The sequence below is a fragment of the Acyrthosiphon pisum genome, chromosome A3 (genome assembly GCF_005508785.2).
Source record: "Acyrthosiphon pisum isolate AL4f chromosome A3, pea_aphid_22Mar2018_4r6ur, whole genome shotgun sequence".
Classification (NCBI taxonomy): Eukaryota; Metazoa; Arthropoda; class Insecta; order Hemiptera; family Aphididae; genus Acyrthosiphon; species Acyrthosiphon pisum.
Genome location: NC_042496.1, coordinates 32,710,097 through 32,773,902, shown reverse-complemented (window position 1 = coordinate 32,773,902; position 63,806 = coordinate 32,710,097). Strand labels below are relative to the sequence as shown.

The 63,806-nt window shown below is 29.2% G+C and overlaps 5 protein-coding genes across 12 annotated transcripts in view; 2 read left to right on the top strand and 3 right to left on the bottom strand.

Moving 5' to 3' along the window:
* The first annotated feature begins 3,348 nt into the window (after positions 1-3,348).
* Positions 3,349-33,187, top strand: LOC100167523 (serine/threonine-protein kinase SIK1). Of its 2 annotated transcripts, XM_001945272.5 has the most exons (10): positions 3,349-3,900; positions 12,409-12,525; positions 13,875-13,938; positions 21,027-21,142; positions 21,211-21,381; positions 21,648-21,771; positions 23,316-23,518; positions 24,340-26,067; positions 32,415-32,570; positions 32,920-33,187. In XM_001945272.5, exons 1-9 carry the CDS (start codon positions 3,790-3,792, stop codon positions 32,547-32,549), a joined length of 2,769 nt encoding a protein of 922 aa, XP_001945307.2. In that variant the 5' UTR covers positions 3,349-3,789; the 3' UTR covers positions 32,550-32,570; positions 32,920-33,187. The 2 variants fall into 2 exon arrangements, with proteins under 2 accessions (XP_001945307.2, XP_016663223.1); XM_016807734.2 differs by lacking the exons at positions 3,349-3,900; positions 13,875-13,938.
* A 5,769-nt stretch (positions 33,188-38,956) lies between these two features.
* Mrpl41 (mitochondrial ribosomal protein L41) lies at positions 38,957-40,294 on the bottom strand. Of its 2 annotated transcripts, none has more exon segments than NM_001162828.2 (4): positions 38,957-39,632; positions 39,716-39,816; positions 39,912-40,081; positions 40,170-40,253. In NM_001162828.2, coding segments are annotated over 3 exon segments (489 nt in total). In that variant the 5' UTR covers positions 40,069-40,081; positions 40,170-40,253; the 3' UTR covers positions 38,957-39,401.
* A 2,251-nt stretch (positions 40,295-42,545) lies between these two features.
* LOC100169584 (mRNA-capping enzyme) lies at positions 42,546-47,858 on the bottom strand. Its single transcript, XM_001945226.4, has 14 exons — positions 47,564-47,858; positions 47,242-47,453; positions 46,542-46,734; positions 46,365-46,476; positions 45,998-46,101; positions 45,814-45,916; positions 44,809-44,949; positions 44,144-44,245; positions 43,905-44,040; positions 43,704-43,829; positions 43,342-43,524; positions 43,165-43,265; positions 42,904-43,094; positions 42,546-42,839 (listed from the first exon to the last, which is right to left on the bottom strand). Exons 1-14 carry the CDS (start codon positions 47,568-47,570, stop codon positions 42,763-42,765), a joined length of 1,788 nt encoding a protein of 595 aa, XP_001945261.1. The 5' UTR covers positions 47,571-47,858; the 3' UTR covers positions 42,546-42,762.
* A 172-nt stretch (positions 47,859-48,030) lies between these two features.
* Positions 48,031-56,554, top strand: LOC100160005 (splicing factor U2af 38 kDa subunit). 2 transcript variants are annotated; one of them, NM_001326623.1, is given in 9 exon segments: positions 48,065-48,224; positions 48,401-48,488; positions 51,065-51,131; positions 54,547-54,629; positions 55,142-55,213; positions 55,419-55,552; positions 55,759-55,824; positions 55,826-55,909; positions 55,911-56,554. In NM_001326623.1, coding segments are annotated over 9 exon segments (645 nt in total). In that variant the 5' UTR covers positions 48,065-48,180; the 3' UTR covers positions 55,918-56,554.
* Positions 56,555-60,511: 3,957 nt separating this feature from the next.
* LOC100573428 (peroxidasin homolog) overlaps positions 60,512-63,806 on the bottom strand; it is a 459,362-nt gene continuing 456,067 nt past the window's right edge. For all 5 annotated transcript variants that reach the window (XM_029491313.1, XM_029491314.1, XM_003247261.4 and 2 more), the window contains one exon: positions 60,512-61,628. In XM_029491313.1, coding sequence (XP_029347173.1) covers positions 61,525-61,628 — 104 coding nt within the window. In that variant the 3' untranslated portion in view covers positions 60,512-61,524. The remainder of the gene's footprint in view (positions 61,629-63,806) is intronic.

The window sequence follows — 63,806 nt, the reverse complement described above, 5'->3', positions numbered from 1 at the left end:
TTTAAATTTTGTTAACATTTTGGGGGGGGGCTGCAGCCCCCTCAGCCCCCCCCCCCTGGTTACGCCACTGCATAAAATAGGTAATAAAGCAATGACATTAGAGGTAGGTGTATAGTTGCCATAACTACTGTGTAGCAACAAATTATATAATATGTTGTTACCTCACGTGAGTAGGTAAAAACACCAGATAATAATTGATACTTATATTAATTTATTATTGAATATTATTGAATATAATATTAGAATTCAGTAGGTTTTACACATGGTTATAGGTAGACAGGTAGTCCGTAGGGCGGGTGTCGATCAAAACTTATTTTTCCGCTTATTTCCACATATGTACCAGCCCGAGCACCACCGATTGTACGTCGTCGCTATACACGTGGTGGCGGGGGCGGCTGCGTGGTGGGAGAAATTTGACCACGAGATGGTTCCAGTGGCTCATTCGAATGCGCGATAGAGATGCAATCTCTTGTGGAACGTACTAATAGAACAGTGACGACCCTGGAGACCAAAGATTGTACACAATACAACATGTATATAATAATATAAATACAATTATTATATTATATGCGTATGTGTATACTGAATGTCTATTAAAAATTGAATAAAAAATCCCCATTGAAAAAATCCTAGATACGCCACTGTAACAGAGTATACCTGTATATCTTTCTACATCCCATTCACAATAACCGTTCACTAATCGTACAATTTATCATAATATTATTGTAATTATAAATGTTATTAGCAATAACTTATTACAATAATATGCATTTTACATATACACATAACATACGAAAAATTAAATCATATTATTTATTATTTCATTAATAGTATTAATAGGTACCTAAGTACTTAATATCAATATGTGGCAATTTATGGAAATTACTTACCAAATTTGTAACAGGGCTCTGCAAAAAAAAACATACCAGTGCATACATATATAAAAATAAACCTTAGCCCTAATTATTTTGAGAGTTGACTTAAATATGCGTCATGTTTTCATGTACCAGTGACGTAAATAGGGGTGGGGGGCTAATGTGGCTGATGCTTTCTCCGAAATTTTAGAAAAATTTAAAAATGCTCTCTGCGTTTTTTGAATGTATTACTAAGTCGTAACAATGTATTCAAAAATAGTAATTTGTATGAAAGTGGCAAAAAAGTGTATAATGTTATAGGTGCCTAAACCCTTGGTATCTCAGTATGTGCATCATATACTTAACTTATGAAGGATTCTAATTAAGCATTCCCTATTGGCTACAGCATAACAAATATTATTAGCCACTCTCCAAGGCCCATGCAAAATCCTGGCATTATCACTTTCATGTATCTACATATGGCTACATACTTAAGTGCGTTTAATACATTCCACGCGAAAAAATGACTTGTATTAAAATACGTACCTACCTGTACGACAGTTTAATTGCGCATTTAGTATTTTGGCTAAACGAGCGACAGCGAAACTAATCATTTAAATTATATTTAAAACACAGTTTTTTGTATCTATGCAAAATAGGGTAATAGATTTGCAGCAGGCAGGTAGTTAACATTAGTCATAAGAACTGGTATCATGTGTTATGTTTTCAGTTTTATCAATATTTCTATCATAATATTATAGGTAGGTATTATATTGTAGGTATTATTATTAATATTTAGTCAATGACACCTTGCCGTAGAACAGTGTTAATAGGTTCATGGTGTGGATATAAGGAATTAGGGTAATATAGTTTGTAATTAATCTAAATATTTTAAAAATGTTATGGCATATTATATTAAAATTTATAATTTTTTTGAATCCCCACAAATAATGTTTTTGAGTTACAACAAGTTATCGAGTGCTGTAGTGGAGGGTATACGGCGGGATACTTTCTGATCATTACGAATATAAACAGTAAACACAGTATACGTTTTGGTTATTACGAATAAACAGTGAAATAATTTAAAATTATATATTATATATTATATTTGTACACAATATTATGTCAATATGTATAACAATAAAATCTAAAACTCCTATAATGATGATTGGTTATAACTTATAAGTTAGGTATGTACTTATACAGAGATGGGCAAAATCAGTAAAAAATCAAAATCAAAATCGTTAAAAAAAATATTTTAAAAATCAAAAATCAAAATCTTGTCAAAAATGATTTTGAAAATCAAAAATCACGATTTTGATTTTGATTTTTGATTTTAAAAATCGTTTGATTTGAAATCATGCTCGTCTCTGTACTTATATATACCCTCTGCTTATTTACGACTACAGAACTTATATCCTTCGTTTAAATATCTAATTTTGTTTGTTTTTGTTAAAGATAAAAAACTCTTTAGGAATCTTGGATTACATTTTCAGTTTTTTGACCGTGTAAACAATTTTTTATCGACAATTATTTAAAAAAAACTAATAAAAATAGAAAATTTTTTATCTTTTAAAAATGACTGAGAATTTTCAATTTTGACCTCTCAAATGCACCAACTAGATTCACTACCAGAAAACAAATGGAAAATCGAATAAGCATTATTATTTGACTGCAATACTTATTAGTTATTGTTTATATCGGATAATGATGGGAGGGGGGCTAAGGTGACTAAATCGCCTCTGGAATTTTGTTTAGCCTCCCCCCGTACATTTATAGTTTTATTTATAGTTATACAGTTTTAGAATATACGTTGTGTATTATATAGGCTGCTATAGTTTCCTCATCCAAATAAAATATCGTTCAGGGACACAAAAAAAAAAAAAAATTAAAAACATATTGTAAAATGAATGCATTCATTGACCCACTCAAAATCTAATATTTGAAAACAGACTGGTTGTTGAGTGTTAAATATCCAATGAATATATAATATTAATATATAATATTTATATATATATATAATAATATATGATTTTGTATAATATTGTATTATAAATGAGAATGACACAGAGAAATCAGTTAAAGCCTTAACCCATCAGAAGAGAATACTTTAAACCGTTTAAACGCGTGGTTTTTATTGGTACAGCATTCGATGTAAAAATACGATTCGACGTAAAGGATATAGGTATTCAATCTGTACCGCTATAACGCTCAAACGCTGCACTTATCATAATACGGTATCTATAACACGCGATGTACCGCGGACAGCTGGTATAGTGTTTCAGTGGTGCGGTTATATAAATCGTATACCTATAATAGCGGTTAAGTGGTGTCTATAATTCAATTTTCTGGATATCCGAGAAGACGGTACACCGTTTACCTGACCGCCGCCGCCGCCGCCGCGTACTATAGTTGCGCTTTCCGCCGCACGGCGCCTAGCCGACACGCTTTGACGTCACGGACGCGCGCCGGCGGGGATGACGACGGGCATATGCGAAAGCGGTACCGGCGCGCGCGTCAGCCGGCCACCGCAGAGCACTGCCGGTGATCCGCGCCTCAGCGCATTCATAATATTATTACGGTCCCGTCCCGGTCCCGACGCCGCCGAACCTATATCGGCCGCTCATGCCGTATCGCATGCCGGGCAACATTATCATAACCATCGACATTAGGATATCATACTCGTGAACACGCGCGGCCGGACCCGTCGGTGTGTTATCACCGCAATAATAAAAATATTTCAATAATATTGTATAACAACAACCGCCGTTATGCGGACCGCGTCGGATTATCGCCGTGGCATCGGCGGTAGCACCAGTGCCGCGTCGTTCGCGTCGCGTATTGCCTGGACCACAGAACGTCCAATCGCCGTCCGCCGCAACAGGGCGGCGTAACTGCACTGCGGAACCACACCACAGACTACCGGCGACACGCGATGATGGACTGCAAACCGGACACTATCGGGTTCTATACCATCGACCGGCGCATCGGTAAAGGCAACTTCGCTGAGGTCCGGTTGGCCACTCACCGACTGGTCAGAAGTGAGGCAAGTGGACAATAAGCACATCACTATATATATGCCATTGCTCCGTATTAGTTATTAAGATAACAATATATTATTATCGCGAGTAAAAGGTTTCGACGGTAACCAAAAAATATTATATAGGCGCAATTTTAATTTTTCGTTGTTTTTTTTTTTGGTGGGGGAGGGATAAGGGGAGAAGCTGAGGGTCTTGTGTTTATAAAGGGATAATTTTACATTATTGTACCCAAAAATATTTACCGTGTAACGGAATATTAAAATCCTATGCTCTATATGTCTCTATAAATATTCTTCAATCCGCTGTGTTTACCATGGTATCTACTATTTACCATCTAAGAATGTTAAAAAACAAATCTAAAATAAACGCTCCGCGTTCAGAATCTAAAAGACAAAATATTTGTGAACAATTAAACATTGGTGGGCGTTGTACATTACAAAGATTTACATATTAAATAACCAATAATTTATTGATCACATTGATTACCTATACCTACTATTATGAAAACATTTTTAGTAAAGCATAATATTTTATTATAATTGTATTTGTGTTGTAAAAAAATTGTTGCCCCCCTTTGCTCTGGATCCATGTCTGGTCTCTGATAGGTAACACGTTAATGTCGTTAACAATAATATAATGATAATTAAACGTATATTTTTTTGTCACTTATGAATTTAAAAAAATGTATGCTCCTATATACTTAACAAGTGTGTTAATGCTAACTGCATGTTAAAAACATGTTTTATGAATAAGAAGTGGAGCTGGGGAAAATGTTGTTAATTGCATGTAACATATGTATAATTTTTTTTTTGTATAAGTCGTAACTGGTAATAATATATAGTATATAAGTATATACAAACATGTAATAGTTAAGAGGGTGTAAAAACTGAAAAGCATATAGTGCCGTTCTAACGGGGAGGGAGGATAGTTAATGGATAAGAATTTTAGGAATCTCTAAAAGTTTTAGAAAGTATTTATTTATTGAGACATGAATTTTTTGGTCAATAATAACAACCAATAACACCCCCTCCTCCCCCCCAAAAATGGTCTAATTACGACACTGAGCTTCCACAATCCGTAAGACTTCAACAAATATATAGTGAAATACACCATCTAATGGCTAATATGACGTTACGTTGCACATATTGCACACGCGAGTGGACGATGATTAGTACTATTATTATTTTATTCGCTATATATATTTTTACTGTCATTAAACGGTTCGTTTCAGTCATTATTATCATATGGCACGCATAAGGTACGACGTGTGTAACTATAGTGATAGTCTATGCTCTGTAGAATATATTATATAGACTATAGACTATATAGTATACTACGCAATGCTTACGTTTATTGTTCCAATTGTAGGTAGGGATTTTAATAACAAATGCGTGGGTGGTTGCTGAAAGTGATTTAATATACAACCAGAACACAAATAAATATAATATATTTAATTATGTCTATTTACAGTTCAATTCTTTTTTTTATTATTTAAAAAAATATATTTACAATCTATACTACAGGTATAATGAGTAAGTGTAGTGACATAAAATAACATTTGACATAGGAACATTAATTGTAAAGTAAGAAGGCTCCCACTGGCAGTGCCACCTGACAAAAAATTAAGTTTAATCCTTAAACTTTTATTACACACGTTCAGGTATGTATAATCTGATTAAATATTGGTGTACATTTTACATTTAAATAATACTAATGAATAAACGAATGAATGATACTTAATAATAAATATATGAGTAATAAAAATAAAATATAATATCAATACTAGAGTAGTAATTTATTGTTATACAAATAAATATTATTTATTATTTGACTTAACAGATCAGTTTTTGATGTCTTATCTTTAAAATAAATTTTTTTATATTTAAAAATAAATTAATATAGGTACTATTAATTATTATATTCATACACAATAATAGCTACGAATTAAGTTATTATAGACATCTATTAGTCTATTTATTGGATTTTAAGTGGTAGGTACACATCGAAGAGTGTATTATAATGTTCTCCATAAAAAAAAAGTCCAGAACAATGTTTTTTTATTCAATTTCAGTTCTCAAACAATACTAATAAATTAATTAAAATAGTACCCTTGTGGAAGCTAAATATTTGTCATAATTAAAATTTAAAATCTTTAAACATTTTACAATATTTCCTGTTGCAAGTTTACATGCAATGATGATGTTAATGGTAGGTATCACATAAAATTACATTTTTTAAACACTAAAAAGTGTGTTTAAAAAAAATTTTATTTTATTTTACAACCAATAATTATACTCGCTATCGCATATAGGTAATCTAAAATTAATATGTTTGTTAGCTGTTACTATAGTAGAAAATAAAGGTGGGTAATACAAACCTAAATATAATGGGTATACTGTATAGTGTATACATATTCAAATTACATCATATAATTAAATTCACATTTCAAAAATAATTTCTATAGTGAATCAATGTATAAAACTTGTTATTTAAGCTTTGAGTGATATTACGTTTTTAAAGGTTAGGTATACCTATTTTAATATCTACTTTGGTTATTATAATTTAAATTTTAAATAGGTATAAGTTAATTAAAACATACTTTAATCAACTTAACTCTTTATAGTTTATAGTATATAAAGAGCTTAAACTGCTCAAAATAAGTCAAAATATTTTGAAAGGTTATGGTGTATAGAAAATGCTAATATAAACATTCAGTCAACATTTCATGAATATAGGGTTATTTGTTATAGAGTTACACCTAAAACCAAAATTGATTTTATCAAAAACTGTGTTTTGCGTAAAAATTCCCGTTTTTTTCCTTAATATTTATTTTATTTTTCCCGGCGCTTTTGAAAATTATTGGGAATTTTTTATTTTTAACCTCCCAAAGTACCAACTAGATTCACTTTCCTATTAGAAAAGATACCGTTGAAGAAAATCTAAGCACTTTGAAATCCCAAAAGGTGATGACAGACACCATAAAAAAAAAAAAAATAAAAAAAAATAAAAAAACACACATTGTAAAATCAATACATTCATTGCTCCGCTCAGAGTCTAAAAAAGAAACTTATTTTGAGAGAAATAAACCAGCAGGTATCTATTTACACCCGAAAACATATTAATTGTAGTTTAACTTTTTACTTTAATAATTGTTAAATTTATTTTTTATTCTAAAAATAAGTAATTTTTTCTTTATAATTTACCTATATGGTTGTATAAAGACATTTAAAAAAAATAAAAATTAAATATGCAAAGGGTATGATTCTTTATCGTAAACCAGGGAAAATTATATAAAATACAAGACATTTTTAAATTTAAATTTTATAATAGAAATTTAATTTTAAATTCTATTGCTTTGATTTTATTCAACAGTATCTTGTTCGATGGGAATGTGAATCTAGTTGGTGCATTTGGGAGGTTTAAAATTCACAATAGTTTTCAAAACCACAGGGAAAAACAAAACAAAAAAAGGAAAAACGGTAATTTTTACGCAAAATCGGTTTTTGACAATCGATTTTGGTTTTTGGTGTAACTTTATAATAACACATAACCGCGTTGATACATGCAATTTACACTGAATATTTATATTAGCATTTTCTATACACGATAAATTATTTTGACTTGTTTTGAGTGGTTTACGGAATTTTCAGTTTGTTAGTTTTTTTTTCTATTAATGTCAATAAAATTGTATAAGTTGGGCAAAAAGCTCGACAATTTAATACAAGGCCTAATTTATTGTTACAACGACAGTTGAAAAATATTAAAAATACAGTCACAATTTTTTTTTATAAGCATTTAAAGTTCAAATTTTGACAAAATTTAAAACTAATTTTGTAGTTAACAATTTATAAAACGTTCAACATTTGTAGCTAATGATTGAAAATTTAAAACAAGGTTCCACTTAAATAGGTATCTAAATAAATTACTTTATACACAATAATATTATAAAATTTCCTTAGTAATATATCATACTATCGCTGACTAACAGTCTTCGATCAGAATCGAATTCGTATATAATGATATTATAATATCATTGAATTAAAATTTAACACCATCCATTACAGTGACCCACTTGTTGACTTGTAACCTACTGTACAGCAGAGTGACACCCACTTACCCGCCTTTTATTTTATTTTAGTATTAACAACACATAATTTTAACAAATTAATGTTAAATACTAATATGTTAAAAAAAAAACTTGTATTTCCCAATATATATTTTCGGTAACGGTCCCACGTTTCACGATGAAAAAAAATGACTGTAGGTATATTGAATATAATATTTCAGCCTGACAAAACTGTAATAAACATAATTTTATTCTGCAACGTATTTTAGACTTTTTAGTCTTAGGTATATGTTTCATATTGTTATTTTTCAGTTAATAGGTGGAATTAATATGTTTGCCTACAGTTTTAAAACAATGTTTACACATTATACGCAGGTTTTTCTAAAAGATTTAATATAGGGGAAATAAATTCAAATAATTATCAAAGCATTATTTTGTTTTAAGTGAATGAAAATTGTCTTATATTTTATATATTTGTCAAAATTGTTTTTATTTTTATCTTGAACTTATATTTTGCTTGGAAATTTATAAATTACGATAAAAGTATTAAGCGAGTGGGAGGGAGGCGTGGATTTATGTCACCCCTTAACAAAATTATGTATACTTCAGTAATATGTAAACATGAGTTCCCTCAGTGTTATAAGTATTAAAAAGTGCCGTCGATGTCGTTAGTCTAACCTAACCAATAGTAGTATCAAACAAAGATAAAGCACAGAATTGAAAATGAGCTTTTTAGATTAAATAATTTTTTATAGAAAATATGTAAATTGATTTTTAGGTTTTAATACTTTCGATTTTTACAAATCAAAATATTTGATCACGGACATACATAATAATTTATTGTAATTCATCGCCTATTTGAGTACCTAAATAAATTATCTAGATTTATTTTAAGAATTTTATTCCATTTGTAATATATGAAAAAAATACAACATAGAACAATTTATACCATAGTATAATATTGTATTACCGATTTAAAAATCAAAATGTTATATAATTTTAAAACTATAGTCGGGTTTTCTGTGATTTGTTTTAATGTAGGTAGGTATATAATATTAATTAGTATAGGTACCTTTTTTTTATATTTTTTTTTTTAATACAATATTTATATTTATAATCTATATTTACATGTTACACAATAAGTAAATTTGATGAGATTTGATTGACGGGAGGGGGAAGTCACCCAGATGCGGCACCCCGTGGAAAGCGATTAAAGATAGATACCCAATGTAGGTACCTATATGTACAACTTTTTACTATGAAGTGCTTTGTTACTTATACACAGTATACATTAATACCTATACGACTATACTCTACAGATATTTTTATGTATGATGTGGATAGTAGATGATTAAAAATATCTAGTATAAATGTATAGCACAAAACAAATATAAATTTTCTGTGCTCTGATCTTTGAAGTTATACGTACCAATTAAAAAAACTTAGAAAAGGGTATACAATAGAATTTCATTATACCTATTGAAAAATTAATAAAATGGTAAATTATATTCAAGTTTTATTTAATAATAAGTAAGAAATTTGATATTTTATTTTAACTGATACCATTACCATAACAAATGCTCAATATATCATTATTATATCATAATCATCATCTGATCATCATGAATTAACATATATACATATTTCGATTTATTATTAAATAAATATACTAGGTAGGTGCTTATTTACTAGTTCAATATAAATGTAGGTATCTAAGTATATAATAAAATATAAGTTGGGTATATTATATACCTATTTAAATTACAAAACGTAATATAGTTTAGATTAATAATATAAAACTTAAACTAAAATAATGATACAAGTGTACAACATTCAAAATGTGGTAATTATTGATGTCAAGGGGTTAGATGAAACAAAAGCATGCGAATTGTATAAACCTAATTTAGTTGTAACTTGCAAATAATATTATTAAGTATCTATAAACATAATTTTTACTTCAACATTCAATGTCAGAATTTTTAATCATCATTTGGTGAAATAATTTTTTTTAATTCATGATAATTTAAAAAAAATTACGGTTTGGTAAAACTTGCATCACCAATAAATCGAATCTACGTCACTAGTCGTTTTGCACGTGAGACGTCTTACCAGAGTGACGTAAAAGCTACGATTTCGTACGTTCGAGCGGTACGCGTGGTAAAAAATAAAAATCATTTCTAAATATATAATAGCACTGTGTGAATCGCCAAATCGTCACTATATTTGTTTGGGTGTATAGAATTATGTGTATCGTGTATGTATCGTATAAGACTTCCACATTCCACAGAATTGAGAGTATGAGGTTTGGGTGTTTTTAGTTATGGGTTGTGTGCACGGAGAATTTCATTGAATTGTTCAAGCTTTTAGTTTGTCAATATACGCGTATACGTTACAGACGTATAGTATACATAACCTATATTGCATATTGTACATTTTTCTAGCTATTTGACAAACTACATTATTTACTTTACATCATTATGAATTCTTAGTTATATCACTTATAATTTGGAAATGTATAACATTTTTTTATGATGACCTGATGAGGTTAGGATGATATCATAAATAATTTGAAAAACATTAAGATGAGAGTAAGTACCATAATCTGGTTTTAGCATGTTTGAGACAGTTTAGTATCGTCATAGTTATGGAAATTACCTACTCTTCATAAAGGTTAAAATAATGTAACATTATGTAGGTATAATATATGTCCTTGTGGCTTGTTTAAAATATTGTTTAAATTGAATCATAAACTAATTAAAATTTATTTTTTATTTTTTTCTATGTCTTAGTTATGGTATAAAAAAAAATGTATATTTTAAATGTAATGAATTATTTAAAACAAAAATAATAATTATTATAAACGTAAAACGTTTGGTAGGTACTAAATAGTAAATACAAATTGACAATTGAAACCGTATAGCGTAATCATTATAATTATAATTGTACTACTATAAAGTATCAATAAATTTAATTTTTTTTTAATTATAAAACACTAAAATAGAATGTTGCCAATTCTAAATTTTGGCGGTAAATTAATAATTTTATTTTTAGATTTTGATTCGTTTACTCATGTATTGAATATTACTTAAATTAAATGTCATTTAAACCTCGAGGTTTGTATAGTAACATTTTTATTTTTCAGAATTAAAAATATACATTTATTTTTTATATAAGTATTTTGTTTTATTTTAGTATTGATGCCAGAGTTATCTTATTTGGAATGTTGACGTACACAAACCGAGACCAGAGTGTATTATATGTATAGGTATGTGGGGATATTATTTCAACCCACACTAGGTATTTATTTATGAGGTTTGAACTACATTGAATCTAATATTATCTATTAATATATTGTTCATATCTTGTGTATACAGTCTGAACACCGAAGTGTATTAAGATTTTTAATTAAATACTCAGCTTGAAGATGATTAAGTTTTAATTTGCTTTAATTTGTTTATTAAATAAATTAAAAATATAGGTACTAGATATTATAATATACTTTTGCTAGTTAATAAAACATAGAATTCAATAATGAAATAGTACACTACAGCTCAAAAGTTTAATACAATATATTATATTATAGTTACATGATATAAGATTAATCAATAAACAATAAAATCTATACCTAGGTAGTGTTATTTTTTTTGCTTGTGGTATTTCGCAATCACCCTGTATATTGTTATTTAAAATGTATTAACTATAAAGTATCCGAATTAAATTAAATATTATTTTATATTAAAATTGTGTATTAATAATATATTAGTTTTTTTTTATTTTTGAACAAAACATAATATTTACAATCTGTATTTACATGTTATACAATAAGTAAATGTGATGGGGATTGATTTACAGGAGGGGGAAGTTGCCCATTGGCGACACCCCGTAAAATATATTAGTTATGAATATTTTATATTTTTATAATGATTGAATCGTATGGAAACAATATGGTACAAAATAATATAAAAGTTGGTAGGTAAAAACAAAAATGTAATATAGCCTATAGGTTAATACTTATAATAGTTAATGATAAAATAATTGGTAAATTCTAAATTGACTTAAATTTTTTTGTTAGTAATAAACTATAAATTAGATAATGCAGAGGCGTACACAGGAGGAAGGTTGAATGTTCAAACCCCCTTGGTATTTTTTTAATATATGTATAGACAATAGATGTATTAATACATTTGATGTATATTAATTACATACTTAATTTTAAATATATAGCACTGACCTTTACCTATGTCTTTTTAGTTATATTAGTTATTAACTATAATGCTTACCTACATCATTAAAAAAAAATTAAAGATATCTATGTTTAAGACTGATAAATATGTTTTTGGCATTTCATTTTACGAGCTATGTATACATGATAGATATTTTGTCTGAAAAATGTGTGGGTAATAGGTATATATATATTTTGATGACTTATTTTATTTGGTTTTTTCAGGTTGCTATAAAAATGATCGATAAAAGGAAATTGGATGCAGTTAATTTGGAAAAGGTTCACCGTGAAGTAGATATTATGAAACAGCTGGACCATCCTCACATCATTAAACTATATCAAGTGGGTAAAATAAAATGAAAATCTATTTCTTAAAATAATGTGAGGTTTTCAAATAAATGTCCTTATTTTTGAATTTATTATATTGGTATCTGACTATTGAAAAACTATGCTTATTATACTTTTACAGACTTAATTATACAGTAAGTAACTGAATACTATTACTCAGTGCTATATTATGTTCAAAAAAAAATATTTTCAATAACTTCGTTAAAGTAATAATATTTATTTTTAATTTTTTTTTTACAAAAAAAATTATCTATGTATCATTTAGTTTGAAAAAAATGTAAAATAGTATAGTCTTAAATACCAAAAAAAAAAATCACTGTAAAAGTTCTGAAAAAAACCACTCAAAATAGTACATATCGTATAAAAGACGTTGAATGATAATATTTAAATCTATAATTCTAATTATTAAATTAAATTATTAATTTTTATTACTTAATTGAATGGGGTATATTAAAAAATTCAAAATGTTGATTATTATTTATTACATATATACTATGTTATGATACACAAATAACCTTACCTAAACACTCGTATAAAAATTAATACTCTTAGTATTTACAATCTACATACCTAGTTAACTTCCAAAATAATTCATTAGATAATAATATGACGTATCGACGTATCTACTTAAACTAATGATTTTAAATCACGTAAAAACGTATTATTTATACCTCTCTAAAAATTGTATATAATATAAATATATAAGGTGTATTGGCATTTAAGTATTATGATCATATATATTAATAAAGTTTTGACTTTTGAATATTAATCAACATTTTAATCTGTAGGTAACATATCTTACACTCATGATAAGAGATAATAATTTTATTTCTTAGAAAAAAAACTTTATTATGTAGGTAAGTGGGTCGTCGATGACTGAAAAAAGTATTCAGTGAAAATCACAATTACTAATGTTTTAATATAAGTAAATTGGATTGTTTTGACTTCGTTAAAATTGCGGTTGAATATATAATATTTGTTGTTTGGATTATTTTATATTATATGATTATTTTACTATTATTAGATATTCTGGTACTAGATAGTTTATTATTTTAGATCAAACTTAATTTATAAGTAATGAAGATTACTGTATAGATAAACATCATTAGTCTTCTGGAAACATTCAAAATTAATACATAGTATTCAAATAATTACCTATTTAAATGTATAACTTTTAACTTAAGTTATACTTATAATACCTATATATGTAAAAGGTTATACATTTTCGTAAAACCAAATTTTCGGTGTAGTTAAATAATTAAGATAATTAGAACGAGTTTAAACAACTAATTATTTAGAGGAATAATGTATATTTAGAACGAAATAATTATTGTTATAAATAGGTTATGGAATCAAAAGATATGATATATATTATTTCGGAATATGCCAGTCAAGGAGAAATATTTGGTAAGTAACAATAATTTTGAAGTAATAATAGATAGTGCATCCATACATTTTTTTTAATGAATAATTTATTACTATTTATTAGTTTTCAAATTGTAAGAACAACAGGGATGATATTTATAATTTTTTTTAAATGTTTTAAAATAAATATTAATATTAAATAAAGATTAAAAGATTTAAATCAATATTGATTATTTAATATTTGTCTGAATATTTTACAACATAATTTTAAAAATAAATATTAATAATATATTTTTCCAAACATTTTTTAGTTCACAAATAATTTAATAGAGTATGATAAAGTATTGAGATTTTTAGTATTTACTATACGAATATAATAGAAACTTTACTTAGTCGTATACTTTTTAAGTCATTCAGTCGTTGATAATAATAAATAGGTATATGTGTTTCATACATTGATAAACAGGTGTATTCAACCACCCTGGCCAAATATGAGTATTGTATTTTCGTTATGCTATGACTCAAGTATTCATCATAGTAAACATAATTAGTATACTATTTTAAAATAACACTAGTTAAAATTTACACGATAAAACAGAATCATTATTGTTAGTTGGTATTTGGAAAACCACCGCGAAAGGCGAAAGCTTAAAATAATAACCATAAATTGTTATTGAACAAAACCTTGAATATTAAGAAGACTTATATTTAATTTCTTATTATCTACTATCTACTATCTAGTATATACTTTATCATGGATTTCAACAATCACTATTGTCTGTTATATTATAATATTCTGCTATGATTTAATAATTGTTATATTTTAGTTGAAATTTAACTCACGTTTAACAAGTTAATTTTATTTCATGGAAATATTAAAATGCATAACATTGCTTTCGATTTTTTTTGTACCTATAGTGGAAAACCCCCGGAGGTTGAAAATATATGATATTCCCGGTGGCATTAATAGTTTTCTGAGCTTACGGTTTTATGCACAATTCATATTCAACATAATTTTTTAAATTGAAACTCCTCTAACATTTATAGGTATGCACTTAAGCACTTAACTGTTTCTAAACTTTTAAATTTTAAGATTAACGATGTATGGGCAGACAGATAGTAATACACATTTGTAATAATATGCTACCTTGAGACAGTAGATACGTAATACGTAACAATACATACTACCTAGTACCTACCTATAATAATATCGAATAATGTACATAATTATGTTTTAAATAAGTTTGAATAAAACTTTAATTGGTTAACCGCAATGTTTTATATCAACAAATACAGTTTTGAAATTCTACATAATTTAATCGAAAAATGACCCCCTTAAAGTAATTAGGTATTGACCCAACTAGACTCGATTTCTAATCGTAACTTAATATAGGTACCTATTATAACTACCTATACTTAATATAATTATTATATATAACTCATGAAGTTTTTTCACCAGGTAAATAAGTGATAATAGAAAATAAAACATGTGCCTATGCTCTTTGATAGGTATTAAGTAAGTCTAATTTTCAAGGTTTTTTTCTTGATTTTAAAGAAGTGCATATCAAATATTATATAACATGTGTGTTTTTCAATAATGTTACACATGTAGATTGCAGATACGTAAAAAAATTAATAAATATAATACTCTGATTTCTTGAGTATTAGAATACGAGCCCTGTCCAAAAATGTGTTGGCAAATATTATAAAATGTCTATTATACCATAAAAAAACAATAATGTGGTTTTGTGGCTTCAACCATATCAACATTTAAAAATAAATTGTTAAAGCTATTGCTGAGGAATTCATATATTGTGGTTTCCCGTGGATTCTAATGGAAAAACTATATTATACACTATAAAATATGATGTTATATGGCATCTATAGACTATATTATATACAACGTATTATTATATAATATTGAAATAAAATTCGTTATCTAAAAAATAGAAAAGTTGACAGTTTATCGTGTTGAATATAGCGTAAACTAAAAAAATATAATATATTTTGACATCAAAAGGGAATCTCAAAACTAACTCGTTTTGGCTATTTCACACAACTGAAAAAAAATGTATATATATACGCATTTATGTATTCCCCGCATCCCTCCTAATATAGTTCCCTACGCATATTGTGCGTGTGTTGCATGGTTGAACAGCTTAGGGGCGCAGGGTGATATTTTCGCAGTGAACTACGTTTATTTTCTCGTCTAAAGTTTTGTGTTTTTGAACAAATGTTTTCGCACTACAGTTCAAAGTAGTCAAAAAGTCTCAACTCTGAATTTTTTTAACTTTTTCTTTAACCACGATTCTTTAGGTCTTTAAATTTTTTTTTTTTTTTTATTATTTGAAGAAATCTACAATCTATACATGTTCTTAGTATAATAAGTAGGTTTGATATATGACAAGTAAGAATGATATGAATAATGAGATTAGGGAAGATACCCAGTGGTAACACCCTATAAGTGACAGGAATAAGGTTTTTAAATAATATTTTTTAATAATAGTTCATAAATATTTATTGTATTATTGTAATCTGAAGGTGAATATTATTAGGTAAGTATATTAAATACGTTCATGGCACTTGTGTCAAATATTGAAGAAATAGTATTTTTTTTATTTATTATTTATTAACATTTAAATTTTATAGACGAGCGTGTGGTCGTGTTCCACCAATTTCGAAATATAACCACTTTGTGCTACCTACTTTTCTTGCACATATAGTATAATAAATACCTATAGGGTACCTGTTAAACGATTTAAAAAAAAAAAAAAAAACTAGTGCTCAAACAAAATAATATGGTTCCGTTAAAATAATCGCTCTGTATACTATTTTAGAATTACTATATAGGTATATAATATAGTATATATTAAATTGCACGGTGAAAGTGTAAAATGCGCAGTTGGTGGTGGTGACGAGGTGTAAGACGGGAGAGCTTTTGGTACGGATAACGTGGGCTACGGCAGTGGTCGCGCATCGTCGTCGTCGTTTGGCGAAAAGGCGGTGCGGAAGGGTTGGGCAGCCAGCCAGCCAGCGAGCGATTGAGCGAGCGATCTAGCGACAATCGTATACACACACACACACACACACATACAAACATACACACGCACACACACAATTTACGCGCGCAAGCGCCCGCCCGCCCTCCCGTCAGCTTATTTGTATATATGAAACAGCAGCTAAAGAGAGCGCGTACTATAGAGAGCTTATTGATCGCGTGCGAGCGGTGGCGACCGGCTTCAACGCACCGCTGCCGGTTGCTCTGTACGCCCTCGCCGCAGAGCGGTACATAATGCGTCGACCCCTGAAAGTGTAACAGCCGCTGGTGTGTTGCGTTTTTCCCGTCCCGCGCAGTGTTGTCATCAGGGGCGGCTGATACGACGCGAAATGCACCGCCACCCCCGCGATTATACCAAAACATTATATTATTACATTATATTATTTGTACGTCACATTATAGTAGAATGCGTAAGGATCGCTAAATCCTATTATTATCAGTACCTGCCTTACCACCGTCTGTATGTACCTATATTATAATATTATGATACTCCCGAAGACGTACGAATTTTCAAATAACTCGATATCTACCATAATAATTTAATTAATTATTTTTTGATTTTTGTCCAAATTAACTTATATAAGTCACTATAACATTATACTCAGAGCTGTTATTCGGTGCACTGACGATTATATACAGTTTTTTTTTTAAAAAACTATGATAAAATAAAAGTAACACTACTTATACCCGCATAATTGAATTGTATGCACCCAACCTATAATATACCTATATCACTTGCAGGATAAGAGTTGGGGGAGGAGATTTGTATATTATTATATATTTCGAATTATGTGAGATTCCCCTTCCCGATTTCTCCGATGAGTGACAGTGAATATTATAATATTATAGCCATAAGGTGACGTTTATATCATGAACTTCGCTTAAGTTGTTGATCATATTATTGTCCAATCGAATGGTATATTAATGATATATAACGATATCGTCTACAATCTAAATCACAGCATGGTTTTCATATTTTCCCCAACATCAAAAGAATAGGGATTTTTTTCACGGGTTATCGATTTTTTGGCATAATTTCTGCAGCAGGTCAATGCAGGAATGTTTTTGGCAATCTTGTACAGTAAGTAGGCGAAAGAAAATTGTGCCATACCGACATACCGTACCAATTAAATGACCAGCGCTGTTCGATTATACCTATAATCTATGTGTCTATATGTTTATGTATCTACTTATAAACTTCTATAAATATAATATTTTTATACAGATCGTTTTTTAATGTTTATCTCCATCAGTTTTTTTTTTTTTTAATAGCTACATTTTAAATTTGATTTTGGATAATTATCACCTACTTATTCTATAGTCACGAAGTCACTTCTATTAAAATTCACAGTAATTGTTGGTTTAGTTAACTCAAAATAAAACATTTTAAATGTTTGTTTTCTTAAAAACCTGAAATAGACAATTTATAGAGCTAGGTAATTTATGTAAATATTTTAAAAGTTTAATTACTAATTTTCATTAAGTATTCAAATACTTAGTTGCAAGAGGCGAGAGGCAGATAAACGAGAATACATATAAAGTTGAATAAACAAACGAGACAACCTGCAATATTATAATATATTTCCAGACTTATTTTATGTACCTATTTTACTTAAAATATCGTATACCTTCTTTAAAAGTTTTTGAAATATTAACTGAACAAACAAAATGATAATACGGTCGTCGATGAACAAAAAAACGCCTATGTATATATAATTATCAATAGGTCCGTTGTTAAAATTCGTACATCATATAATAGGTACCAATTATTTTCAAATTTCTTGTCAATTGTTACTAAAACGTGTATTATTAACAGTTGGTATGTAAGTAATAAGTATTAAGTATATTATGTTACTGTGTAGACGCGTAGTAAGTTTTACATTTTTATATTGAATGACGAAACCGTTATTACAAGCTTTTCGGTTTTCTCCTAAACTGTCGTAAAAATCATATTTATTATATGCTGCGCCACATACACCGTTCATGTTATAATATGATTTGTTACTTATTTTAGGCCGTTTCGGATCATTATTGTTATTGGAAGCAAAAAATGTAATACCTACGCCATAACATTTTGGGCCATAGAACTATTTGGAAATAATATTCAAATTATTTTGAATAAACATCGATATTACAAAATACAATAGTCAATAAATTATATTGAAGACTGCACTTTTCTATTTGTTCATTCGCATTATTTTTTTTTTGTTTTTTTATCGTGAATAAAAAAAAATAACATTTGATCAACTGTTTTATAGAGTGCAAAAACCATAAAATTTAGTTTTGTAAGATTTTCTGTAGAATCTACTAGTGGAACGACTGAGATGAGGGATTCTTGTTATAATATCTTGTTTACCATTAATATGTATAAAGATATGTAAAACTGTATATTTTATATAATATTAAATAAACACTATTTAAAAAAATTTTTTATTCGGGCAAAACAGTTAGAACAGAGCTAGGTTCAGAAGTTATTATATTTAATACGATAATATATTATTGTTTTCTAATTTATTTCCACAGTAGTACACTAGTACAATACCTACCTACTATCTCGTATATACAATAGCATTTTCCAAAAAAAAAAAAAATATATATATATATAAATTAAATATAAAAGGAATAGGTAAGTAAAGTCGTTATCTATATATATTTTATTTTGTATTGATCGGGGAAATAGTCTAGTGAAGTTCTAAGCTTAATATTATTGACAGTATGGCGATACAACTTTTTATATCATCATTAGCTGTCAGTTTTCCGCAGTCGCTCACGCTATACAAAACGAGAGTACCTACATATACTTTAATAATCAAATGTAAAATTCATATTTATGTATAATATATATATTCATTACTATTATACAATCACAATGGATACATTTACTGTTTGTAGAACAATAGTAATTGTATGTGGCAGTAAAAGTACTATACTATATAATAAATAATAATATAATACTTAAATACTCATATTACAGTAGGTGGGTAGGTAGGCTATTATAATACTAAAATTGCATTTTTTTTGTGCTAAAATGTAGGTATACCTACTCAACATTTAGTCTATAGAGACATAACTCTTTGCTGACATAACTGTTTTAACAATGAATTTTTCGTCATAAAATGTAAACAAAGAAATAAGTGCGAAGTTGTATTAGCTGAATCAAGTGATTTTTAATATAAATATACCAGCTTGTACTTATATTACATATATTATACTATATACCGTCATATAGACATCATGTTACTGTGGCTAGTATCTTAACGATATAGATACTAGTATACTACTACGGTCGTATACTTAACGGTTAATACCTACTTATGTTGAATATTTTTTTTGAATGTATTTTATTAATAATATAAATAAAGTTATTCAGTATAATATTCTACAAAACGCTATAATGATATGTTGTCTTCCTTACGGGAGTTTTACGCCCCGTTCCGATAAATCAATATAAATACATTATAATATATTATCAATTAAATAGGGTGTTGTTATTATATAAAATATAGAACCTAAATCTCTTTTTTATATTTTAAAATGTGTATGATTTTTATAGGTACTTAAATATATAGGTTTGGAAATATAACATTTTCTAACTATTTTAATGTAGTTATTTTATAATTATTATAATAACAATAATTGTTATTACATGCGGTATTTTGCTATTTATTTTCCATACATTTGTGGGTAATTTTAGGTGGAAATATTTTAGGAACATAATAAATCAAATCATAATACCTTGATAATATTATATAGACACTAAAGATATTAGTTCACTGTTTCAGTATGAAATATCCAAACATACAGTCTTAAATCAAATTTGGTGATCAATAAGTCCTATATTTTTAGTCATCAAATTGTATTTTGAATTAAATAAATATATATGAATATTTAGTATTAGATCAATATATCATTTTTATACTTATTCAAATATTTTATAGAAATATAAAGTTTTTAAATCAATTTTAAGATAAAATAAAGAAATATTCACCTAATATGTTTCATAGTTTTACTATACATAAATTTGAAGATAATTTAATTTGTTTTGTATTACATAATGTTTGCATTTATTTAGATTACATTGCCAAGTACGGTCGAATGACAGAAGCAGCCGCAAGAAAAAAGTTTTGGCAAATACTCTCGGCGGTTGAATATTGTCACAACAGACATGTTGTACACAGAGATTTAAAAGTACGAAATTGTCAAATAAAAAAATAAATAATTTATAGAATAATATTAACGAATACATTTTTGTATAGGCGGAAAATTTGCTACTTGATGCTAATATGAATATAAAAATCGCTGACTTTGGATTTAGTAATTATTTTACTCCTGGTGAACAGTTGGCTACTTGGTGTGGATCACCCCCTTACGCTGCTCCTGAAGTTTTCGAAGGCAAAAAATATTATGGTCCCGAGATTGATGTTTGGGTAAATGTTGTGAATTATTTACAATTATAATATACTAGATATAGGGAGCTTGCAGAAAATTCATGGTGAGGATTTTAATAAAAAATTGATAACAACACTATTATTATCGCTAATAGTTACAATATTTAACACTGCATGTAGTATTAATTATTATTACTGCAGTAATAACAAGTTACTTAATTTTATCTATATTAGATTAATAAATATTATTTATTTATCGTTTTTTGGTATATTTATAATTTTGTTTTGTAAAAAATATTTTGCAGAGTATGGGAGTAGTTTTGTATGTATTGGTTTGTGGAGCACTACCATTCGATGGAAGCACGTTGCATTCGCTCAGAGATAGAGTTTTGTCTGGACGATTTCGTATACCATACTTTATGAGCACAGGTTAGTTAAATTAAGTTTATCTAATGATACCTAACATCTTGTAATTTTGTTTCGGAGCAATCTTTGTTTTTTTATTTTGATTCGTTCAGATTCGTTTTACGATTGAGTAGCGTGACGAAAATTTCAATATGGCACTGTTGAGTTAGGCTTGATTAAAAAAATTCACAAGTTAGAAATGAATAGAGCAAATATAATAAATTATCTTTTGAAATCATTAAAATTGATCCACAAAACACTGTCCGTAACAGCCACATAATTTTCCATGGTCAATTTTCAACTGCTCGCAGTAACGTTACTTAGGTATCAGTTTTACCGTTTGGAATAATATACATTCATGATACCTAGTACCTAACCATTAAATACAAACTATAGAAATTTAAATTGACTGACACATTTCATATCGTTACTTGTTAGTTTGTTATTCTTAAAAGGTAATGTATGTTGGTACCTACCTATTATTTTATTTTTTAATTTCATTCTTATATTCAAATAGGTGCAAATAATAAAAAATATATTTTAAATGTAGGTGAAAGTTTGAGTTTGACCTAATATAGTTGGTTATAACTCATAAATAATATTAAAACGTAGAACCTACACGTATAAGTCATAATCGTAGGTAAATGCATACACCGTACGTCGTGTAATTTAAGTTCAAATTTCACTCTAATTTTACTATTATAGTACCTAATTTGTTTTATTTTTCTGTTAAATTTAAAGCTCTATGTTTCTGATGTCAACATAATTATAAAAAATTCATTTCTTAGCGTTGATTAATACTAACTTGAATTGATCATTTTGCTATACAAATTGATAGGACAGTATGAAAACTATTAAGTCATGTATGAAAACAACTCATATATATATTATAATATACAACAAAAATCACACTATAAGCTCCATATAAATATTTGTTTATTTGCTCTTAGCTCTTATATTATATAAACATAAGTTTTGTATTTATATATGTATAATATATACATACGTATAGTATTAAAGTAACATAATATTATATCGTAAATGTTGTAGTGTTTACGAAGGATCGTTGGAGGATAAACCCACATTTTTATTTACATTTCTTGAAAGTCTTTTCTATTTACGGAATTTCTCTGAATCAAAATTCTCATCTGTTGAATATTTGCATAGGTAGTAAAAGCGTTAGATTTTTTTCAAAGATTTAAATTATTAAATTATAATGTGGGTGACGTGAAAAATTGAAGGCAATGGCCTCAGAGGAATACTTAAAAGTGGATTGTGCGTCAAATTAAATGATTGCGATGACGTAACTGCGGTGTGTACTGTGTTGGTTTGTCGTAAATTTTCAAACACAAGAATCCAGTGGTTACGCCAGGTTTTATTTTCACTCCGTGCCGGGTCTGCCCGCGTGGTATGACGTACTTGCAATGACGTCACTGCCATCAACGGCGGAACGATCAATTTTACACAACGGCTGGGCCGCTTAGCCGGCATAAAACCGAGCACTAAATATTTCAACACGTGAAATGTGAATATATAATAATGGTTTTAAATATTAATGCATTTTACAGGTTGTGAATCATTGATACGTAAAATGCTCATATTAGACCCAAATAAAAGGTATACCGTCGAACAGATCAAAAGGCATCCTTGGATGTTGGAAGAAGCCCCGAGACTTCTACCGGGTACGATCGCCGAAATGCCGGCAGAACCTAATGATCAAGTGTTGCGGTTCATGAGCAGTTTAGATATAAATACGACGAGAACTAGACAGGTTAGATTTTTTTAGTTCTAACTTATAAAGGACGTTATAATAGTCATAGACATTTTTTTTTATCTATTATGTAATATAATATTTATTTATTATGTTTGCTATTATCCTATGGACAAAAACCATTTTGAAATAGCATGTAACGTAAAATAAAATTTTATTTGAAAACTTTCGTTACGTATATTAGGTAACGGGGTTTTCATAGTAATTGGTAATCATTTTCCCTGTTAACAAGTGTAAATGGAAGCATTCAAATAAACCTATGAATATTTAATTTTTTCATGAATTATACATTTATGACATCACTCACCAATAATTTAGCGAATTCAGTTAGACAATATTGACACAATCCGATTTAAATTATATACTTTTCAGTGAATAAAATAATAATAATAATAATAATAATAATAGTTTTTTTATGTCCCAGTATAGCTTATATGGCAAAACAAAAGTGTGTGTAGTGTGTACCACTGTACCTATATAAGAATAAGAATGTCTATACATATGCATATATATATATATTATATATACGTATTGTTATATATTTCAAATATATTCGAATGCCCGCCACCTACACTTTCAGTACCTATTGGCGATTAAAAGCTTATCAATTATCAGGCCGGCGGGGGGTGGATCTGTGACGGGGAACATGTAAAATAACATATTATAAATGATACACAGCATCCCCGTTACATCTTTTCAATTTCAATCACCAATACCTAATTTATTAATTATCCAATTGATTTTAGCTGATAATATATAAATAGAAATTATAACAAAGTTGTCCATTATACATAATAATTATACATTTATGTACATTTCAGTCGCTGAGGAATCGGACGTACGATCATTACGCTGCCATTTACTACCTGCTGTTGGAGAAGCTCAAGCAGCAACAGTCGCAAGAGAACAGTAGCCACTATTTACAGGACCGGCGGCTGTCGGAGAAACTGTTCTCGTACGAACAGCCGCAACTGTTCACGGGACACTCGAGCCCCAACAAGCGGGCGTCGATTGACTGCCCAGCCGGGCACCAGTACATGCAACCTGACCTATGGAAACAGCCCAAAACCAGTGCGGCCGTTCACCTGAACAGCGGCCACACGCCGTCCAACCGACCGCGGTCGTACAGCCAGGGCCGGGCTGTTCAGCATTCTGTCAACCTGGCTGACCTCTGCAAGTCACCCCAGCAACAACACCCACCGTTCAGAGAGCTGCCTCAGCTGCCCAAGTTCAAGGGCTGCAAACCGGACAAGATCGACATGGCGCTTCAGGCGCCACACGACGATGTGCCGAAAATGTGCTATCACAACCGGTTGGATCACATGACCATGATGGCACCGCAGTACTCCACGTCGACGGACGAAGGCATCGAGACGGACCTAGAGGACGCCGGTGCTTCTTCCAGCCCCACACAACAGTCACACCGGTCCGCGTACCCACCTACGGCCGGCGGCGGCCCCGTAATCAAAAGCCACAGCCAGAACCTGGCGGATCACCTGCAGTGCGCCACGAACCTGCAGCAGTACGAATCGGACTTGCAGGTGTCCAGCCTGCCATCGTGCGCCAACGAAATGAAGTATGCTGTAGACTGCACGGCGATATGCACTGCCGCGGCCGCAGTGGCGGCGGCCAACAGCTGTCCACCGCCGTCGTGGGACAGGCGCGCTTCGTTTCTGGCGCACAACCACAGCTCCGCAGGGGACGGCGTCCGGCCGCGCACCGACAACATGTCGCCCGTCAGCTTCCGGGAGGGAAGACGGGCGTCCGACGGACTGATGAACCAGATTGACCCGGCTGTCATGGCTGCGGCTGTCGTTGCGGTGGCGAACGCTGTGCAGTCGTCGACACCCAGGTCGCCTCAGCTCCAGCAGTACAACGGTCGCATGCCGGGAGGCGCCGGTGGCAACGGAAAACTGTTCCAGCTGCAAGAATGCGGTGTACAAAAAGAACACGAGACGCTCAAGATGCTGTATCAGAGCTGTTTGCCCAACGACGAACAGGTGGCGTCGAACCGGAAGCAGGCCGCGGCGGCCGAGTACCGGTGTGGCAAGGACGTGCCACCTAGGTCGCCGTCGGCCGCCATGGCCAAGCGGTTCAACTACACGGACGGTTACGCGCTGGACAAGTCCGGGCTCCAGCAGCAGCTGTTCCAGCAGCGGTTGCTCCAGCACAAGCGGACCGCGTTGCACAAGCAGGGTGCGGCGGCGTCGTCGGCGGCGTTCAGTCAGTGCGGCGTGACGGCTGCCGACCTGCCGGCCAACAAGCGGCAGCATCACACGCACCGGCAGCCGTCGTTGCAGTACAACAACAAGGCTGTACAGCTCTCGTCGCCCCAACACGGTGCCGGTGGTGGCGGCGGCGAATGCCACGGCCACGGCTCGATGCAATTCCAATCGGACGGCAGCTGGCAATCGTTGCCGCACACCATGGCCACGTGCCAGATCAACGACTTCGACGGCCAGGCCAATTGGCTGTCGGTGCCCGACCCGCAACACCACTGGTACTGTACGTCCGGTCAGCAGTACAACTTCTCCAAGAATTATTCTCAGGTGACCGTTTATATAGTTTTTTAGCATAACGATGTAGTAAACGATATTATGGTATATACAATTTCTATTGACTTGGTTTACAACAACTATTAATTATAAGATTTAAGTCGTCCAGAAAATTTGCGGCAAACGGTTTTTGTAGTAGTCGCGGATCATTAATGTCATTTATGATATAATATGATTATTATTTATTTATAATTGATTGCCTAATTGTTATACCTGCCTAGTTATTTTCTGTCCATCGATAAGATATAGTTAATATCTAACTTACGACTGCGTGTGGGTTAAATCCAAGAAAATGTATGTGTCGTTGAGAATAAACCTGCTTAATTCAATCTATATTGTTTATGTTGAATATCAATATCATACAAAAAAACTTAACCATTTAGTTCTGGATTTTTTTTCTCAAACAATTACTATTCAAATCACACGACCACTAATTTTAATTATTTATTCAAACTTTAACCATAGATAAGCCGCCGTTGACTAATGAGTACCTAATGATACCCCTTTGGTATAATAATAATATGATCTGACAAACCGCTTGATTAGTAATTTCACATGATAACATTCGAATGGATTAATTAGACTTTAAATGTTTTAAATTTAAATTTCACTAAAATATTAGTTTGGTAATATTAGTTTTCAGAAGTTATCTGAAATGAAATCAGGTCATTTCTACGCTAAACAATATGATAAATATTATACATTGACGCTCCTGAGGTCATGACGCGTGTGCAGTAGAATGAACAAGAATTCTTGTATACTGTCGACATTTCAGGTAGGTGATGGGGTGTTAGTGTTAGTGTTATAGTTATATATATTATTCAGTATTCACTCGTCTTATCCTCTGAATTTAATTCAAAACATGTTTATTTTTCACACAATAGTTTATGAAGCCGTATATATGAGATTTATTTTTTAAATTATTTAAGTAGTCGCGGAAATAGCTAGGTAATTTTTTTAAACAATATTTTTGATGTTAATAATAGAAAACATTTGAAATGATTTTATAAAATTTCACTGTAATAAGTGACTTCCTTGTGCAACTATGGTGTACCTACCTATTTATATAATATATATGTACCATACGTATAATATAAAAGAAAAAATATAATTACTTTTGAAAAATATTATCAAGTTTAGTTATAGCCTATTATAGGTAGGTAGTACCCGTATGTATATAAAGCTATATAAGTATTTGGTTTTGTTTAATCTGAAAGCTCCTAATTGTCTATATAGTAAATTAAATTTTTATAGGTAGTATGTATAGGTTGGGTTCTACATAGATCAAAGTAGTAAATACTTAATGAATAGAGTTAAGAGGTTAACAGACTATGTCATGTGAACTCAGATAATAAAAACATACTTTTATTCACGTGGCTATAATATTGTATTGATTTGTTTATTTTTCTCTGTATTAAGTTAAAAAAAAAAAATTTAAGACACTCAATAATTATTTAAGTTCGTAATAAGTGCGATGATTATCCGATAACGATTAACATTTAATCATTTTTATTAAGAAATGTAGGAAATGTTTTCTAAAAATTAAATTTGGTAATATTTTTTGAAATATGATATTATCTATTATCTATTTATACTTATATACGAATACGGAATAATACCTATGTATTATATAACTTTTTAAGCTTTTGTTTATTGTGAAATATAATATATACCTATATATTATAATAAGAATGAAGGACCTTGACCGAATTTTTGTTCTGACTGTAGGTACCAGAATTACATCTTATTCCAATGTGTGTATATGTTGAACCTGTCTTTAAATATTATTAACAGCATTCAAAAAGTTCGCATGTACAACTAATTAAGCATTTAACTATACATAAAATAAATTATGCAATTGCATTAACACACAATGATACTAATAGTTAATACTGAAACATTCTTGATTTACAATGATAAATGTCTCTACATTTAAATTTAAATTTTAATTCAAATAGTGAAATAGTAATTTTTGAACAAGTTAATTATCAAAATAAATCCTTATTTAACAATCTTTTTTTTTACTTAAGTAATATTTTAAAATTCCATACGCATGTATTTTTCACTAAATAAATATACACATTGGACATTGATAGGTGAATAATGAATTCAAGGTTCATAAATCAAGAATACTTCTATAATTGTTTCTGAAATAGTTAAATGTTCGTGTAAAATAATATAACCTTTTAATATTTAAATTGGAAAAAGTATCTACCTCAGCGTTATGACTAATGAGTAATGATGGTTTCAATAATCTTTTACAAAAAGTAGATATAGGTGCTTTCGAAAAACGAATAATGCTTTTACAGTGAGATTAAATGTTTAATATTGATTAGTTTTTATTCATATACATAAATATCACACAGGGTTTCTGCGGTCGGGTATAAGTGTATAACTATGTATAGATTAGGTATATACATTTGTAAGTAATAGATATTCATGTATAAGTATTTAAAGTTATGACTTGAAATATTTGTAATTAAATAAAAAACCACATAATATTAAATACTTTAATAATAATACAATAAAAATATTAAATGAAAGCTCATTTAATTACATTCATTCATAATCTATTATCATTACTATCTTTATAAAACGTACCTTAACGTCTTTAAGCCTTAAGGCGTTCGTAATTTATTAGACTAAAATTATAATTCGGTGTTTTTATTTCTTTCATATAATTTAATTCGTCATCTAATTATAATTTATCATATTTTATAAGACACAAAATAAAATTATGTGAGGAAGCACCATTTTTGAATTTATGTAGTTGTCATATTATGCATGTATTAGGTATATAATATATATATTAGGTATATTATATACCTATGAGTTTATACTTATTAATTATTGGCAATTAATTTCTATTATAGGGAAGTAAGTAAAAAATAAATGGATAATTGAATATTTATATAACTATATTAATTAAAATAATTACATACAAATTGCATATAATACATATTGGCTATTATGATTTATGAGAATATTTTGTCTTAACTGTTTCTTCGATATTTATAGGGTCAAAGTATACTATATGGAGTGCAAGCGTGGGCACTGAGCAAGGTCGTTTAATATTCTAGAAAACCATAACGCTTAGGTATAATAGCATGTATGTGTGATATTCGAAAAATTATATAGAGTTTATCGTTTGCTGGATGGAAAGCGAGAAAAATTTAAAAAATCATCTTAATTATTATAATACGTTATGAAAATATGAACAAAGTTAATTCATTTTATGCTCTTGAATAACTTTTTTCGTACCTACTACCTGCCTATATTATCTATTTAATAATAATTATTTTTATCCAATTAGGTATTATGTTTCCCAATTTCTGCTGAAATAATGCCCATTGTCCAATGACCAATGCCATACCTAATCTTGGAAATTTTAATACATTGTAGCGCAGTATAGGTAGGTTGTAGGTATAGCTGGTAGATATATGGTACCTTATGAAGTATAATATTATATATATGTATATAATATATTGTGGAAATACTATAAGCATATGTAGGTATTAGGTACATTTAGTTAGCGCTTTTCATGCGGGATTCAATTTTTTGTTTTATTAAATTGGTACGACAAACACATTCAACTGCAGTCTGCAGTTTAGACTCTAATTTGGAAGTAAGATTAGACTGTGACTAATACTATATATGAGTACTATAATAGTGTACTCACTACTCATGCAACTACGTTAGATCATTATAGGTATAGCTAGGTGCCTAGGTATGAGAACCACAGTCCACAAACAAAACGACATAATATAACTATTTACAAATATTATAAAACTGTGATTTCAAGCTATAAAATATTGGTAGTTGCGGATAATATGGTAGTGTAGTTGGTAATAATATGGTGTATTACATTTATTATTATCTTTATAGCCTATAGGTTTAGATATTGCTGTTAATCGATGAACGATACCTAATTTAAAATTTAGTTTTTTCTGATATAGTTTTTTTATTTCACTTATAATTTGTAATATGGTGGAGCTTGATAAATTTAGTTGAGGGGGGGGGGGGCTCAAGCCCCAGATTATTTTCTGAAAATAATCATTAATCTTAATATAGGTACCGATTACGGGTTGCACGCTGCATACCTATTATTATACGGTAGGTACCTATCTTCTTTTTAATTATATTTGTTAATTATTAACATAGAATATTTTTTTTATAGTTTTAAAATAAACTATAGGTTGTGCATTAGAATTATTAGAATACGTATGTCCTAGTATAATAGTAGATATAAATAACACTAATGCAAATAAGCAGCCGAATTAGCACCGAGATAGCCTTTAACTGATTGCGCATTGATCGAATCTGGATGTAGGTACTTGATACAATGCCAGATTGAGGAATGTGGAGGATTTGGGCTCATCTTTAGCGGAGGTCCATTTTTAATTAGATACATGTTATGTATATAGCATATTTAATATTGATGTTAAATGATTAAAATAATTACCTAATTATATTAAACAATAATTAAAATAACTTAGAACTTACGAATTACAGTTAACATTATTAATATACCTACGGACTACAATATTAATGAAATGAGTAACTAATAACTATATTATATATATACTTAAGTTCAGAAAATCTTGTTGTGTAGAATTCCCCCCCCCCACCCTCTCTAAATCCGTCACTGTACTAACATAAAAACAAATACTTAATATTTCGGATACTGGATGTCAGGTGCGACACTATAATAATCATAATAATAATGATTTGAGACGGACACTCACGCACCTAAATACTATAGACCGGATACTATACCTTATAATAAGGTCTATATTATGCAAAAAACACGATATTATAATATAGGTTTATTTATTGTCAATGATGAATTATCACTTGAGTCTTGAGTCGTTTTTATACAGACTCGACTCTGTATATGACTGTATATAATGTCATGGTGTTATGAATTATGATTATTAATTATTATGCGACTAAACTTTTGATAGTATATATTATTATATAATACAATGCTTACGAAGCTCTTAAGCTTTTTTGATGAGAACGATCTTACGCCACACCGCGCGCCGTTCTGCTGCGATGTCGATATGTCATCATAATAATATGATACAATAGTGTTAAAGTGTCAAGTAACCTATATAGTATATATATACAACATACGTGCATTATTCATTTATATTTTATACAATACAATTATAATTGTTTATTTTTCTGGTGATTTATTTAAATCCCGTATATATTTTGTACCTATACGGCTATACCTATACGTACCACATATTATTACCTACGGGTCCACGTCAAACGGGGTTCAATTTTGGTTAGTCTTAAAATTGATTTAGAAATTATGGGAGGGAATGATATTTAAATGATAGCTGGGTAATTTTTCCAAATTACAAAAAACTAGTGTGGTCTATCTTTGGTTCTATGAGATTATATTATCAATGTATCATAAAACCGTCATACTTACCGTGCCTTCGATAATTCAGCGCTGCTGTAAGCGTGATAGATGTGATAAGAAAGTATGATGAATATGATTGTGATTGACCAGCATGTTTCTAAACTGCTGGAACCGCTGTTTGGTTCGCTAGGTTGTGATCAATATGATGAATTAAAAAACGACATCTTCCTATCACAAGCAGCGTAGTTTTGAGTTGAATTAAAAAATTACAATTTATAGTTGCTGACGAAGCGTTACAGCAGCGCTGAAATATCGAAGGCACGGTTATTCTCGTGAATGTCCCACACAACGCTAATTGGAGAATAGTGGTGTAATAGGTACACTAATACGGGACATTCGTAATATTTATTATGCTATATAAAAATTGAATTCTTCACTATTGTCTATTCGGGGTTAAAAAACATGAAGTGAAAGTTAAGGTTTTCATTATAATGTAATTATACTATAATTATAAAACGTCCCTATATTTTCTTACCTACTTTCTTTAAATGAAAAATTTCCAAATTATTTTTATATTGTTGAGAATTTTATGGAACAAATAATTGTGAAGACAGTGTTGTAAAATACAAAATCTGGTTTTGTCCCAAGTGTATCGGTTTAACAGACGATGGTATTGTGTATACCAATATCGGTATGACGGTATACTCGGCTACCACTTAGATTATGACCTAGACTTATAAGCTAACCAAAATTAAAAATTAATATAATTATTGTAACTAATGTAAACTTTGTCTTAAACATACTAAATTGTATTTAACATTGTAAAAATATCTGGTGTATTGACACAATTAAATTAATAAATAAATTTAAAAAAAAAAATATCGGTATAGGTACCTACTAATAATATAATATTATAGTAATGTTATTATATGAGTTTAAATTTCTAATTTCCAATGTGTTTTTACAGCTCAGCAGTACGGTAAACGTGCCAATGGGCAGTTCTTTGTTAACGGCCAACGACGTGATGTGGACATCGCCAAGACTGCAATCGCTGTCGGAAAACACTATTTCGGAACTCGGAGAACAAATGGAATCCGGTTAAGTTCACGTTCTATCAAGTTTGGTAGGTGCATATAATATTGATAATATTTGATATTTGATATTTCTATTCAATATAATAATATATCGAATCGACTATCGTATAATATACAGCACCCTGTGCAGTTAGAATTAAAAAATGAAATATATATTTTGGGATTTTTATCTACGATTTAGGTAGGTACCTAATATATATGGCTGTATATTATTCGTGACCTAAGTATTTAGATGTGTAATAGGTACTATATTTAGGTACTTGACTATGAGTTATGTGTGTTATGACAAAATCCTTGCGGTATCTTTATAATTATTGTTGTGTTTTAGATCTACACGACTACACTCGATACTGATGTGTACTGTGATTTTTTTTTTAGATCCCAGACACGCGAACAAAATTATTATCACACAGATATTAAGTATATTTTATACAACACACACTCAAGTACTCAACATTCATTAGTCGAGACATCATGTTTTTATTACAAAATTAGACATATTTGTGTTGGTTATTGTTTTTTTTTTTTTTTTTTTATATTATATAACTATTGTGTTTGTTTTAAGTACGTCTTAGAATTCACCTATGAGTAAAATTGTAATCGAAACAATCCAATTTGTGAAATAAATGGTTTTTAATCAAATTTATTTATGAGGTTTTAAGGTACCTATTACGGTCACTCGGGTGTGGACTGTACGTATGTACCTATATAATTATAATATAGGCAGTGACGACTGTGTTACAGATTTAATTTGAAAACTTTCAGCACCTAGGTAGTTTATTTTTCCCGAAGCACCAAAAAAAACTTTTATTCCAATTTCAATGGAAAACTGGGGGTGCTGAAACAGTGAAGCGTCCTAGTTTTTCAATTAGGTACTTGTAGTCTTATACGTATGATTATTATTTATTGGACCACAGATTATACGCATTTGAATTCGCAGAAAATCTGCGGTCAAATCAGAGCCTCCGTAGGGAGCGAGGGTATAGTTGGACCTGGAGTACAGGGGCCAGGCAAATTTTGTGGCCCTTCGAAATTAATTTGTAATTTTGATAGGAATACTTATTTTATATTACATAATATTTTATAATATTTATTTATTTATTATAAAATATAGGGGCATAGCCCTTTGAACAATTAGGTAAATAGAAATACAAATGAAGATAATACAATTAGTAACATGATCAAGGCTATGAATTTAATGCACTTAAAAACTATTAAATATGCTGCATATACCTATGCACTAAAAACTGACAAAATATGCATAAAAATATGCAAAAAAACCACAAAAATGCAACTTCTATTTTTATTATTTTCATTTTTCATTTTTATTAGTTTTAGTTTAAATATTAGTATTATTATTTATTGATATGACTGATATGAGTATATGACTTTTTGGGCTTGACTAGTCTTGATCTTCGTCGTATACAAGATTTATAAAAGAAATATGCTTAGAATATATTATATTTCTACTTAAAGTTATATATTTTACCTTTAAAGTAGTTATTGTATTGTACAATCAGTAATTTCTTTAGATTTTCAAACTTGAAAGACCTCCTGTTTGGTGCCAACAAAGTTTTACATAAGGAAAAGGAGCGTTCCACATCTAACGAAATTATTGGGGCAAACTTAAAATACGTCATGTCGCTACTGGTTAAATCTTCTGGTATATCCAAACTTACGTTTTTTTTCGCCAGTTAATATTTTTGAAATATGACACATAATTTGAAATCTTTTGTTTTTGTTGAGAACTGTTTAATCTTGACTTCAATAGTACAAAAGTCAATAATGCACGTTAAATACCCGTGCAAAAATGGAATAGTTTCCATGCAACTATACAAGTTATAGTTTATACAAATACATTTAATATGTCAATTTAAAACAGATTGACCAAAAAAATGTAAATATTACGAATAAAAGCATTTGCAAAGTATGCAAAAATATGCAAAATAAGATTTGGTATTTGAACTATAAATAATTCAAAACAAATTTTGGCCAAATCATTTTTATTATACAGTGTAGCGAAAAAAACACGCAAATGCATTAAATTCACAGCCCTGAACATAATCGATCATATAACATATAAAATACGTTAATAGGTACATAATTATTTAAATACCTATCTGTACCTACAATTAAAATTTTTAAAAACTAAAAATTCGTGTTGGCATGCGACATCAAATGTCTTAGAGGTTCATTGCTCATGTAGATGGTGGAACCTAAGGGTAAGTGGAACATATTATATCAGTATAAAACGAGATGACCGTTGGGGAACTTTAGCTTTAGCCATCCTATATGATATATTATATTATTATATATTAATTATTAAGTAATTTTGATATTTTAAATTGTAGGTTAACCATTGATTAGCTTAGGATTGGCCATTAGGGTTTAACTTTTTTATAATTTTTATCTCTATTTCTATATTATAATATTGTCTATAATATATGAGGTGACTGACTGACTGGCTGGCTGATCTATCAACGCACAGCCCAAAACATTGGACGGTCTTGCTGAAATTTGGCATATAGCCATTATGACGTACTTACCTAGGCGTTTGTTAAGAAAGGCTTTTTGGAAATTCAACCCCTAAAAGGGAAAATAAGGGGTTGTACGAATACAATAGTGGTGCCATCTATTACATATTAATAATAATAATATTTAATATTAAATCAAATTTAAATATACAACGTTGGTGCCAAAATACAAAACGTGCGAACTTGACATATGGAATAGTGTTTCCTCTAATGATCTAGATATGAAATAAGAAAGGATTTTCTCCATATTCACATTTTTTTTAAAGAAGACTTGTTCAAAAAGCGATCTTGAGATTCACGGAAATTTATTTTTTTTTTGTCTATGAATGGTTGTCATTCGTTACTCTGTTAGATCAGGTAGGTACTAAATTATCGGCCTCGAATAAAGAAAGTATATCTTAAAACCGAATATATGTGTAGTTTAACTTATATAAGTACTCAAAAAGTACTCTATTCATAGGCGCAAATGGGGGGTAGGGCCTGGGGGGCCAAACCCCTCAAACTTAGCCATTTCCCCCCTCCCCCAAAAAAAAAACATAGGACATACAATTTTAAAATGAGATATTGCAATGGTCTGCTTGCTTTTAATTTCTTCAGCACCCCCAAGTCAAAAGTTGAAATTGCGCCTATGACTCAATTGCATTTGATGAAACTTTTAGTGTTTGTTTTTAGAGATGTTAGAAAAGTTTAGAGTGGAGGCGTAATATATAGTAATTCTAATCACGTTAAAAAATATACCAATAAGTGCTAAATCCAATCCGTGACTCGGGGTTGCCCATCTAGGTCGAATTTTTTCACATAGCTATAGGAATACTGGCGGCCCCAATTTGCCTGTGAACCTAGGTAGACTATAACTGAGATACACCCTATATATATAGGATTTGCCACAAAAAAACTGCACACGGCGAGGAAAACCATAAAAATACATAAAATATACAAAATTAATGCGTTTTAGAGTCCTTTAACTTACACTTACATATTATACTTATAAATATATTATTATTCTGATATGTAGGTACCTACCTATGTATTATTCTTATTATGAAAATAAATGTATCCAAATTCCTAATACTTATGGCATAATTTTATAGGTAGTCAATAAAAATTCGACGATGATATCAAATACTTGGGGGTGCTAATATGAATTTTGCGGGTGATAAGCACCCCCGAGCATCCCCCAAATTGCGTCTATGAATGGTCTATATAACTCTTCAAACCCAAAATGAGGTCTTGTATCTTAACCTTTTATACATTCATCATACTTACGTGCTCGAAAATTAGATTTAATACTTTAGTCTTTAATAGTTAAACACTCACAGAATGTTAATGATCTCTGACTTAGGTATTAATGGTTTATTATTCAGCAGTTTTATTAAAACCAAAACGTTTGAAAAGTATGGGTATGACTATTGACTAATAATACAAAACTGGTGTGGCCGTGTCCGTGTGGGTTAATATGAAATGTACGATTGTTCCAAGTTACTGAAAATATATTTTAATATTATGAAAATTATTAGATATTCAGGCACTTTATAATTGTAATGGTCAGGGGTGTATTAAGACCTGTATTTGAAAATTTTTTTGGGAGGAGGTAGGGGCAAGTCCTCTCAAGCTTCCCACCATATTCCACCTATTGGTGATGTGAAAATTGTTCACGGGAAATCGGGAAACCACAACACAGTTAGAGTTAGAGCCAGGGCCGTCCTGACGATTTGCGGGGCCAAGGGCAGAGTAAATTTGCGGGGACTAAAATGTCATTAATATAATAATAGGTATTGATAAATTACGAAATCTATAAGTATAGTAGGCACCTAATACAATATGAAAAAAGGTGGACAAGAGGGTACCGCTTTGCTGTACAGTGGGTGTCAAGCATGTCGTTGTAATGGATGTTATATATAAATTACATTGATCAATTATTGTAAACGAAAAAATATTCTGAGTGGCAAAGTTGTATCAGCTTAGCGCACTTATATAAATAATTAAATTTATTAGTAAAAAAAAATTAACAAAGATCGTAAACGTGCCTTTCCGCGGAACTATTTTAGTCTGTTGGAGGTATAAAAACTCGTTTAAAATCTTCTATACAATTTCTTATGTTAGCTATGAAGAGAAAAACTTTTATGAATTTCGTCAAAATTTGAACTTTATAAGCATATAACAAATAATTGAGCCTATGTATTTTTAAACTTCCATTAATGAAAATTATAAGGATCCTATCATTACATTTTCAAGATTTTTTAGTAAATGAAAAAGATTTTATCGAGGATAATTTAAAAAAAATTTAGAAATATGGAAAAATTTCTCAAGGGCTCAAGGCTATAACTGGCTCAAAAATAGTTAAAATATTGAGAAAATATTTTATGGAAAATTCTAATATAAATATTTGTTGGAAATTTCAAGGTTCTACAGTTATTAATTTTTGAGATACACCAAAAAAATAAAATCGATTTTTTCAAAAATTGGTTTTGTACCTTTAAGTCATCTATTTTTTTTTTTTCTCAACGCTTTCTAAAACTATTTGAAATTTTTAATTTTGACTTCCCAAAAATACCAACTAGTTTCACTTTTCTATCAGTAAAGATGCTGATCTCGAAAATCGGAGCACTTTTACTACCCCAAATGCGCTTTACAAAACAGAAAAAAACACACATCATTGTAAATTCAATAAATTTTTGCGCTCCGCTCAGAATCTAATATATTATAAATTAACCTTCCCGCGTCTTAAATTAGCAAATGTGTCAATAAAAATTGAAATATAAATATAAATATTGGTTGCCGGTTGGTCAGCAATTTTTTCTATAGATATTATAGCTAAGTTGGTGTTTTTTTTTGGGACAGAACGCTTTGAAGATTTTCATCATTTTCAACTTTGAAAATTGAATTTTTATCATATTAACTCATTTAAAATGCAATACATTTATTTGACGGCTGACGTCAATTAATATAAGTAGGTATAGCTGTATAAGTAGAAAAAAATTACAGCAATTGAAGGTATAAAAATATATAAATGATAATTTTTTTTTCTCATTAACTTGACTTATTTATTGTATTAACAAAAGCGGGGCCAGTCCAACTGGTGAAGGTGTGGGGCCAAGGGCGAGGGCCCCATGCTCGCCCTGCCCTAAAGACGGCCCTGGTTAGAGCTAAGTTCGGTAAGGCTAAAAAAGATATAACATAAAAAAAGAGTATAATAAATAATAATATATTATCTACTATCACGTATAAGTGTTTTATTCATATGTTTAAAACAAATAAAGTTAATATTATGTTTAAAACAAATAAAGTTAATATTATGTTTAAAACAGTGTAAAATCCAAGTGAATATTGTGTTTTTGGTTAATTATTAATAATAAATAATAATAAATATCCTTCAGAAAAAAAGTTAAAGTATTAAATAATTATATATTTATATCGCTATTACCATCCTTCATTTTAATTTTATTGAATAAATTACTAAATTTAAAATATTTTTACTTAATAGTCAATATATACATAATAATATAATGTCCACATAAAACATCCATTCAGGAAATATTTGGACCGATCTGGTTTATACATTTTTTTAAAAATATTTGTTATATTCCAAATGAGGTTTTTATAGAACAAAATGCTCAGAAAATTGGAAAAAATTAAAGACTTATTTTCATCGTATTTTTCTACATAATTGGTTACCATTGATTAGGTAGTTGATACCATTTCTTACCATTGATTAATAGGGGGTTGAAAATTAATTACAATTTTATATTGTAAAAAATTGAAAATTTGTTAAAATTGTAATATAATTATTAAATTTTTTTTTTGGTCTGCCCGTTAGGCGTTAGCTAATAGCTTCCCTTCTGCGTACACCATTGTTTGCATATTATAATAATATAGTAATAGTAGCAAATAAGTATAATTTTTTTCTATATAAATGGTTGCCACAGGCTGCATAATTATAATTATAATATAATTGATCGAATATAATAAACTATACACTTCTTATGTTAGGTTATAAGGTTCCTTAAATTTTACTTTAAAACAAACCATAATCATCGAAATATTAATAAAACCATTTAGGTCCATACAAATAACAAAACTAATTTTTTAAATAAACTACATTTTCTACAAATAAATTAAAATTGTCGTTTGAAAACATTATTCTTCAATCTGTGTATTTATAAAAAGCAAATAAAAAATTGCAAGTTGATTCATCAATAAAGATATTATGTGAAAATTATATAATATACATTATATCAAAAACCATAATATTATTATAACTAAATTTTTAATAAATTGTAAGCAACATGTATACAAAAATCTATCAATTAAACTAAGCATTTGAATTTATCTGCCTTGTGAGAACATGTCGCTGCCTGTTTGTCTCGCTTTTAGTTTAGCTTGTTCAGGTGTTAATGATTCTTCCTCACTTGGTTCAATAGGTTCAAAATTTTCTTTTAGCTTGTTATTCTTGAAATCATCAACAATTTTTTTGCGATAAACGGCGTTGAATAAATCTTGAGCTGTAAATTCAGATTGAGTAATTTCAGGAACTCTGTAGGACACATACGGCTTTAACTGAAAACAATGACAATATAATAGTTAATAGTATAGTATTATACGCCATCAACATTAATCTATGAACACTTTCAAACACTTACATTGAAATCATCTAAATCTGGAACGATAATATCTGGAATTTTTTCTTTGATAGTTACAACTTTGCGGCCAATCCTGACTGTGGTATCTCGTACTCCATAATCTGATTTTTAGAAGAAAATGTTAATTAAGTATGAGTTATGATAGTTAACATAATTCAAACGTAGGTAATTCAATTTATTTGATTTGATCAAATACCAGTAATTTGAAAATCTTTATTAGGGTTTTCTTCTTGCTGTTTTCTGAACTGATTTGTTCCTCTATTATACAGTATGAAGTTTTTGAAATTTCTCTTTCCGTTTCGTATAGGGCACGTGGAAAATGATCTAAAAAAGGGTTTTGCCGCGAACGACATTTTGGAAACGTTTCTGAAAAGTGAAAGTTCTATTTACAATGCTGAGTAGTTTTCAATTTTTAAGACGACAGTAAAAACCAAAACTAATTGACTATACTTACAAATGACAAATCAGATATGTAATAGTTCTGTAATATAAAAATATGTATTAATCTTTTTTCTATGCACTGAATATTGAACATTAATAATATAAATAATATCTAATTTAATATCTGTATTTCTGTGATACGACCATGCTGTTATCAGTAAACATTATCTGGTACCGGCTTATCTTCATACGGTTCATATTATCGCGTTTTTTTTTTTTTTTTTTGAAAATTAACCATTTTTTAAAAAGTATAAATAATACTACTCGTATTTTGTAAACATTTTGGTTTATCCATTTTTTGGCTTCTATAAGCAAATCCGCAAAGTGTGTTGAGGGTTATTTTTTTAAAATTATAATCTACATACTAAATAGATTTACATATAACAATAAATTAAATAAAGACAAAATACGTCTTAATATCTAGAAATTCACTAGACGCATTTCTTAAATTTACAATTATTCATACACATAATTTTTTGATAAAGATTTATTTATTTATATTAATATAATTATTATTTATTTACTGTAAGATGTTTCTTAAAGTCTAAAAGTTAGAATTTACTATTTACTATTTAATACTATTAAGTAAGACCATTATGATCTATGGACTATGATGGTCCTTACCAACGGAAGAATTTGCAATGATGTGGTATACGGTACACATATAGGTAGTATGAAAACAACCTTGGCCACACAGAATTAAATAAACAAAATCCAGAGCCCAAAATATACTATTTAGACATTAGATATTATATATATATAGATTTACTAAAGATAGATAGATAAATAAAAATAGATAAAATAAATAGAAAAAGAAAGTAAATAAATAAACAATATTTATATTTTGTTTTATTTTGATTGACCGCCGTTGCCTATAATAATTTTTCCATTCAATTATTATAATTATAATGTGCAAAGCAAAAACAAATTGCTCACTGTAATTAATTACCTGTACCTATATATATATTTAAGTATTAATTAATAAATACGGGGCTTTTATATAAAAACTTATTATATTTACTTTTTTTTTTATATAATCTAGGTATTTTAAAAACATGATACAATAAAATAACATTATAATAATAACATTAAAATGATTGTACAAACTATACCTTAACTGAACATTTTTTAAATTTTATTATTAATTAATCATTAAAGTATACTCTTCAAAATGTAAAATATTTGCGCTAAAAAAATGTAAAATTAAGAAAAACTAAAAATCACAATATATGCAAAAAATATTAATTTATTTTGTGTAGTGTCTTCAAACCTTCTAACTTATTTATAAATACATCTAGTAGTCCAGAAAAATTATGCTGATACAATAACTTTCAAGCCTGATGAACGACTTTCTATTCAGTGATAAATGTATGGGAATTATGGAATATCCTGTATCCACAATCCACACTACACAGTAATAATTAGAGAGTGGTGAGCCTATAGAGTATACTCTCTAGTAAGGGCGGTGTCATACTGTCATACTACGCATTTTTGCCGCAACGGTTTATTCACCTCCCACATAGCAAGATAGTGTCATACTGCAGTGTGCGGTGGAACAGTAAAAATATATATATTTCGGAGCAGTAAAACGTCATAGTATGACCGTATCTATTGAATATAATGTGTTCGATCTGTATTCCGGTACAGAAATACGCATGCGCAAAACTTAGCGACACAGTAGGTTGCGGTCCCCTCATCGGGTAATATGACATCTACGATCTACCATTTAAAAACATGAGTTTTATTTCATGGGGCTACCATTACGGCTACTTTTCACCATTACGGCAAAAACACATAGTATGACACCGACCTAAAAATATTATAGAGGGAAATATTTATAAAAATGTAATAGTTACCATTATTATTATTACTCTGTAGAATAAACACAATTATAAAACCATAGTCATAGGTGCAACTATAGCTTATATTTTTTTTTTTGTTAGGGGCTAAAATTTCTAACTACAAAATTTTGAAATTTTTCATCTAGGAGAGTTAAGCCTCCCAAGTCCCAAGCCACCCCCACCATAGTTGCGCCCATGCATGTGGATATGGTAATTGGTAGGTACTGACTACTGATATTCTTTTTACTTGTAAATATTTAATAATCATAAAAATTGAGATAACAACTTCAACTAAAGTTGTTAATAAATTATGTTATAATGGTTATTTATGTTTAAGCTTACTTAAATTTTGCATTAAAAAATATTCAATTATTTCAATTTAAAGTATAACAATTCTATAATTCTATATCACTCACTCTGGCTTTTTACCAGTGTGTATTAACTTGTTAATTTTTTCTATGGTATTTTATAACACCTATTTGAAAAACCATGACAAAATAAAAACAAAGATTGACCTAAATTTAATAAGTATAAAAAATGATAGCTAATTGCATGATGCACAATTTATTATACATTTGATATATATTCATTATAAGGACATACGTTTTTATTAAATTTATGTCAGATTTTATAATATTTATCAATATAAACTTAGTTAAAATCTTATAATAACTTATTAATTGTTTTATATACAGAATAAAATGTATAATAAAGTTGTTATGAAACATATTAAGCAATTACATTTGTTATCGTGTACACATAACATCATCTACGTGGAGCTTGTTGTATATACTTTAAGAGAATTTCTTTTGTAACAGGTGTTTCAATGCTGTGGCAAATTGCTATAAACAAAATTAGTTAATAATTTTTTGAAACAAATTAATTAATATGTTAAAATGTACATACCTATTGCAGTTTTGAGAGCATTTGGAAACGATTTGTCAGTTCGCTCTCGCATAAACTTCCAATTTCCATTTTCAAATTTGCATTCGATTATTTTTCCATCCATATTTTTAAGTTCTTTATTATATTTCATTCTGGCAAAGGGATCAGATTTACCACCTACATACAAATATCCAACTTTTGATTCCAACATTCTAAAAACGTACATAATCTGTTAGTATATTTTCAATTAATTTTTTTATAGGTTACACAAAATATTAATACCCAGTTCCACCTTCTGTAACAATTTTAAGTTTAAAATCAACAGAATTCAGTTCCAATGGTTTCCATTTCAAAACTTCAGGACACGTACCAGCTACATAAGGCTATGTAAAATTAAATATAAGTTATTGACAATCTATATATTGGTACCAAATTGTATAGTAATAAATATAACAGTACATCAGATGATGGTTGGAATATGAGACCATCAGGTTCATGAGATAAATTTTTACTAAAATTTCCCAGCAATTTATCAGAAGCATTAATGTCATAGAATTGTTTCAAACGAATACTAAATGGTTCTTGAGTTTTGTCTAAACGACCACATACAATTGCTTGATGCCTGGGTTTAATTATATCAACCTAAAAAAAAAAAAAATGGCAAAAAAAAAATATATCTTCATAAAATGTTTGCTTAACTAATAAGTTATAACTGTTTGTAGTTAGGTTAATCATTCATATTTCTTTGATGCTCATTGAATTTTGAGTTGCTAAAAGTCAACTAATATTTTGTGATAACATAATTTATACTTTGTACTCACTTCTATTAGCATACATCTATTTGGATAAAATGGCTGTTTACCAACATCAAAACCTTCAAATGCTACTACATCATATACTAAGTAGCGAGGTATATTTTGTCCATCGACTTTATCAATAATCATTTCCTGAAAAATTAAGATTTTAGGGATATAGTATATTAGACAAATATTAAATTAATATTCTGATTAAAGTCTATTTACACCATCTAATAAAGTGTCTTTCAAATGATGATCTAGATTTTTTCTGTGTAAAAATGTCAATCCCTCAACTTCAAATACACTGTTGTCTCTATCAATAAAATATATCTCATTTTCACCTTGGATAAACATTAAGTATCTATAAAATATAAAATTTTCAACGATTATGACACAAGTTGTCTTAATTTTATTTAATAAGAAATAAAAAAAAAATCTAAAATATTTTTAAGATATTACAGTACCTAGTACCGTCAGCTTTCCACGTAACACGGTAAGGTTTTGTATGTAATAATTTCATATTTTGAATATCCATAGACACTGGTTGAGATCCAGGAAATCCAGATCTATAAAATTTGAAAAAAAGAAACTGAGTACAGCATAACAAAAGCATATAATAAATTAATATATAATATAATAGTTAAGAATTGGAAGTAGACATTATATAATTTTATTCGTTGTTATACAATAAATTGTCTGACATATGATTATGCAAGAATTAAGATATGTATAGAATATTGTTCTCAATTTTTCAAAACTTTTTACTCAATAACTGATTATAACATAATATTGATACAGGAATTCAGTTATTTTAATTATGTTTTCCATAAGTTTTAACTGACTTATTAATAATTACTATACTTGGATTAATCAGTATTACATTTTTATATATTATATACTCTGTTCAGCGGTAGACCGCACCACTGAAAACTGGTTCCTCCCACACAAAACTCTGCCATTGGGGAACCGGTTTTGATAGCATGGTGACGTGGTGGGATGCACAGAATCTTTGCGTTCTCTCGCTGAACCGAGTATAATCGAAAAAGCTTTTTTATTTATATTAATAATTATTCCTAAATAATTCTGTCTTTTATTAATATTTAATATTATCCTTTACATGTATTCTTACCTTTTCCATTTACATAAGTCTTGAGTTCTTCTTTGAATGTTGCCTAATCTTGGTTGATCAAAAATAGCAGTAACACCAGATACACCTTCCATAAATACTGGGTTACGATTATTCATTTCATTTCTTGATCGTTTACTAGAACTATATAGAAAAAAATTAATACATTTGATACATAGATTCTCCAAGCATGCTCACCACCATTATATTGACAATTAATTATTTTGAGTTATTATATCTACTTTAAAATCTAAATTAAAAGTAGAACAATACAATATTTTTATAACTCAAGACAAAAATAGGATAACTTAGTCTAACTTTAAGTCTGATAAATGATAAAAAGTAGGTTTATAAAAAATATACATCATATTAATGGTAAATACTATTGGTTTATATGCCCACCCAGTTCAACTATGCAATTTAATACATTTTTTTCTCTTGTGTTATTACAACTGAGGTGTGCACTGAGTTAGCATTACTTCTACCAGAAACTGATTATCAACTATTTGTCACCATGTGGACATTTAGGTATTTTTTATTCTACTGCATTTTCAAGCAAATCACATTTTATTTAGCATTTTTTTTGGAGCTAACATATTCAACGAATTATATAAATGAATGTAATTATTACAAAATTTATTGATGATAAGTTTTTGTTTAATTTTATTTTATTCAAACAACATAAAACAAAATATAGAATTCATATCTTTGTTATAGCATGTTTAAAAACTCACAAACAACTCATTCAAATTTGTTTTAGAAACAAAGAAGTCAGTATCATTAGGACATTCTTTAAATGGCATAAAAAATTATTAGAAGTATTACAATTATATGAAAACATGGTCTTTAAGCACAGAAAAATTGCAAAATTAGAATTTAAATGAATGCATATAGTTAAAGGATAAACTTGGGAATGCTTGGTGAATCACACTGCATAATTATTAAATAACTAACTAACTAATTATACATTTTTAGTTATGTTAAGTGAATATTCAAATAAATATTTACGGTTCATGTTCTCTTCTATCTTTAGAGTCTTGATCTCTGAAGTCACGTTTATTTCGCGAAGAGGATTCAAATTTACTTGAATTATGATTATCTTCTTCCGATTCTGAAATGATAAGAATTTTCATTATTTATTTACAAATTTATCTAATACAAATTAAATATTCTATATATTAGCAATATGCACCTAAACACCAATCTGGAAGTTCTGGAGCTAGTATAGGTTCTTCATCATCTGAATACCGTTGAAATAATTCAACTATATAATCTTGTTTGTAAATTCCAGTAGGTCTAAAATATATACAATTTAAAATTATTGTTGTAAAAATAACATTTATGAATGTTTAATTATATTTAGGTACTATTTTATTTGGGAAAATAGGAAAAACTTATTTCACTTATAACTTTTATTTAACTTATAAACCTAATTTTATTATATTTATGGTTATAACATGTATAATAAAAATTGGTAATGTTTAATGACTAAGAATTTCACTGTATGCCATAAATTAATTCAACTATTTCGAAAAGAAGTAGTATAAATAATGTTTTACCTAGCTGCCGCAAATTGAGCTATGGCACTAGTTACACTAACATCAAATGTTTCTATTAAATAAGTAGCTATCATAAATCCTGTTCGGTTAAAACCATGAGTGCAATGAACACCTAGATAAAAAAAAATGATTATTTATAGGTAAAAATAAAACAAATATATTAATATTACAACCAACCAATGGATAGCAAAGGATTTTTAGCAATAAATTTTGAACAAATATCTACAAATAATTGTGCTTGTTCTCGCGTAGGAGGTTGTTCATGACCAGCGCATGGAATTTTTACATATTTACAATCCGAATCTTCGACTTCAGATTTATTATAGAAACGACTAGTTTTAGTCAGATCGATCCATAAACCTATAGTTACCTAAAACAATTTTAAATACTTAATTTAACATAATTTGTTTAGTGCACTTAAATATATATAAAATAAGCAATTATGGTAAGTAATACTTGGTAACTTGGAAAAATTTAAAATTTTAGATTCTGAGCAGAATGTAATAACCAATGTTTTAATTGGTATTCATTATACCAGATAACACTTAATGGAACAGTAAATATATTCGAAATTTTTCATGACTCATGTAATGAATATTTTGAAATTGAACACAAATGGTTCTATTTTTCAATACCTTAAGGGACAGTTTGAAAATAAAGGATACTTGTCAAGCTTTGATCAGAGCAGTTTTCTGAATGTTATGATTTATTATTGCATCCTAATTAAAAATAATAATATAATACTGAATGTATATTATATTATTTCAAAAGAAATTAAACAGATATCATCTATATCTATTTAAACATTCACAATTTGTATTTTCATTAGAAAAATATCACTGTTAACTTTATATAATGTATTATGCAATATCTTCACCTTCATATTAGACATTGATGAGAACAACATTTCTGTATTGAACCTATTCTCGATAGGTATTTGATCGTCATATTTACTATCAAGTGGTGTTTTGAATGCCACAAATTTTTCAGCAATAGTTGTATAAGATTTACGAGGGCATTTAATCCAACGTTCAGGAATAGGGGGACTGTGTGATGAATACGACGAGCTAGATCCATAACGCTTTGACCCTGCAAATTGTTTGTTTACAATAAATTTAGTTTACAAACAATGATGTTTTGGTATAAGATATTCGAAGCTATTCTACTAATGTCATATTTTCATATGCAGTTTGGTTTACCCGACATGGTTATTAATTTTTTTTCAGTTTTAAGTGGTCAGTTTAAAACAAACTAAATGCGTTCCATCAATGTGATTCATAGTATGCGATTTAATTTAATCTGATAAATAAATAACACACGAGTCATATTGTGGACATTGAGCATAATGAAAATTTAAATGCATTATGTTAATAATTCGTAATAATATTAAACACAAAATTATTTTCACATTTCACGGTCAAAACACGTCAAAAAAAAAATCATCATAATGAAATTGGTTGTTGTTTTCGTTGACTCGTTAGTCGTTACCTATATCAAGTACCAACGATGATAAATTGATAACTTCTGTTGAGGACGTTTGTTTACTTCTTCGAAGATACAAACAGTTTTTTTACTGTTCCATGACGCATTGACGCTCGAGCAGTTTTTTTCTTTTACGAGCGGTATGTTTTTCGGTTCTAACTTCTGTACCAACAAACCAACTAAAATCTACGAATCGAAAAGTCTCAATAAATTTCTTGCAATTCGGCATCGGTCATCCGGCACCAGGCATGTGATCTGATCTGTTTTACGCAAACAATTTGTGATTTATGATTTTTTTTTAACATTTTCCCAGTTTGGATATCGAACCGTCGACATGGCCGAGTACCTGGCATCTATATTCGGTACCGAGAAGGATAAGTAAGCATTAAGAAACACAATGCCAACCGGCTCGTTCAGTTGTATATGGTTACATTTATTTCGATACGATTTAGAATCCATTTTAACAACTGTAATGAATTGTTGTTGAATGCGGTTATTGTAATATTAAACCACGCATTATGCATGGTTATAATCGTCACCTTTTTTCCTCCTAGGGTCAACTGTTCATTTTATTTTAAAATCGGCGCCTGCCGTCATGGTGATCGCTGTTCAAGAATACATAATAAGCCTACTTTCAGTCAGGTAAGTTTTCATTGAAATATTCTTTGTACTCTATAAGATTTAACTAATTAATTGTTTCATGATTAAAATATTTAATATTAATGTATCTGTTGTACAGGTATTTACATAACGCTAATTACATAAATAATGTAGATTTTATTTAAAAAAATTCATTACAACATATTTTTGTTGAAAAATGTTTGTTGACATCATATCAAAAATCCGAATCAATATTGGTAAATTAGAGTTCCTTTTAACACATGCCTCTACATAAAATACAAATTTGTTGATTTTAAAAAAAATATTGACTCATTTAAACTATTACATAGGTACCTACCTACTATATTACTATTTTAAATAAACAAGGATATTGTGTACTGATACCTAACAGGTGGCCTTTAAAATATGGTAATTAAATTCTTAGAGAATAACCTCTGAGCATTTTAATTTTGAATTTTACCAATTAGCGTTTTACAAGTAATCAAAGTTAAGTATAATGGAATATTAGATATTTTACTGTAAATTAATAACTAATATAGTTTTATTACAATTTACCTAACACCTTAGTTTTCTTTAATTAATCCTTTATGATAGGCGCCATAATATTATCTATCTATCTATGGCGTTTTACAAGCCATTTAGGTCCATTGCCGCAACAACCACTTGCCTCCACTGATCTTTTTCCTTAGCCAGTTCAACTCTGTTCTCAATTTCAAGACCCTCCACTTTATCCTTCCATCTTTGTCTGGGATATTCTCTTGGTTTTTTTGTGTTTAGTTTCCATTCTGTAACTTGTCCAATTATTTTCACTGATCTCCACACGTGTCCAGCCTATCTCAATCTACTGCTTTTTTACACACCATTGATGGTCGCTTCTCCATAAAGGTCTTTAATCTCCTGGTTTGTCCTCATCTCATATTTACCTTTGTTGTTTTTTTTGGGTCCATAGATTCTTCTTATATCTTCCGTTCAAAGATCACTAATTTGAGTTCGTCCGATTTTGTTGTGTCCCATGCATTACATGTATACAAGGCTACTGGTCTCACTACGACTTTGTAAAGTGTTATTTTTGATTTCCATGATAAAATCTTTGATTTAAATAGAGATACCAATCCAAAATAGCATCTGTTTGCCGCTACTAATTGTATGTTTATTTCATTATGGCTGTTGGTGTCTTTGTTAATGTCCATCCTTAAATATTTGAAATTATCCACTCTTCCAAATTTGCAGTCATCAATATCCAAATGTCATACTCTGCTGTTATTTCTAGTTATGACCATGTATTTTATCTTATCCTCGTTTATTGTTCACCCTATTTTTTTTCCATTTTCCAGTAGATTTCTTGTAGTATTCTTTAGATTTGTTTCATCTTCTGCCATTATGACTATATCGTCTGCGTGCGACCACTACTAATTGTTTATCAACTCCGATCTTAACTCTATTTGCTGTGACCAATGTATCTCTGATGATTGACTCCAGTGCTATATTGAACAACGCAAGGGATAAGGCATCCCCTTGCCTTAGCTCAGTCACTACATCAGTCTTCAGAAATTGTGTTGCCAAACTTCACTTTGCACTTTGATCCCTGAATACATTCCCGGATTAATCTCATAAGCATTTCAGGTATACTCAAATCTCTCATTAGATTCCATAGTTTGTTTCTATTATTTGAATCTTAAGGGGATTCGATACCGTGGTTTTCTGTTTTTGTCTAACACATGCGCGCATTGTATTTTAGACGTGTTTTTTGCCAAACATACCAATTTATCTAATGAAGCGATAAGAATTCTGAAAACAAATTTGAATTTGTCGTCAAGTCTACTTGAAATCGATTTTCCCACATTTTTGATTTTTTGATTTTAACTTCTCCAAAAATTGAAGTAGCAGAATTTTTAAGTACTCTTTTTGAATATGACATTTTTAAGAATTTGGGGGATAAAATAAAAAATGTGGGAAAGTCGATTTCAAGTAGACTTGACGACAAATTCAAATCTGTTTTCAGAATTCTTATCGCTTCATTAGATAAATTGGTATGTTTGGCAAAAAACACGTCTAAAATACTATGCACGCATGTGTTAGACAAAAACAGAAAACCACGGTATCGAATCCCCTTAAGCAGCTTTTAAATCTATAAAGAGGAAGTGTATATCCTTGTAAAATGCATGACTTTTCTCAGTTATTTGTTTAATAATATGTATTTGATCCAAGGTTGATTTTCCTGTCATAAATCCTGCCTGGTAATATCCAATTATCTCATAAGCGCCATATTAATTTAGCAATATTGTAGTAGATCAGATCTATAATTTTGTAGGCCCGATGCTAACATAAATATTAATTCCAAAGTACCTGAAGACTCATACGTTAGTTCAAGTCATACAGCTTTAAGTCATCTCTACAAATCTACCAATGTTTTAAAAAAAAAAATATTTGTTATAGGTACATATAGGTAGTCGAGTAGGTAGTTTAATATTATTATTTGGTCACAAGTATCTTTACTTTCATTTTTGGTAGAATTATTGTGATTATTTGTTATAACTTATGATTTTATTCTTAGTACCTAGTTTTAAATTTAAACTTAGTTAATTTTATTTTTTTAGACTGTACTATTGCAAAATCTTTATGTAAACCCACAAAATTCTGCAAAGTCGGCCGATGGATCACACTGTAAGTAATAATAAACAACTAAAATGCTATAGTTTCCTTGTATGAATACAAAAAGAAAATAATATTTAGCCTTACTATTTTTGATGTCAATTAAATTAACATAGTATTTTCTTTAAACGATAGGATTTTAAAACAATATGTTTTTACAAATTCAAATTGATTAACTTGGTAATATAATTTAATTATAATATTATATATCTTTGAATAATATAATATGATTTTATTATTGATTGGTTCTGTACCAAAATCATTATGGGCTTAAAAACATTTTTATTCAGTTAGAACTATTTATAAATTTGTTTAAATTAAATATTTTTTCCTGAACAAATTATATAAATACATACTTAGCAATAATATGATTGAAATTTATTAATTTACAAAATCAACTGGTGGAAAAGGTTTTTATTATTATTTTAATTTTAATGTACAAATTAAAATTCAAAATAATTAATAATTTTTCAATTAATATTAACTACTTTATCTAGAAATACCAAGTAATTATTAGGTTTAATTTTTTACTTTTATGTTTACAGTCGTTGTCAAATATCTTGAAAGAGTGTACTCTTTGTAGCTTGAAGACTCTGCTCTAGCTTGAAGACTACGACTCGTCAGTGTTTTTAAAATTTAAATTAATTTTTTTAATAGCCATTTTCATTCATTATTTTTTTAAAATATGAATAGAAAAAAATTAATGAATTTTACTAAATCAATTCAGGTTGTCTGTTATAGGAGTGAATATGGATGTTTGCATCAATATGGGATTTTGACCAGTATAAACAAAATATGTTGTTTTACTACTCCTTCAAGATATTTGATAGATATTATCTTTATTTTTTAAATACCTATGGAGTTATGATATGGTAAATTATTTGTTTCAATTTAAAATCTGCCCAATATTTGATCACCCATAACATACCTTAATATAAAAAATATTTTTTTTTTTAAATTTTTAAAATCTATAACTAATAATGCGTATTGTTTTACTATTTAATTTTAAAGACGTTATACCAAATTGTGTATCGTATGAATCATAATTTTTTGCGTTGGTCATTACTCAACACCTTTAGGGCAGTAAACATGCTTAGATTTTCATGAATATCTTTTTTGGTTGGAAATTTTATCTATTTGGTACTCAGGGTCTAAAGTAAAATATTCTCAGTAATTATTTTAATAATTAAAGGAAAAAAAAAGTGAAAAATTGGAATTTTTACATAAAACTAGTCTTTGACTAAATCTATTTTTTTATTTTGTTGAAATTCAAAAATGAATTACCTAAAATATTTGAAATTTTCACCAAATGTTTATATTAACATTATATAAGTAGATTCAGTGGCATACTTAGGTTTTTGTCTTAGGGGGGGGGGGATTTAATTATCCAGTAACCCCATCTTTAAAGTTAGAGGCCTTAAGTTAGGACTCCAAAAACTTTTGTTTATTATATACAGCCTATGAGTTATGGGGTATGATCAAGGGGATTAATCCTCCTCCCCTTCGTAAATACGTCACTGATCGGATTACTTTTAAGCTATTGCCTATTTATAGTTTATATTGTATTACCATAGATTATATATATTTGTTTAGTATATATTTTAATCTATGGTGTTACTATTTACTAATAGTAAAATAAAAGATAATAATTTCTTCCAATATAAAAATGTATGATAAATTAATATAGTATTACTATAAGTACTGATGGTCTCTGCTTAGAATTCATTTTCATATGCAATGATTTATGATTAAATACAAATTTAAGACATTCATTATAGTTACTACTCATTGATGAGGAACATTCCATAGCCACTGTACAGTAGAGAGGTTACTGACTTGCCCACTTTTTAATTTTAACACCTAAGGTTTGAACATTTAAGTCTGTCAAACAAAAAGCATTACTTTCATATCTCGGGATTTTATAATTTGTTAGAACACGGTGTTATTCACGCGCGTGAAAGCACCACGCCGACTAGCCATTTACCGCTTTAACGCGCGTTATAATGCGTTCTGTTTGACAGAGTTTTTAATACATGAGTTATGTATTATATTTAAATTTATTAATAGAAGAATTATTCAAAGAAAAATATTCATAATATGTACAAGAATTTTGTTTACAATTAAAAAAATAACATGTTATTAATAATCATATGTTTTTCGGCTGATTCATAAACATTTTTCTATACAAGGTTTAATTTATGTAAAATACGGTAGTCACTAGTCAGAAATACGTGTTCAATAGTTGTGAATCATAGAAAAATCTGAAATAATAAAACAAATTTTTATTACCGCTTAATTAATATACATATCAATATTATATTATTTTACAATTCTAGATAATTCCTTTCACAATTTTATAATAGATTTTTTACTTCAAACCCCTTCAGTAAGCCTACTTATTGAAAGTATAAAAGTACATTTGGTATTTATTTGGTATAGCCCCGCCATCCATAATAATAAATACATTGTATAAATATAAAATAATGATGTAATGTTAAAAAATGTATAAAGATGTTTAGACTTTCCATGATTCCCAAAATTATGCTACATCTTTTAAAATTGTTTCAAAGGGTCACTATTATTTAGTTTTGATTGTCCCATAAATTCTGCCATGTACAATTTTGTGGCCATTTTCACATACATTTGTCATTTCAATATTTTTGGACTTTGAAATGGAATTCCGGCATTTATATTAGGCACTTGTGTTAACAAATCCTTAAAATTTAATTAAATGATAATATATTATTATAAAACACGTATTATAAAACAAATACGTACTGTAATGATTGATTGGTATATCCGTTTGATTATTTGTGATTAACACCTATGGTAGGTAGAAGGTACCAAATAATAATGGTTTGCTATATTCTGTTGGATAAAATTATTAGATTAATAAATATCAATAAATAATTAATAAACTCATATGATGGAGATTACAAATTTGAGTGGAGGGGCTATAAAGTTTTCACTCACCCAGCACGTACATTTTTATGCCATATTTTTTTGCTGTTACGTCCACTTAAAATATGATTTTATCATGGAATATTTTGTCTTGTAATACATATTAGTTTATTTATGCATTTATATTAAAAATATAACCATTCTCTAAGATATTATTATAAATACCTATCTAACTATTAAATATTTTCAATACCATACATTGATTTATATTAAGGTGGTACTATAAGTAATTTGGTATGCTTATTAAGCAAATGTGTGTGGTTACTTGTAAGCTATTATTTGTTATTAGCCAAGTATTTTACTTAATAATAATATTAAAACCTATGAATTATATTTAAAACATTTTGAAGTATACAAGATTGTATATCATTTTTTAATTAGAAATATATATTATTATTTATGTATGCATTTATGCATGTGACATAATATATTTTATGACTAGTAATCATTATATTTTGTATTTTAGTGGTTTCAAATGTAACTGATGAAGAAATGCAAGAACATTATGATAATTTCTTTGAAGATGTTTTCGTAGAATGTGAAGACAAGGTAAAAATCTCAGTTTTAAATTTTATTGTTTAAAACAATTAACTTTTCAAGTCAAACTCAAATTAAGAATAAATATTAAATAGATTCAAGTCAAGTTTGCTCAAATTAATAAGCTTGTTAATATTCATTGTTCATACATGTTTCTAGTTTTTTCTTAAATTAATTTGACGCCCCTAACGAAGAGTGTCGTAACTCACTTTTACTAATTTTTTTTTTTGTAATGTGGTGTTCCTGTTTTTCTGATTGTCTGGCGATGCTGATTGTGGCATTTAATCAAACAAAGATGTTGTGCACAATAAGATTGATTTATTATTGTCTTCGTAGGAAATCCTGAAAAACAGGAACACCACATTGAAAAAAAAAATTCTTAAATGTGAATTATGACACTCTTCGTTGGGGACGTTGAATTGTCTTCTCTCAGACAATAACTTTAAATTATTATACCCATTTGTATTAATATAATATGTATTATTGTATTTATTTGTATTAATCATATTAAATTAAATTATTAGTATGGTGAAATTGAAGAAATGAATGTTTGTGACAACTTAGGAGATCATCTTGTTGGCAATGTTTATATCAAGGTAAAAGATATTTATGTTTTTAAGAATCATTATTCCTTTATTATTATAAGCTCATTTATTTGTATATCAATTGATTTTTGAGCCTGATTAATTTTTGATGGAAGTCTAATGTTTTTTTCTTATCAAAAATATTGAATTAAAACATTGTTAATGGCTTATTATTATTATTCAATATATTTTATATTTATTTTTTGATAAATACTAGTTTCGTCGAGAAGAACATGCTGAAGCAGCTGTTAACGATTTAAATAACCGATGGTTTGGTGGACGTCCAGTTTATGCTGAATTGAGCCCTGTAACAGATTTCCGAGAGGCCTGTTGCCGTCAGTATGAAATGGGGTGAGGATAGAAACATACAATTAAAACAGTAGAATTAACTTATAATGACGTTCAAATAGAACTTATAAACAATGCTATTTAGAATTGAATATAACTTAAATAGAAGTTAAGAAGAGAATTTCAACTTGATCAATTGTCAATTTGTATATTTATTGGAAGTGTTTGTAATATCTGTTAATAAAATATTGGTAATTTTTGTTTTCTAGAGAGTGTACTCGTAGTGGATTTTGCAACTTCATGCACTTGAAGCCAATATCACGAGAATTACGTAAATATCTTTATAGTCGTCGATCACGCAGACATCGTTCACGTAGTCGCTCACGTGATCATGTTGGAACACGTAGAACCAGATCACCTTCTCCTAGACATGGCCATCATCGTGGTGGGGGCGGTGGCGGCGGCGGCGGTGGAGGTGGTGGCGGTGGAGGTGGTGGAGGAGGAGGACGTAGAGATCGTAATAGATATTAATTATAATTATGTTTTTATTGTAGCGGATAATTTTTTTCTCATCGTTGAATGGTTTACCATTAAACAACTTTATATTTTCATGTAATTTGCGTTTTAATTTTACAGATAAGGTAAACTTTAAAAAAATAAGAACTTAATAACCAAAATAGTTTGTTTATTTCAACCTATTAATTATAATGTCGATTAATAGCGCGTTTATTTATCTTCCAGTTTTTATGTGTTACACAAATGTACATTTAACATAAATTATTCTGATTAGTCACAAACGTCTAGTTGTTAATTATTTTTTTTTCAGAAAAATAATTTAATGAAATGCCGATTGAATTGTAAACCGATAATACTGACAATAAGGAAAAAAACTATATTGTAACTACATTTTTTAATTGTGTTTATATACATGCTAAGTTATTATATAATATCTGCGTTTTAATAAAAATGCACTTTAAAATCTTATAATTATGTAAGAAACCAATGCTTTAAACATTAATGTTTTTATTTTATTCTATTTCGCAGTAAAACATATTGTGATATTTATGCAAGTACAATTTATTCAGCTGTTTTAAATATGCCACTCCCTAATAGTGGTAATTTCTGAGTTGTAAGTTGAACTAAGCATAATCATAGGGAAAAAGATGGGCACAAATGTGGGTCACTTTAATTAATGTGTTATATTTAAATTCAATGGTAATATAATATCATTGTACATGAAAACGTTACCTCCGAAACGGCTCGACCGATTTTCATGAAATTTCTTGTGTATATTCAGTAGGTCTGAGAGAGTGAATTAAACTAATTTTCATACCCCTAGGTCCAACCCGGAGAGGTGCTCAAACGAGGATTTTGAGATTTACGGTGGAAATTTTCTTTTATAAATGGTTGCTATGAGTTTTATTGGTTTTAAAGCTATAATAATAATAATTATTAGTTGCCATTGGTTAATCGTTAGTTAAACTACTATTTTTTTTTTGGTTATTGGTTAATTAAGCATGCATCAAATCGGATTGTCGCATATTGCCTACCAATAATTAGTTGCACTTATAGCCACTCATTGGCGGTGTCCGGAATCCGCCGCAGGTGGGTTGTCTACTTAATATTATACCATTGGAAATTGCCAGGGTGGCTGAATTGAACTTACTGTTTCGAGTTACATCCAAAAGGATTTGAACAGTCACGATTTTTTAAAGAGTCGTCATTTTTTAAGGGCAACGAAGTGCACGGGATCAGCTACTACTAATACAGTAATATTAAATAGTGTAGCCTCATGGCGTAATAATGTGAATATCATTACGCACTTTACATACCGGCGTCCAGTGGTGGCATGAATTGCTATTTTATGGGACAGCTACCTCGTGCAAAAGTGGGGGTGGGTACCACAATGACTCCAGTCTCCAACACCTAGATGGCTAGACTAGTTTATAATTGATACGCGCATAGTCAGAATACGAACTGCGTTTTTAATGTGTGAAAAGATAAGTATAAAATGTACGAAAAAATTGGTGTGTGGGTAGTTACTCATCTAAGGTAGTTGCTTCATAGGAAAAAAAAAGTTCACGCAGCCACTGCTGGCGTCCCTCTTTACATTGGTGACTATCTATTCCCAACAGCTACACCGTTAGGTTTACTTATGTATACCTGATACCATTCATACAAATTTTAAGTTTTATAATAAGGTATGTTTAAAAATAATTATCACTGTAAAACCTTTAGTTATATTTTCGCTCAGAATAATATAGGTAGGTAATAGTAGGCAACAGCCAACAGTCTCCATCTCTTTAAGTTACTATCGTGGAATACCCATTATTATTATTCTTTTGTATGCACTATACAGTATACAGTATACAAAATGTTTAATAATTACGCTCGTTTAATTTCAATTTATAAACATCAACATTATGGAAAAAAATAATCCGCTTAACAATTAACATAAAAAAAGATTCTTGTTTAAAAAAAGCAGTTTATATCGGCATTGAACAATCCTTAAATGGTATAATAATCGGATAACTAAACAAATAAGGTTTTAGTACCTATATCGTACACAAAAATACCCAGAATTTGAATAAATTGATGGTTGAAGTAAAAATATGGAAATGAGCGCTTGTTAAATTATAGATAACTATTAACATAGAACTAATCTATATTCTATAATAATCTGTGTCCATTATATTCAAGAGTGTACTGTGCATAATATCCATTACAGATGTATCAATTTTGGTGTATTTGTGTATATTGTTAGGTAGGTCATAGACGTCATACAATAAGTTTTCAATAAATAAATAAATTAAACACAGCATCATAATTATACATATATATTTTTTTTAACTCAAACAACAATAATATTTTAATCAACTCTTTTTCCAAAGTAGGTAATAATATTTATAACAACTCGCCACGTTTTTACCGTTTTATTATAGTAAGTATATTAAATTTTTAGGTAAAAAAAAAAAAAAATAGGATGATAACAATTTCATAACCAAATACTGAAATGCAGTTGGTTTATTTACACAAATAATGTTTAGAAATAGGTATAGTATATTAATTCAATAATAAATATACATTATTTATTTATAATATTTTTGTATGAACTGTAGGTAGGTATACACATCCTCCTCGTATCTGTATGGACGGACAGACACGTCTGTTCGTCCACCTTGGTATCTTCTGTCTATCGTATACGTACTATTTAATCGTTTTTCTACTTAGTTTCAACCAACTATTTTTATTTTTATACACAAAAGAGACAAATACGATTATTAACATTCAAGTCGACGGCACTTAATGTAAGGAGAAAAATAAAAAAAATGATAACAAATGTCCCCTACAGGGCATTTTCAATAATATTTATATACATACCGAATAATTTGATAAATCTAATATAAAAAAAAATATAGGTACATTTATAAATAAATATTAACTTAAGTAGGTACCTAAATAACGTTAGATGAACTGTATAGAGTGTAGGACGTAGGTGTTATTATTTTTAGTTTATTTGAACACATTATTTTGCTGACAAAGAACTGGAATAAAATAATGTTTAAGATATATCGTTGTAAATCAAAACGAATTCCGAATATTAAGCAGCGATATATTATTATATAAATACGTAGGGTAAAATTTACACATTTAATTGAAAGAATATAATGTTTATACTTTTTTACAGCCGATTGTGTACAATATTTATGTATACTTAAAAAAAAAGTCCTCACGAAAAATTTTAATACGATTATAGTAAGTAACATTGTTGAGTACCTACCTAGGTATATAATATATAATATAATATAATAATTATGAAGAATCTTCAAAACGATTTGTAGTTTATAATATAATTTTTTTTCAGCGTACCTATACCAATAATATATTATTATTCCTAGTTGAATATTATGAAACGTGGTTATTAATTTATTACAATTTTATTATAATAATACAATATGGGTAATATTATAATATAACATTATCAGAGTGGTATACTGACGGATATTTTTTGGGATTTTCAATACTTTTTCCCTCCGGGGAAGGCATTTACTTGTTAGAAATTGATAATCTTTATGGGGATAGGTAGGTACCATAAAACCTTGCAGCATACATTGCTTAAGCTAATATTATTAAAAGAGTATACAGAGTGTTTCTAGATACAAAGAATGTCACAATTAACAAATATATTACTATACAAACACAGTGAAGTTGAATCAACAACGAAAATGTCGAAATCATGTACACTGAAGTTAGGTACCTACCTACTGTATTTTTAAATTGTTATAATATGTATTATTCGTTGGTACCTACCTTTTTCTACCTGTTGATAACTAATGATATAATATATATATAAGCTAGCTACATTTGTTGGTATCTAATATCTATAACGTTGAAACGATGGATGTTATGGTTTTTTCGATTATGGTACCGAATGGTGCTAAAACCATGACGCATGTACGGTAAATTTCACATGATGACTGGAGATATCACTATTTATATTCACCTAGTTTTAAATTTTAATCGTTATTTTGAGAATAAAAATGTAAAATCCTTTGTTCTTGGAAATTATAAAAAAAATTTCAAATTGGAACCGGGAGGATTATAATATCATCGAATGTAAGTACCTAGGCATAATATATAAAACCGAGGCTTTGACATTTACGATTTACTGCACGTAGTTGTAAGTTGTACCTAAAGTCTAGATAAATCGACAGTTTTCACCGCGTTAAAATATTATTATCATCGGTGCGTTTGAATAAGTATATTAGATCGATAGATACATATTTAGTAAGTTGCATTATAGCGTCGTAGGAATTTTTACGTGTGAAATATTTTCTGGAAACAAAAGCAACATTTTGATAAAATTCTATGCCTACCCACTCCAACGGATATCCTTCAATTCACATTTGTAGGTGCTGAAACGTATATTGTATTATTGTTATTTGTTCGAATGTCTTATTCGACCATTGCGTATAATATAGGTACCTTGTATTTAGGGAGTAGGTATTACATTTTGATCTATTTTTTTCAATGTAGGTACGAACACGCGAAGGCGTTTAGGATTGTGTATGTACGCTGCAACTAGGTATATATTATAGGGCAGGGATCACCAACTAATTTCTACGGGGGTTCGTTTTGAAACTTACCAAACTTCCCACGGTCCAAAACACATTTAAACTCCCAATGAATTTTTTCACACATTAACGATATTAATAACAATGTAACGAAACGTAGGTACCTACTTTGGAAATTCTTTTTGACATATCTACGATAACGCAGCGGCGCGAGCGTCTAACGTGGCTAACGTAGGTACCCGTCAGTCAACTTTTTGGAATTGTTCTTTGCACCTATCGGCTTTCAACGTAACGCTCGGCGAAGGAGACTCGTATATAATATATATTATTGTGTATACTATGCTCAAAATATCGGAATATATTTCAATAATCATTTTATTATAAAAATGTAATGTAAAAACTATATTATGTATTTTATAATTACACAGCCATTATAGGGTCCGTAAAAATGTGTCTGATGTCCGGGATGCGGACCGTGGTCCGCCAGTTGGTGACCCCTGTCATGGGGCGACTGCAGGGTTGATATTACAATATATGTACAATAACTATAACATACGACGATGTGCAACGGCGTAAAAAAAAATAATAAGTTTACCCCAATCCCCCATATAGTATAGTCGTCTTATCTCTATATTATTATGCACAAACACGCATAATAATATTTATAGTACCTATTATAGTACCTACTTACTCACATACACATTGAGACACTCTTAAGCTTAACATAAACCTATGAATATTTATATAATATATAATACACACAACAAACATATTAAAATATTTCGAAGTCCCGCAAAACCGGAAGTGGTGCAGTATAGTTTCCGGTCGCACATCAGCATCCGGAACACGATTCGTCACGATAATGATTGTTGTTCGGAGATCCACGTGCCATAATACGACGTGATCGCTGTGCAGGTGGTTCGGACGATGACCCGTCACTGTCTACACGAGCCCGGGGAATCAACTGGACAGCACCAGACAGCAAAGGGTCAGCAGCCACCAGCCGGCCACGCAGCACACCAGAGGACCTGAGTTACCGTCGTGCACTGCCGCCGGTTGTTCTCCTGCGAACACGTACGAAATCGTAAGTTAACGAGGGATAAAATTATAATACTCGACAATTGTTGTGTGCATTGATTTTGGATTATGCGTCGTTGTCGTGATTATACTAGTGGCAGAGCTTTAAACCAGTGGCGTAATTGGGGGGGGGGCAGGGTGGACATTTGCCGCCCCCCCTTGTCATTAGAAGGCCGGGTATGGGCTAGTTTTGGGCCTTTATATATAGTAGCTAATAGGCAATATATTTAAGTAACCTCTACATATATGTATTAATTATTTAGTTATTGTTAGGTATCACTCAAAAAAATGGGTTACTTACCTGTATGCTTACGATATTAACCTTTGGTACTAACTAGTAAGTAAGAATTATATATAAGGAGAGTATTTGTATTGAAATGCAATATTGTAATGTAATGTAATGTAAATGTTAGCGAGCTATTTTTTCAGTTTTATTTTGGGCCGGTCAAAAATTTTGGCCCCCCTCTCAAAAACTGAAATGACACCACTGATTTAAACTTTAATATCTACATTCTGGTAATCGGTCAAATTAAAGTTAGACATCAAGTAGTCCGGACTCATTTTTTTCCGTCGGCCAAAAAGTAGGTTTGTACAAGTCAATTTCTACAATGATAATAATAATCATTTAAAATGAGTTACCTACGTTGTAAAAAATAGTCAAACATCCGATCACTCTACAATAATAATAATATAACTTAATATAAATTACGTTTTCTTAAATATAATGATCTATATGTGATTTAAATATTCTTCTATTATCAACTCATATTGTTACTAATTAATTTAGATTCTGAGCGGAGCGATGACTGCATTGATTTTACAACAATATGTGTGTTTTTTTTTATGACTGTCATCACCTTTTGGAACAGTAACAATGCTTGGATTTGCTTCGACAGTATCTTTTGTGGTATGAGAGTTGAATCTAGTTGGTATATTGGGGGTAAAAAGTAAAAAATTCCCCACAGTTTTAAAAAACGTCAGGAAAAACAAAAAAAAATAAGGAAAAAATGAGATTTTACGCAAAACCAGTTTTCGAAAAAAAATCAATTTTGTTTTTTAGTGTACAAAGTACAAACTCTAAAAAAAATTACTGAACATTCAATTTTTCCTGAATGTTTATATTAGCAATTTCTATATCCACCATAACATTTTGGAAATATTGCGAAATATTATCTTTTTAAGCTATTTAAAAGCATAAGAAAATTCTTAGTTTTGTTTAAACTATTGTCGCAACAAAATTTTTCGGTCTGTCAAAATCATTAAAATGTTATAAAACGGTCTTGATCATTAGAGAAAATTAAATAAAAGTTGAGCGTACATCCATAATACATTTTTATGAGGGTCTCAAGTAAAAGATTTGACAGAATTCATCAAAATCACGAAAATTGGCAAATTTTTTCCAGCTAGAAATTCATAAAATGTTTTCTATTTATATCTTTGAAAATTTAAAACAAGATTTCCTTTAAGTTTTACTACATTTAACAAAAATAAGTTTCCCGGAAGACCAATTAATTTTTTACGAACTTTTGAAGCTATAGTCATCGGATACTCACCCGTAAATTAACAAATTCTCATACTACGAATTTCTTTTTATGTTGTTATTCAAAAACTAATTACAGTTCGTACTAGGTAGGTACTTGATATTTTCATCAAATGTTTGTTTTATAATTTTCTATACTTAATAAAATTTTCAAAATATTTCGGCATGTTTTTTAATTTTATATTCTATAAATGACAATAAAATTGTATTCGTTGGGTCAAAAAGCTTGAAAATGTAATACAAGATTCCTTTTAAGTTTTGATTGTAATAATATCAGTTAATACATTTTGGAGATTCTCTATAGGCAGGATTCTTTTTTCATAAGTATTTAAAGGTCTTTTAAAGTTAAAACTTTATAAAATGTTCAATTTTTATAGCTAAGGATTGAAAATCTAAAACAAGGATTCTCAAATATAATTTAGTGTAACCAAAAAGTTAAAAAATATATAAACAGTTATTTTTAAAAGACATTTTAAGTACAAATTTGGACTAAACTACATATTAAAACCAATTATCACAATTTAAGTTATTTTGTTGTGCCTAGTTTAAACATTTTATTTGTGGGTATAAGAGAAACTTTTAGAGTACCTATATTATTATATTTTATATTCATAACATAATTTCG

Coding starts and splice junctions, on each gene's coding strand:
- LOC100160005 (XM_001950296.5), top strand. CDS start 48,181: ATGGCCGAGTACCTGGCATCTATATTCGGTACCGAGAAGGATAA. Junction 55,214..55,418: donor TTGGCAATGTTTATATCAAG/GTAAAAGATATT, acceptor GATAAATACTAG/TTTCGTCGAGAAGAACATGC. Junction 55,553..55,758: donor TGCCGTCAGTATGAAATGGG/GTGAGGATAGAA, acceptor TTTGTTTTCTAG/AGAGTGTACTCGTAGTGGAT.
- LOC100169584 (XM_001945226.4), bottom strand. Junction 45,917..45,997: donor ACTTCCAGATTGGTGTTTAG/GTGCATATTGCT, acceptor TTATCATTTCAG/AATCGGAAGAAGATAATCAT. Junction 43,830..43,904: donor AAGACACTTTATTAGATGGT/GTAAATAGACTT, acceptor TTAATTTTTCAG/GAAATGATTATTGATAAAGT.
- Mrpl41 (XM_008188919.3), bottom strand. CDS start 40,068: ATGTCGTTCGCGGCAAAACCCTTTTTTAGATCATTTTCCACGTGCCCT. Junction 39,817..39,911: donor TAAAGATTTTCAAATTACTG/GTATTTGATCAA, acceptor TCTAAAAATCAG/ATTATGGAGTACGAGATACC. Junction 39,633..39,715: donor CAGATTTAGATGATTTCAAT/GTAAGTGTTTGA, acceptor CATTGTTTTCAG/TTAAAGCCGTATGTGTCCTA.
- LOC100167523 (XM_001945272.5), top strand. CDS start 3,790: ATGATGGACTGCAAACCGGACACTATCGGGTTCTATACCATCGACCGG. Junction 21,143..21,210: donor TTGTACACAGAGATTTAAAA/GTACGAAATTGT, acceptor ATTTTTGTATAG/GCGGAAAATTTGCTACTTGA. Junction 26,068..32,414: donor TCTCCAAGAATTATTCTCAG/GTGACCGTTTAT, acceptor GTGTTTTTACAG/CTCAGCAGTACGGTAAACGT.